The sequence below is a fragment of the Chlorocebus sabaeus genome, chromosome 13 (genome assembly GCF_047675955.1).
Source record: "Chlorocebus sabaeus isolate Y175 chromosome 13, mChlSab1.0.hap1, whole genome shotgun sequence".
Lineage (NCBI taxonomy): Eukaryota > Metazoa > Chordata > Mammalia > Primates > Cercopithecidae > Chlorocebus > Chlorocebus sabaeus.
In genome coordinates this window covers 56,886,410-56,957,478 of record NC_132916.1, presented here as the reverse complement: position 1 = coordinate 56,957,478, position 71,069 = coordinate 56,886,410, and the positions used below count along the sequence as shown (strand labels likewise).

The 71,069-nt window shown below is 37.4% G+C and overlaps 3 protein-coding genes across 3 annotated transcripts; all 3 read right to left on the bottom strand.

Annotated features, from left to right (window-relative positions):
- Window positions 1–12,870: 12,870 nt before the first annotated feature.
- TAAR6 (trace amine associated receptor 6) lies at window positions 12,871–13,908 on the bottom strand. The gene has a single exon (XM_008007015.2). The coding sequence runs from the start codon at window positions 13,906–13,908 to the stop codon at window positions 12,871–12,873; it is 1,038 nt and encodes a 345-aa protein (XP_008005206.2).
- A 17,459-nt stretch (window positions 13,909–31,367) lies between these two features.
- Window positions 31,368–32,395, bottom strand: TAAR8 (trace amine associated receptor 8). The gene is given in 3 exon segments (XM_038000694.2): window positions 31,368–31,647; window positions 31,649–32,340; window positions 32,342–32,395. Coding segments are annotated over 3 exon segments (1,026 nt in total).
- A 15,653-nt stretch (window positions 32,396–48,048) lies between these two features.
- TAAR9 (trace amine associated receptor 9) lies at window positions 48,049–49,121 on the bottom strand. The gene is given in 2 exon segments (XM_038000536.2): window positions 48,049–48,896; window positions 48,899–49,121. Coding segments are annotated over 2 exon segments (1,071 nt in total).
- Between the last annotated feature and the right edge of the window lie 21,948 nt (window positions 49,122–71,069).

The following is a 71,069-nucleotide window of genomic DNA, read 5'->3' as shown; positions in this document are numbered from 1 at the left end:
TCGAGACCAGCTTGATCAACATGGAGAAACCCTGTCTCTACTAAAAATACAAAATTAGCTGGGCGTGATGGCACACGCCTGTAATCCCAACTATTCGGGAGTCTGAGGCAGGACAATTGCTTGAACCCGGGAGATGGAGGTTGCAGTGAGCCAAGATTGCAACATTGTACTCCAGCCCGGGCAATAAGAGTGAAACTCTGTCTCAAAAATAAATAAATAAACAAATAAATAAATAAATAAATAATCATTAAAGGAGTAAAAATCTTATTTTGTCAATTAAGTTAGCTAAAATGAGTTTATCCCATTTATGTATATATGGATTTATGGAGAGAGAGAGAGGTGCTATTAACCCCAAACTTTCCTCCTTATTTAAAAAAATTGTTGTAAAAATATTTTTCTATATGTATTCTTTAGTGCTTAATTTTTCTTTGGAAGTAATTATAGCTTCTTTTTTGTTAACTCTTAGGCATTATTAAATAAATTACAGATAAATGATAAACTAAAACTTATCCGAGCATATATAGTTTTGAGTTATTAAGAAGCTAGAAATACTGTGCCTTTTGTATAACAATAAATATAATTTGCAACCTATAAGTGAGTCATTACTTTAAAAAGCATTTTTTTCTCTTACCTTTCTAGAAATAAGCCACCCTATTCCCAATCAACTAGGCATAGCAGTCTCCATCTTGGAAATAAGAGACCCGGCTGCTTCACAAGGTGGAGCTCTGAACTAGTCACTTAGATAGAAGCAAGAAGTGATTCTGCTTCTTGCATATATTATTGTTTCCTGTTAGGTGGAGAAGGCTGCCTTAGCCAGATAGGTCCCCAATGAAAAGAAGGGAAGGAACTAACAGTTACTGAGAACCTATGATGTTCTGCATCTCACGTAATGCCTATAAACCTGTGAGGTGGATATTACCCTTACAGAGCACAACAGATGAGGCCCACAAAGATCTGGTAATCTACCTTGGCATCCTTACTTGAAAGCTCTTCACCTATCTTCTTACTTGAAAGCTGTTAACCTGTCTACTATTTCTCTGAAATATTGGGGAAACCTGGACAGCTAATAAATCTGTGAATAGGACTAACACTGAAGAGCAAGTAGGAGACTCCAGTTTCCAGTGAATCACAGAAACACAAGGACATGCGTGTCATGATACAATGTTTACATCACCAAAGAACCAGGGGAGAATGAGAACAAGAATTGCACCTTCAGTGGACACCACAAAGGGAAGCATGAGCTGATGGGTGGAGAGGGGAGGCACCTGACCCCAGGATTTGAAGCCCAGCTTTTTCATCCTCTTTGTTAGGAGAATAGAATGTAAGAAGCAAATCTGTTGCACCCAGAAAACTGGGTTAGGCCCTTGGACAAATGAAAGCCTGTACTCAATGACATTCTCTTGAGATCTCAGTAGAGTGTCTGTGGTGATAATAACCCTTAGTCACTCTCTCTAGTTGAGTGAGAGTTAACCACATGTAAGGCAAGTGTTATTGATTTTTTGTGCCGTGGACATTTTTGACACTCTGGTAAAGACCACAGACCCCTACTCATGATGAAAACTTCTGAAGGAATAAAGTTTTTTTTAAACATGGAATTATAAAGAAAAACAATTATTAAAATATTATATAAAAGTCTTAAAAACAGTCAAATTTGTAATATAATCATATGTGTGCTTCTTTTTGAAAGCATCAAATAACAAGATCTGCTGGCAGGCGCAATAAAACTACTGTAATTTCAAAGCAGTGATGAGCATAAATGAAATTTTATAATATCCACAACTATATCGAGATATAAAACCATTAATTTCTATTAGTGACAAACATGAGAGGTAGTGTTAATACCACTGTGGTTTTGCCTATATTTAAAATGGAAGGAAGTGATAAAATTTCAGATAGAGGTTAGTGAATGTAAAGATAGAATTTTTTCCTATATAAGTTCAGGGACCTCCTGATTTAAGAATCTCTTTTAAATGTGAACACTGGGGCATTCTTTTGAGCATGAAAGCTTTGTGATCATATGTGAACAGAAGGCAGTGACAGTCACACTTCACCATTAACTACTGAAAGGCTGAAGCCTAATAAAAACTCATGTTTATCAAGAGCATTCTGCTGGAAGATTGCTGAACAAGCACAATCATTTTTTGGTGCTTTTGTGCTTACTTAGAATTTTTTGGTATTTTAAAAAACTTCCTGCTTCATTAAATGTATCAGCATGGTTGTAAATTTCATGATAGATCTTTCTTGTTTTATATAAACCTGACCATTATATTTTTCTACAAAGATCTCTCAACTTAATTATATTGTTTTCTTACAACTTAGTCAAACCACATTATAGCTCATCCCAACTGGCAGCGTGTGTTAAGTATGTAATACACTTGAGTGTATGTGTGTATGAGTAGAAATAGCTGTGTATATGTATGAGTATATGTTGTGAGTATGAGTAGAAATATATGACCTATATGCCATATAGATGGACAAAGGTTCTGAGGAAGGCAATTTCCCTAGCAAGGGCCTCTCTGTATTGCCTCTGATTCACTCTGTTTCATAAAGTTAGTTGTGTAGAGAGCACCGAGAATCAAGAGGTCACACTAACAGTAGCCTACAAAGTGAGAGAGGATGAGGCCCCTTCTCCTATGCAGAGCTTTACAGGTTGCATACCTTGTCTCTGGAACTCTGATGGCTGCAATGTTGCAAATGTAAAGGAAACCTCTGACCATCAAAAAGAAGGGATTCACCATCCTCAGAGCTGGCCCTGGGCACCTATCATATGTTGTCACTAAGAGGTTTGGTTTCTACACTTGCCACCTCTATTTTATGCTCTTTTCTCACTTTAGTTTTCCTCACTCTCTACTTCGTTGGAAGGAGCAAATGTCTCAGACCTACTGATGTTGGGCTTGGTTATGTGACTTGCTTCAATACATCAACATAGACTGATGTGGCACTTGCTATACTCAAACAAAATTTTAAATGTAATTGCATGGTTTAGTCCAGCTTTTGCACTTCTTCGTTCTGCCCTGAGAACAGATTGTCTCAGTAGGAGCTGTTGCTTTAGCCTGGGTCCTAGAGTAAGAAGACAAGAAGAGCAGACTCATAATTAGCCCACAGCTGGAGCAGAGCTGCAGCCATCCTGCAGCCCTCATGGAACATAAGCAAAAATAAATGTTTATTGTCATAAACCACTGAAAGTCTGTTTGTTGTGCTGGAAAGTTGATGAATGTAGGCAAAATCCCTGTGTTTGTTCCATGCTGCCATCTGTCTATTCCGTTTCTGTCCTGCTAACATTGAAAGTACCTGCCAACATTAAGAGTGACCTTTCTCAATTTCCACATCTTGATCTCACCTAAGTGTATTGTGAGGGGCAACACCAGTGATCCTGGAATAGTTTGAATTCACAGGCAGGCAATTTTCCTGCATGGCTATTCAATTCTTCCCTCTTAGGGAGGGCTTGGAGATCCACTGTGGACCTGGGTCCTGAACAGAAAGCCCAGGGGCTCTGAAAGCCTTGCATATGTGGCCGGAGGTCCACAGCGCATGGCCCTGAATGACTTCTCCCAGGCCTTAAGTTTGAAGAAGTGCAATATTACTTCAAATACTTCAAATGTGATTTTTGTCAGCCTCTCTATGTTTATTGGAAACCTGCTATGTGCAGAATGTGATGCTAAAATCTGTTGAATCCAAAATTCCAGAAACGTCAACACTGCACCCAAAACGCTTTCAGTCCAAACAAATAGAAATAACTATAAGTAAGAATAAACAAAGCAGTGTAAAATCAGTTCTCAACAGAGGTGGAACAAAGAGCTACCGTGATCACAGGAGGGAGTTGTGGCTTCTTTCTAGAGGCGCCAGTATTCAAAAGCAAGGGCTAAGGAGTCAGACAGGCCTGGCCAATTTCAAATTGAAGCCTTTGCATTTCCTGTGTCTTGGATGAGTTACTCACCTCTCCTTAGCCTCAGTTTTGTCATCTGTAAAATAGAAATTATAACACCTACCTCACTGTGTTGTGAAAATGAGATGAGATAATCATGTGATTATCATAAACCAATTGTCATAGTACTTGGCACATAGTAAGTTCTCCATAAATTGTCACAATCACAAAGACTTAATTTAAAAAGAAGTGAAATTTGAACTGGGTTTTAGAGATAGGTCACTTCCCATAGGCATAAAAGGTAGAAAAATATACTTTGAAGTTAAACCAAAGGAGCAGTATACAAACTAATAGCTACTTTTTAAAAACCGCTTTTACTAAACTTGAATTCTTATTCAGAAAATCTCTGCAAAGGGGTGAAGTTCAGGTAGGTTAAGAATGTTGTTTGAAATTCATACAATTAGCAAGGAAAAGAGCTGAGACTTAAACCATCTGTGCTCTGTTGAAGTGTCTATGTGATTTCTGGAACACCACTCTTCCTCTTTTCCAGGAGCAAAAGTTAAAGGACTCAGCTGGGTTGAGTATTGCTGGACATGGGTAAGGTTGAGACAATACAGATAATATGTTTTTGTTTTTTGTTTTCTTTTTAAAATAAGTTCTTTGGTTTATAAACATTATAACTCATTGCATATGTGTGTAATTTAGGAAATGCCCAAAAGCACAGAGAAGAAAAGAATTTTTTTCTAACTCCCACTTTCTAGAGAAAACTGCTGTCAACATTTTATACGTTCTAGTCCTTCCACTCAAAGCATGCTGTTTTGAAATACAGTTCTTTGATTGTATTTCTCTATATTTATTTTTCTGTGGGTTTGTAATAATTTGTGAAGCTAATATTCATTTTCTGATTTCCAGGAGAGGGTTATAGTGAGAGATCGAATTAAGGATTCCAGATATGTCAGCATGGTAGGGATGGAAATGGGACAGACCTGAACACCTTCCTCGCTAAAAGATGAATCATATCAAAAGGCACTGTGCTAGTTTCCTATTGCTGCAGTAATGAATCACCACAAATATAGTGGTTTAAAACAAAAAAAATTATTATATAGTTCTGGAGGTCAGAAATCTGAACTGGGTTTTATAGGGCTAAAATTAAGATGTCAGCAGGGCTGTGTTCCTTTAGAGGCTCCGAGGAGACTGTTCCACATCTTTTCCAGCTTCTAGGGGCTGCCTGCGTTCCTTGGCTTGTGGCTGCATCACTCTGACCTCTGTTTCCATTATTGCATCTCATCTGACCCTGGCCCTCTTACCTCACTCTTTCCCTCATAAGAACTCTTACATTACATCGAGTCAATATTAATAATCCAGGGTAATCTTCACATCTCAAGATCTTTAATTAAATTGCACCAACAAAGGTCCTTTGGCCAAGCAAGATAACATATTAACAGGTTCTGGGGATTAGGATATGGGCATATTTGGGGAAGGGGGCATGGTGCTGCCTACCACAGGCCCCTAGGATGTTCTTCCTGTCTCTTTAATCCAAGACCTTATATCTTCACTATCAATTACTTTGAATGCTGTGCTATCAAAGCCACACATTCCCACATGCTTCTGACTTAAAAATGACTGCATTCTCTTGGCTTCCAGCTACACACCCTAATTCAATTCTAGCTTGAAAAAATGTGGCTTTAGCCTGAAAGCATAGCACAGCTACTAAATGACACTAAAGAAAGCACAACTCAAGCAGGAAGACATTTCAGTGGTTGGGTATGTTAAGGGCAACTTTCTAGATAACATAACCATCCTGAGGAACAATCAGTGGCTTAGATGAGTTTGACTCCAGTCCTCATGCAGGTAAGTGATGGGAAAGGAGAATTTATTTCATTGACCTGTTGCTCCCGCAACTCAATCCAAGGACTATTTCTGTGTGTTCTTTTATTTCAGGCCAAAAAGACATTAGGAGGAAAAAAAACTCCCCAGGTCTCAGCACCACTGTTTTCTGTGAGTCCCAGGTAGTTCATGTTCTGCTGCTACCGTGGCACTGGTTACCCTGGCCTCTGACGCTGAGTTCCACCACAGCCCTCACTACTCTCTTTCTCTTCCCAAGTTTTCAAACTGCTCCACTTTGCACTACAGGAGACTCTCCTGCAATATGTGGCAGCTCAGTCAGGCAAGCTTACATCATCTGCTTCCTAACTGACTGTACTTGATGGTAAATGTAGCATGGCATTTGAAAGTCTGTGTATTAAAGTCTGTGGGTAGAACCCTGTACAATGCTCTCTGCTACATTCTGACCCTTACAGACACTCCTGATCCTAGTCATTTGGTGCATTCCAGACCTGCTCTTCATCCATGCTGTCAGGTGAATTCCTTGCCTGCTTGGAGCTCATTTTCCAATACTGCTTCCCCTCACAGTGCTTGGGGTAATCTTTTCTCTTTTTCTTGTTTTTGGTGGTTTCCATCTAACCCCATGATCAAATCTGTGAATTCCAGTCCCAGTGTTGGCTTGACCATCTCTCAAGTAACTTGGGTTATCATCAAAATCGGCTTCTGAGAGCCTTAGCACATCAAACTCCACTGTGGGTACACAGAGAAAGCCCTGCTATGTTGCTCACATGTGCTTTGTATTAGAATTTCTAGGACTGGAAGGAACTTTAGTGGCCATGGATTGGAGTTAACATTATTTCACATTAAGGTCCAATAAGATAAACTGACTTGTCTGAAGTCCCACAAACTATGATTGGCAGAGACAGGACTTAGAACCCAGAAACCTAATGTTTGGCCAGCACACTTTCCATCACCTCAATCTTGCTTTGAAGGAGGATTACACAGTAGGTGAAAGTAGGACCTTTAGAGTTAACAGAGTTGGTTCCAAATCCCAGTCTGCCTCTTACCAACACTGCTGTGGGCCATGCTGCTTGAATTGTGTAGGCTTCAGAAAGAGTACAAGCTGGAAAACAGCTTAGAGGCTTCTCTGAAAACGATCAGCAAGCAAAGATATGTTTAATAGTAACATGAAACTCATGATTGGTTCAGATCTCAGGTCTCAAATATTTTCCAATAAATTGTTTTTTCTTTTTTTCTTTTTTTTTTTTTGAGACAGTCTTGCTTTGTCGCCCAGGCTGGAGTGCAGTGGCGTGATCGCAGCTCACTGCAACCTCGGCCTTCAGGGTTCAAATGACTGTTGTGCCTCAGCCTCCCAAGTGCAGGTGTGCACCACCATGCCAGGCTAATTTTTTTGTATTTTTAGTAGACAGGGGGTTTAACTATTATTGGCCAGGCTGGTCTCTAACTCCTGGCCTCAAGTGATCCACCTGCCTTGACCTCCCAAAGTGCTGGGATTATAGGTGATTATAGATGTGAGCCACCATCCCCAGCCCCCATAAACTCTTTAGGAAGATTTTTTTTTATTATTATTTCAGAGAGTGAGTCTTTTGAAATAGTTTTCTATGATTGAGTTTTATTGATTGAGTTCTAAGAATGAAAAAGCTTGCTGAACACTAGATGTTAAGAGATTTAGTGGCACATTCAACAAGTCTTCAGATAAGGCCAACCTAGCTATTTTATTCTTTTAAAAATGCATCTAAGGCTGGGCACAGTGTCTCAAATCTGTAATCCCAGCACTTCAGGAGGCCAAAATGGGAGTATTGCTTGAAGTCGTGTTTGAGACTAACCTGGGCAACAAAATGAGATCCCTTTTCTACAAAAATAAAGTTCTTAAAAAAATTAGCCAGGCATGGTGGCACATGCCCGTAGCCCCAGCTACATGGGAGTATCACCTGAGCCCAGGAGTTTGGGACTGCAGTTAGCTATGATCATGCCACTGTACCCCAGTCAAGGTCACAGCAAGACTCTGCCCGTCCCCAAAAAAAGTTTATAAAAATAATGCATTTTTCCAGGCTTAATACCTAGGTAATGGGTTGATAGGTGCAACAAACCTCCATGGCACACATTTACCTATGTAAGAAATCTGCACATCCTGCACATGTACCCCAGAACTTAAAAAAAAAAGAATACATTTAATGTATCCTCCTAACGCTGGGGAATCTATTCCTATTTTATGTATTTACTCATTTATTTACTCAACTGACCAAAGTAAAACAACAACAAAGTAGCAAAGAAATGAAAGACCAGTACAAGCTATCTGATTTACTCATAGTGATACTTCAGCAAGTATCTGACCTCCTAGAGCTTACATGTCATTAGGAGACAGACAGTTAAAACACAAGAAAATAAACAGATGAATAAGATTGTAACACATTTTGATCTGTACAATTAAGGAAATGAAAGAAAAGCAAGGTAAATAAAAGAATAAAAAATAGATACCAACATTAGCTGAGATGGTGATTTTTCTGAGGGAGTGATGTGAAAGCTGAGACCTACATAAGGAACCAACCCTGTGAAGATCTGAGGACTGAGTGATCCAGCAGATGAAATATCCTGTGCAAATCTCCTGAGTGACCTCGTACAATAGATGGGATAGCCTGTGCACAGTTCCTGAGGCATCCTGTGGGGGGTAGCCAAGGGGCTGGGATTGGACAGATATATCTGGAGCATAACAAGTAAGGGGAGAACAGAATAGGTAGTGGGTAAAGAGTTGTGCAGGGGTAAGACTATGCAAAACCTCATATATCAGAATCACAGAGTTAGAATTTGATCCTAAACACAATAGAAATTAGGCTTTGGGCTTTGAATTATGAATTAATCACACAGGCCACAGAGACCAAGATCTGATGCTGGGGTTAGTCAGGAGTCTATAGGACCTTGTGGGTTTTTCTGTGTTTGCTGCTGTGTTTAAAATTAGCCACAGCATCCCCAGCCCTCCATTTCCTAGCCCTGCATTGTGACTCCATTACCCATCTGGTAGAGGGCAGCCTTACTAGTGAAATATTAATTGTTCTTGCATTTAAGTCTTTAATCCATCTTGAGTTAGTTCTTGTATAGGATGTAAGGAAGGGGTCCAGTTTCAGTATTTTTGGATATGGCTAGCACCATTTATTAAATGGGGTATACTTTCCCCATTGCTTGATTTTTGTCAGGTTTGTTGAAGATCAGATGGTTGTAGATGTGTGGTATTATTTCTGAGTTCTCTATTTTGTTCCATTGGTCTATGTGCCAGTTTTGTACCAGTGCCATGCTGTTTTAGTTACTGTCGCCTTGTAGTATAGTTTGAAGTCAGATTGCATGATGCCTGTAGCTTTGTTCTTTTTGCTTAGGATTGTCCTGGCTATACGAGCTTTTTTTAAGTTCCATATGAATTTTAAAATAGTTGTTTTTTCTAATTATGTGAAGAATGTCAATGGTAGTTTAATGGAAATAGCATTGAATTTATAAATTGCTTTGGGCAGTATGGCCTTTTTCACGATATTGATTCTTCAGTGGGAGCTGAACAATGAGAATACATGGACACAGGGAGGGGAGTATCACACACTGAGGTCTGTTGGAAGAGGGTAGGATGGGGACAGAGAGCATTAGGGAAAATAGGTAATGCATGCCTGGCTTAATACCCAGGTGATGGGTTGAGAAGTGCAGCAAACCACCGTGGCACGTTTACCAATGTAACAAACCTGCACATCCTGCACATGTACCTTGAAATGTAAAATAAAATAATATGCCTTTACATGTTTCTACTGATTGCTCCAAGACTGTAACAACCAGGCTATTTCAAATTCTGGGGACTCTGTCCCTGGTGCTGACCCACTGTGTGATCTCCAGCAAGATATCTTTGTCCCAAAATAGGACTGGCTGTCTGGCTCTGCTTGTAACCACTACCTATGTTTTTTCTTTTTTCTATTTAAACCAATCCTCCACTGCTTAGCAGGTATTGTATTCTGAGTTCTCCATGGAACTGTCTGAGATTTTCCAGCCCACAGCATCCAGTCCTTCCTTCAAAGTCACATAATTTATCCCATTTTACGTACTGTATAATTTATCTTATACATCATAATTGACAAAAAAACCTGTTATGAGTGCTTACTCATTATTATACCGTGGGTTGGAAAATCACCCCTACCTTTTAGAAATATAAATTGAATGAAGTATATTGTGTGCAAAAGACCAATACAAAAATTAAGAATATATTTGGCAAGAACCAAATCAATGATAGAGATGGTGTTCCTTAAATGTTTTCCTTGGACAATAGCTCTGTTATTCAGTTCCTCACATCAGAAGAGTCCCCATGGTTTAATAAATTTTTAGAATGCATATCTAAACAAAACTGGACAGGTTTTTGCTCAAACAGGGCTTCTCTGAGTCTTTAATATGCCAATGTATAGTGTTGTTCCCCAAGAGCAGAAAACAGTATGCAACAGTTCCAAAACATTGTTGAATCAGATATCTTTTTCCTGTTGAATCAGATATATTTTATGTGATGACCATTTTGCAAAACCTCATTTGAGAAATGTTTCTTCGAAAACAATGAAAATTCTGGGAGTTGAAACTTGAGCAGAGTGGGGAGAATGTCTCCAAACCACAATGGAGGATGCCCAGAAGAGGCAGAGGTGCAGGGTTCAGATGCCAACCTTGGGAGGATTTAAAAGTGTGACTACTTCTTGGTGGTTGTTTAGTTGTTTCTTTTTTATTCCTTCCTTCCTTCCTTCCTTCCTTCCTTCCTTCCTTCCTTCCTTCCTTCCTTCCTTCCTTCCTTCCTTCCTTCCTTCCTTCCTTCTTTCTTTTCCTTTTTTTTTTTTTTGATGAAGTTTCGATCTGTCACCCAGGCTGGAGCACAGTGGCACAATCTCGACTCACTGCAATCTCCACCTCCCGGTTCAAGAGATTCTCCTGCCTCAGTCTCCCGAGTAGCTGGGACAACAGGTGCGCACCACCACGCCCAGCTAATTTTTGTATTTTTAGTAGAGATGGAGTTTCACCACGTTGGCCAGGCTGTTCTCAATCTTTTGACCTTGTGATCCGTCCGCCTTGGCCTCCCAAAGTGCTGGGATTACAGGTGTGAGCCACCGCACTCAGCCTAGTTGTTTTATTTTCATATTCCCTGAACACTTTGCACTTTCTCAGTTTCTTTGCTCATGCCTGAAAATCCCTTCCCATCTTTTCCCTCCTATAGAAATCCTTCTTAAAATGTAGGGCCCTACTTAAATTTCACTTCTTTAATACATCTCCTTCATTTTCCATCCAGGTCTGAATTCTCCTTTCTCCTGTGTTACTTAAACACATCCTTTTATAGCTTAAACTTCCATGCATTCCAAGTCATAATCACTGGTATTTTGGGTTTTGCCACAAAATATTCTAAGTTCCTGGTTTTCTATTCCTGATCACACTGAACCAAGAATCTAGTACACACTAAGTCTTCAAAGATATTTTTGGAATGAATAAATGAATGACTGGAAGGATAAGTGCATTGTGGTCTTCACATAGACAGGCTAGAAACTTTATCAAGCAGGAATTGTGAACTCTATATTTTTTGAATAAACTTTTAATTTCAGAATAGTTGTAGACTTACTGAAAAATTGCAAAGATAGTAAAGAGAATTCCTATACACTCTGCAAGTAGTTTCTCTTATTATTAACATCTTAAACTAGTATAGTACATTTGTGATAATTAATGTTCCAATATTGTTATCAATATAGCAATAAAATTTCCATTCATTATTCAGATTTCCTCACTTTCCCGAATGTCCTTTTTCTTTCTAGATTTCCATTTAGGATGCCATACTACATTTAGTTGTCATGTCCTCTTAGTTTCCTCTAGATCATGACAGTTTCTCATACTTTATTTTTGATGACTTTGACAGTTTTGAGGAATACTGATCAAATAGTACGCAGAATATTCCTCAATAAAGTTTTGTCTGACGTTTTTCTCATGACTACATGGGGGTTATGGATTTGGAGAAGAAATGTCATAGAGGTAAAAGCCATTCTCATTACATAATGTCAAGAACACACAATAGCCACATGCCTTACTACTACTGATATCGAGTCTTAATTACCTGGTTGAGTTAGTGTTTGCCGTTTTTAAAATTTTCAGTGACCAACATTGCTTCTTGCCAGAGGCACAGCTTATTAAAGACAAAAGTGGGATGTTATGCCTGTGTCTAAGGCATCTAGCACTGATTTCATTACAATATAGGCATAGGTTTCATGTTTGGTAAATGGGAAAAAAATGGATGAATACCTGAATGCTTCTCATTGATGTATATTCCACATGGCTTCTAAAACTTGCAAATTCCTTGCTGTAATTCAGTTTTACTATAGGAGAAAGAAAGCTAGAGACTGCACTTAAAAGATATCCTCTCTCTAAAGGAACAAGTAATATTCAATGTGTATGAACTGAATAATGTAACATAGAGTTCTATTCATACCAACTCTTTAAACAGTTTTGTGAAATAGCAAGAACAGCAGCCAAATAATCATCCCAACATCATTCTGGGAAGTACAGTGGCTTCTGCTTCCTACTTTGGGGAGGAAATAATTACAAGAATGGCAGTAACTGGTTTGATAATTACAACAGCCTGGTCAAGATGATGTCTACATTTGCAAATTGCCCCACACACCCTGAGATCTCTCCCAAGATTGAATAGATTAAACTGATACCTAAAAGGGCTCCTGTGGTAAAATAACCAAAGCAAAAGAAACCAGGAACTCGATAAAGGCTATTCACAAATGAAATTTTTGGCAGGCTGAGAAAGAGTAGAAAGCTATGTAAAGAAAAGAGGAAAGGGAATAAAAAAAAGAACAGAAATACTTTTAGGAAAAATATCAGAGGAGAGAGAAGAGTCAATGGATTAAAAGACAAAGAGTATATGCAGGGAGTGGGATATGCTGAGCTCTTAAGCAGTTGACAAATAGGAACTTAACATTTATTAGTCAAGTAAATACTTTTGCAGAAGGGACAGGAAAGTGTACATCTTAACAAGACTAAAAAACATTGATTTATCTTGTTTCATTTGAAGAGCAATTTATTTGCTCTTCATTCATAGTCTTACTTGCTTTTTTAAAACTCAGTTCACTTGGTAATTTTAAAGGTATCTTGAGCTTCTTCTATCCAACTGCTTATACGTGTTCAGAGAACAAATTCATGGTGGCTGAACTGTTCTTTAAAACCTGACCAGTCACAATAACTTTTATTGCTTTCCTAAACCATGGGTAAAATAAAGCATAAATCAAAGGATTCACGGCTGAGTTATAATAAGCACACCAACAGCAAATCTCATAAATATAGGGAGGGGTTATAAAGCCCATAAAGGCATCAATTAATGAATCAATGCTATATGGTAACCATGAAACCATAAATGCTACCACTGTGACCCCCAGGGTTTTAGCTGCTTTTCTCTCTCTCCTGGCCACTCTGGCTTTGTAACTCTCTGAGGATGATTCTGTCTTGCTACCAGTATTTTCTATCTTTTTAGCCTGTCGTCTAGCCACAAGAAATATGTTACCATACAGAATTATCATAACAAGGGTAGGTATAAAGAAGGATAGAAAATCTATTAACACCCAGTTTTGATTTACAACAGTCTGACAACCTCCTATACAGTTTAGGGCATCAGATAATTCTTCCAGCCCATCATCGTAGACACCTGTGTAGAACACAGCACCGCTGTACACGAGGGGCAGGATCCAGGACACGCTGATGCAAATTCCTGACACAGATACGGTGAACTTTGTAGGATAGATCAGAGGGTCAGTAACCGCAATGTACCTGTCGATGGAGATGAAGCACAAGTGAAAGAGAGAAGAGTAACAAAATGCCACATCACAGCAGGTGTGGAAAGTACAAAAACTTCTCCCAAAATACCAGCAGCTCTCCACGGTCCTGACCATGCTGAAGGGCATCACAGTCACACCCACCAAGAAATCAGCACAGGCCAGAGAGGCAATGAGAAAATTGGTTGGAGAGTGCAGCTGCTTGAAATGGAGGATTGAAATCATAACCAGGAGGTTTCCAAACACAGCCAGCACAACCCCAAAGCCAAACACTATGTACAGAATCACCCGGGATCCAGGCGAGTAGGGGATTTTCACACAGGACCCATTCACGTTCGCATAGCACAACTGCACAGCTGCCAGCAGGGATGAGTTGCTGCTCATAACGCTGTTATTTACACGTAGAGAAGTTTTGTCCTTGTTGATTGTCGCAAAAAATACAGGATTGTTTCTGATTTTCAGTGCTCCTGGGGGAAAAAAAACACATATTCATCAGGATGTCAGAGGAAATTATAAGATATTATCTCCAATATAATTTTTCAAGTTTCCATTTGTATTATAAATCCCAAATGTTTTTTATGGCAAAATAAAATTTGACAAAAATTATATTGAACAATATTACTGGAGATTGTTTCAGCTGACAAACGTCTCATGCTCTTAATTTGATAAAATTCCCTTTTGGTCATAAATATCCTTTTATATTTTATTTTTACCTTTTGAGTTTCTCTGTGCAACAGTCGCTGATATGGGATGTAATCACGGAGCTGAAAGATCACCTCCTGTTACCTTTATCTCGGTTATCTGTCTTGCATTACAGCCTTAAACATGAAGTCCTTTTAGCTAAATAAATGCCTTCAATGGGAAAATCCCTCAATGGAATCCCTGTGGTGCGAGGTGTGAACTAGTAGGATTATTTTCAACAGTGACTACTAGGAAAGTTATTCTACAAAACAGGTCTCTACTGTATATTAAATTCTATTACCATTATTATTTTAGGCCAAAGATTTATTTTTCCTTAGTGCATAGACTTAAACCATTCCCTTGTTCCCAATCACAACTTAGACATCCGGGTTTTTGTTACAAAGATACAATAGGGTGTAAACAGTAAGCATCAATACTTGCCTCTTTCTCTCCTGTTAAGAATCACTTTTCCATCTGCACAGGTTACCAACAAGCAGAAATTATTATAATGTATAGCGAGGGGAACTTGAGATTGATAAAATACATTGCATGAAAGCATTAAAGAACGACATGGTGTTTAGACACACCAGCATTTCTGAGATGCTGGTGGAAAGAACAGTCCTCCTTTCAAGACAGCTACTGGGAACACATCTGCAATATGTCTGCATCCACATGACAAATGGGCAGTGAGCCCTCTCTCTGACTACACATTTGTTTGCAATTCCTGGTGACTGGCCTTTGTGCTCCCAATGCTAAAAGTAGTCAAAAAATAAGAATAATGAACAGGAAACTGGAAAATGGGAAGAGAATCCTCAGTAATGTTCCCAACCCTGGAATGTAAAAACACTGCAAAGCGAAGAAAAATATTATTCTCTTCCGGAAGAAGGGTTCAACTCTCTTTCCAGTACAGGGCTGTGACTTTAGAGACATTTGTGAACTTGCTTTTCAAGTTATAAAGAGTGATAAGTATTATGATTAATTCATCTTGCTATCTGATTCCTAGTCAATAAAATTAACACTCTTAACCAAGTAATTTTCAGATTCTTCTTAATATTTTCTGAGTGTCTGATTTTGTGAAATGATGTCAATTGCTTATATAGACAAGACCCTGTTCAGGGCTTTCTTAACTTGAGCACAATAGACATTTGAATTCAGGTAACTCTTTGATATGAGAAGTTATTCTGTTCATCACATGGCTTTTAGCAGCATCCCTAAAATCCTTCTAGTTGAGATACCAAAAATGTCTCCAGACATTGCCAAATTCCTCAAGGGACAAAATCAACCCCCTTCCTCCATTAAGACCATTGTGGTAGGCAATAAAAAAATGTCAAGTGACACTTGCCTCCATTTCAAATAGAGAAATAACTTTATACCCCTTCATCATTCTGATATTTATTAATTCATCTGTTCAACACATATTTATTGAATTCCAGTAGCTGTGTATTAAGATAATGAACAAAACTGTTATGACCACAATACTCATGAAGTTTATAATCTTGAGAGGGAAACAAAACTTAAGGAAATAGAAAGACAGATTTATGATTTCAAATTGTGATAAGTACTACACAGGTGAAACACAATAGCGTCTACAGTAAGCACAATGTCAGGCAGATGAGACAAAGGGGTCCCTAAAAACATGAGAAAATAAAAATTCTACTTTAATATTAATAGAATTTTAGATATTCTTTTTTTAATTGTACCATCTAAACTTACTAGAGGATTCTGTTTTATACTTTTATGTTTTGGATTAGTGAATAAAGAGCCCTAGTCCAGTGCTGAGATGGGACGTCAATTTGAGGGTGTTTTCAAGGCCTCTAAAATTATTGCACATATACAACTCTTTCACTCTTGCTCCTAAGGCAATCATCATAAATGGATTTGGATCAGATAAGATCGAGAGTAAGCAGAAGTCCTCTTTCCCAGAGTTTTATGATTTTAACACCCGGGGCAAAATTTAGAGGCAAACTTTTGAGTGTCTTGCATCAGCTAAAGTTTTCAGTCTCACTTCCACACTTGCTCTTTAGTTTGCAGGTTGTGAACTCCTTAAAGACATTTCTAAAATAAAAGTCCACTAAGTAAACTATCTCCCCAGTGACCCAGAGTGTGAAACATTCTTCATTATGACCAAGGTGGGAGGAAGATGTGATAATGAGGCCCTGTTGTTGCAGTACCCAAACTCAAAAATTTGTTAATAAGAGGAAAGGGAGACAAATGTTTTGTACTCTTGTCTCTTTGGATTAGAGGCTAAAAGCAACCAAACACAAAGCAGGGTCAATGTGTTCAACTGTAAATGAAGAGCGGCGGGCATTGATTATATGCAATCAATTTATCTAAGTTATGGTCTAAGCAATTCTTCAAGTTAGTACATAGCTGAATCAGTGCTCAGCTTGATTCAATCCATAATCCATTTGTGTTTGGCAAGTATTTCTTAGAAATATAGATTAACAGCTTATGGAATACTTTGAGTAGGATGAGAAACAGTATGAAAGTAATTTTTCTTCAATCACAGCCTCCAAATGAGCTCTAGCAAATCTTCCTTTTTTAAACCCTTAGTTTTGTATCTCGAATAGAACTAGTACTTGTTCAGTCATTTTTCTTCATTTTTTCATGTATTTTCTATGTCAATTTTTGCAAGTTTAATTAAAGAATTCTAGATAAGTGTTTTGTCAAAACAAATTTGTAAAACACACTGACACTTAGATCCACTGAAAAATGAATCATGCACTGGAATCCTTGATTCGAAGGATTCTATTGTTTTTGTTTTTGAATTAATTTATTTATTTTCAAAACTAAGTTTATTGTGATACCTTGATGTAATATTATACTAAAACAATCATAAATCTCTAGGACATTTTAACTATACAATTTTAAATTCATGAATGTCTTATCATCCATTATAATTCTAACAAAACTTATCTTTCTTATGAATATGAATTATCTCTAGCTACAATCCTAAAAACTACATTACTTTGTATTTTGTAATATTAAAATAAATTTTATGCATGTTTGTTTAGTTAAATATTTTTTGGTTTACAAATTACACGATACAGTCTCTGAAACTTTGTATACAAAAGTAATTGTCGACTGCTGTGGATCAAAGTATAAGAATCAGTTTTATTCATTTATCAAACTCAAAGTGATAATTATACCAATTATGTTACAATTATGGTAAGCAGACTAATTAGAATTTTGTAGAAACTACAATGTCAAGTTTTATCTGTGTAAGATGATGCTATTAGACACATTAATTGCCCTTTGCAGCCAATCTTACCCCCACTTCCTTTCTCCTGCCATAGGCAAGCACTGATTTCCTTTCTATTGCTATAGATTATTTTTACCTGTTCTAAAAATCACATGTGCTCTGTCCCAAAAAAAAAAAAAAAAAAAAAAAATCACATGTGAAGAGAACCACACAGCCTGTAGTCCTCTGTGACCAGCTTCTTTCACTCAGTTCAGTATCTGGGCGATTTATTCATGTTATAGGGTATATTCATTGTTCATTTCTTATTATTGCTAAGCATATTATGCATTGCATGAATATACCACACCTGATTGATTAATATACCCTGTTGATAGACATTTGGACAGTGTTCCTGTTGGGGCTGCTATGAATAGTATTGCTGTCAATATTTGTATACAATTATTTGCATAAACACATGATTTTATATTTTTGAGTAAACATCCAGATGTAGAATTGGTGGATTTTATAGGAAACTTACATTTAACTGTGTAAGAAGCGAAAAACTGTCTTCTAAAGTAACTGCACCACTTTATGCTCCCACCAACAATCTGAATGTTCCAATCACTCTAAGCCCTCTTCAACACTTGGTATTGCCATTTCTTTTTATTTTATCCATTCTACAGGGTGTAGCAGTATCTCACATTTTTAAGTTGGTGAATAATGAGGTTGAGCATCTTTTCCTGTTATTATTAGCTGCTAATGTATTCATTTTAGTGAACCAGCTGTAAAAACATTTGCTCATTTTTCACTGAATTTTATTTTTTATTATTGACTTAATTGGATATATCTTATTTCCAAACATATGCTGTAAATATCTACTTTTCACTCCCTTGATAGTGTTTTTGAAAAGTAGAAGGTCTTAATTTTCAAAAATTTTAACTAATTTGTATGGTTATTGACTTTGTTTATTTTCTGAGAAATCTTTGCCTAACCTGATTATCACAACTTTTTCTTCTATGCTCCCCCTAGAATTTTTACAGTTTTAGTTCTTATGTTTAGGTCTAGTTTCACATTAATTTTGAATATGTTGTGAGGAAAGGTTTGAGGTTTAGTAGTAGCCATAGTAGCAGTATATGGATATTAAGCAATTCTAGCAGCATTTCTTTAACAGACTATTGTTTCCACAGTGAATGGCATTTATCAAAAACCAATTTACCGTTTAAGAATGGATCTATTTCTGGACTCTCTATTTTATTACACTATTTAACATGTATATATTTAGGCCAATGTGTTACCGCCTTGTCTCAAACTTCCTAGTAAGTTTTTGTTTGTTTGTGTGTTTGTTTGTTTGTTTTGGAGATGGAGTCTCGCTCTGTCACCAGGCTGGAGTGCAGTGGCATGATCTCGGCTCACTGCAACCTCCACCTCCTGGATTCAAGAGATTCACCTGCCTCAGCTTCCCGAGTAGCTGGGACTACAGGCACGCACCACCATGCCCAGCTAATTTTCGTATTTTTAGTAGAGATGGGGTTTCACCATGTTGGCCAGGCTGGTCTCAATCTGACCTCATGATCTGCCCGCCTCAGCCTCCCAAAGTGCTGGGATTACAGGCGTGAGCCACTGCGCCTGGCCTCTAGTAAGTCTTAAAGTCACGTTGTATTAATATAAGACTTCCACCTTGTTATCCTTTATCAAAATTATTTAGTACATTCCATGTCTTTTGATGTTTCATGTAAATTTTAGAATCTCCATGCCAATATCTGCCCAAAAAACTTGTGGAATTTTTGTTGGTACAAAATTGAGTCTATAAATGAATTATGGAGTGAGAGGTGCTAAAATACCTGATCAAGGTAAATTTGTTCATTTATCCTTTTAGTTCTGTCATTTATGGTTTATAAAGTTAGATGCTCTGCAATTAGGTGCATGCATATTCAGGACTGCTATATTTTCCTGATAACGTTGAAGAATTGGACGTCTTAAGTGTTTAGTCTACTAATCTATAACCACGTTGTATCTCTCCATAGTTAAGAAGCCAATAGAAGAAAAGCAATGGAAACTAAAAGTGTCTAGCCCAAATTAGACAAGAAAAGAGAAACAGAGAGTTAAAATCCAAACAGAACAAATGAAAAATAGATAGCAAGAAAATAGAATTAAACCCAAATATATGCTATTACTTACATCAGATATATAATATATATATTTACTTGCAGTGCTTTAAATATAAAAATATATAATATATAAATAAATATATATTAAATATATATAATTTATATATAAAATATAAATAAATATATATTAAATATATAATTATATATTAAACATAAATAAATATATATTAAATACATATAATTATATATTAAATATAAATAAATGTATATTAAAATATAATTTACATATTAAATCTAAATACATTTATATATAAATATATATTAAAGATATAATATATAATATATATTTTTATTATATATAATATATGAATAAATAGCAAATATATATGAATAAATAATATGTATTTAAATATATATTAAGTATATATTTATATATAAGTATATATATTAAGTATATATGAATATATATTAATAAGTATATATATAAATAAGCTGAGATTTTCAGACTGCATTAAAAAAGCAATACCTAACTATATACTGACTACAAGAGATATATTTTAAATACAGATAGTTTGAAAAAAAGAATGGAGAGGGATATACTATGATAATAAGCATTTAAAAAGCAGATGTGATTATATAAATAGCAGACAATGTAAAATTTACACAAATAGTACTTTAAGAAATAAAGAGGGACATTATATAATGATAAAAGAGTAATGTTCCACAGGAACTGAATGTTAAGAGGAAATCTCTGGGCCGGGCGCGGTGGCTCAAGCCTGTAATCCCAGCACTTTGGGAGGCCGAGACGGGCGGATCACGAGGTCAGGAGATCGAGACCATCCTGGCTAACACGGTGAAACCCTGTCTCTACTAAAAATACAAAAAAAAAAAAAACTAGCCGGGCGAGGTGGCGGGCGCCTGTAGTCCCAGCTACTCGGGAGGCTGAGGCAGGAGAATGGCGTGAACCCGGGAGGCGGAGCTTGCAGTGAGCTGAGATCCGGCCACTGCACTCCAGCCTGGGTGACAGAGCAAGACTCCGTCTCAAAAAAAAAAAAAAAAAAAAGAGGAAATCTCTGAATGCCTTCTGGTTTTCTGGCATTGATTATCTGATATAATCATATTTAAAGGTATTACTGACTCTGTTTCCAGTGATAGATAGGGAACTGGTATTCTCTGGCATACAGTGGCAAAACATTTACTCAAATTATCATCTATAGACACTTACAGTCAAATATTTACAGAAATCAAGGGTCTGGGTGACCATGGGTTTGTTGCCATACAACATTTTAATGAAAATGAGGAGTATAATGGGTTAGTTACTTTTAACTGCTCTGGAGAACTTGGGGGGAAAAAAGGGTAAGTTTTATAGGCTAGAAGGACATGAAAGCTTCTGTAAATGCATTGAAAGAATCTCTTATCTCTTACAGCCACAAGGATATGTTTCTGAATATCAAACCCAAAGTCTAATTCTGTAGGTGGTTGAATAACAAAGTAAACTCAATTTCCGAACTCCCAGGGTCTCTTTCATTAAAATCCTGGAACTGATTTAGAAGGAAAAGGGTTCTGAAAATTAGAATAGTGACATATAGACCGATCTTTATAAAGATCATCTTGAACTCTTAAATTGGCTTAAACCTTTTCTGCCAGTGGAGGCAGCTTTTCAGCCCTGCCTGAGGAGGTCAGTCTCCCCTCAAGTAAAGAATCTGTAATTCCTCTTCTGAGGTAGTGGCCTTACAATGTACTGCTGATCTTCCTCAGAACCTACTCTTAACACCTTTTCTTGCTTTTAGACTGACTTACAGTCAGACTCTGGCCCAAATAGGAGAGGTATATAGTGTGATCCATGAGGAGTTAGAACATAAACCAAAAACGTTGGATGATTTTGACAATATATAGTAGCAGAAACCTGAATACTATCTATGGGACTGAATCTAAACCTTATAAGACAAATACGGAAAGAATGTAAAGTTGGATTGAGCTGAATATATTGATATGAACCCACTAAGCAGACAGTCTTTATTAAATATTTTAGTTCAAGGAGCTAGGAATAGCCCCAACAGATTGCTTGGTCAGATGATTAAAATATGGATGCAAATGCAATACCAACTGAAGATGAAAGGTCAGAACTTCTTTGCTTTGCTGTCAAGAAAGGCATCCAAATACTTAAGGAAACTTGAATGCTGGAGTGAATTTATCATCTAAGATATGCTCATTCAGTGCAGGAGGGACCAGGAAATATGACCTTCACCACAGCTGTATGAAATACATTTAATAGGGGAGTCCAGCATCTTAGACGTGTTCTGCAGTGGAAGAACAACCTAATGGAGCAATACACACTTTCTCCAAGAGTGTATGGAGAAAATATACCAATGAGGTGAACTTAAAGTTGGGTATAGTAGGTTGAGGAGAGAAATTGAAGGTAAAAACATGGAAAACATAATCAAGAAAGACAGAACAGTGTGTGTGTCAAGTCTTGGAGTAGAGGAGGTGTCACGCATTGTCAGGATGGACAAGGAGGCTTGTGTTACTGTAACATAGGCATTGTTTAGGCAGCAGCATGGGATAAAGGAGAAATGTGCACAGGTTGAAAACTGATCACACCTGTATTCATTTTCCAAGCAGTGTGGATTTATGCAAAGGTCAGTGTGTGGGAGGAGAGAGGACAAAAATATACTCGATGATAGGTACAAATCTTTGGTATTACACACTCAGGTATGCTATGAATGTAATTTATTTTTCTGCAATTCACTTAAATTTGCTTATATGCTTGCATTCCTTTGGGCACAATAAATAAATCTCAGTATATTTAGGGTTTACTCCTTTTCCCCGGGGTGGTGTCCAGGTGCCACTGGACTTGACCTCCACATTATTATCTGTGGGTACTCTTTGTGGTCTGTCTTGGGGAATGCATTTTCCTAACTTTAAGGAGCATGCTTAGCAGCATTTTACCTCCAAGAAGGCAAGTTTTCCTTCCAGCCTTGTGAAGTCTTCCTCTTCCAATGCATATGTCCCAGCCACAGGTCTCTGTATCCTGTGGCTAGTGCTGATGGGTTGGCTTAGCCTTCTTTCTATTGCTAGGAAATCATTAAGTTTTTAAAGAAATGTCAAGTCTAAGATGGCGGCTGTTAAAAATTATTGCCTTCCATGCTTTTGCTCTAAGTCCTTTCCTGACAGTCAGGAAGTTTAAATGCCCAACTTTGCTTTTGTTTGTTTGGTTTTCATTTCCTATGCCAATCACCCTGTATCTATGCATGTAATTAAAACCTTTGTGTAAACCTCTTCCAAACACACTCTTTCATAGTCCTCTGACGTTTCTGAAGTCAGGTATGACTACTGAGGTGCCATTTTAACACTTCAGCCAGTATTTTTACAGGGTCACAGTACTAACTCTATGTCCCGGGTTTTCAATCAGACTTTCACAGTGTGAGACATCTGAGAAAACTCCAATTAGGCTCCCACGTCTAGTCAGGATTACCCTCAGGATACAACTCAAGTCGCTGTGCTAATGGGAATTGGGACACTGTAAGACATTCTACCTTCTACAGAAAACCTTTTCTATTCACTATTCTGTTCCTAGAGCTATTTGACCTTTATTTTACCATATTAACAAAATCTTGAATTGATTCTTACTGTGTAACTAGCCACATGTTCATGGAGGAAATGGATTTGGGAATGACTCCTAGTAGCTTCTATAACTCCTGAATATAGTACATAATTAACCTTTAGAAGAAAGAGTTGGAAGAGCTGATAGGCCTGCTGCAAAATAACACTTATAATACATCAATACATTAAGATGTAATGCCTAAGATACATTAATGCCTTTAAAATGTAGTTTCTGAAATATACCAATGAAGCTATTATTTCATTATATATGTTAAAAAGCTGTATGCCACAGATACATACTCAAAAGATATTCTCCTTGAATGAAAACAGACAACCCTAATTTCAATGCTCAGATCAGAACTGAGATATGTGAAATGACTCTATCAATTTTAACATATTATTTTATCACAAAGATGTACGTGATAGAAATAATTTACAAAGTAATTATTCCCTCCTCCACGCACATACACACTGCCTGTAATACATGAGATGAGACTTTGTAAGAATGTATATAAGAACATACATATATAGGGGCTGTATTACATATACTGTTTTGTAAGCTACATTAGAGTTTTTTGTTTTGTCTTTAGTAAAAAAAATTTGTGATTGTCTTACCATGTAAGTTTGTACAGGAACTCTTTAAAGACTTCATAACATTCCATTACATAGGTAGAGAATAATTTATTTAACTAATTCCATATCAATGTAGGTTTTCCCAATTAATAGTTAAGTTATGCAATAAACATGCTTGTAATGTCTGCTTACCTGCCAGGCTCTTTTCTTAGGATTAATTGCTAGAAATGGAACTGCAGAATCAAGCAAAATGTGTCAAGTTCTGTTTTTTTGTTTGTTTGTTTTGTTTTTGCTTGTTTGTTTGTTTGTTTAGAGATGAAGTCTCGCTCTGTCGCCCAGGCTGGAGTGTAGTGGTACAATCTCGGCTCACTGCAACCTCTGCCTCCCGGATTCAAGCAATTCTTCTGCCTCAGCCTCCCAAGTAGCTGGGACTACAGGCGCATGCTGCCGCGCCTGGCTTATTTTTTGTATTTTAGTAGAAACGAAGTTTCACTGTGTTGCCCAGGCTGGTCTTCAACTCCTGAGCTCAGGTAATCTGCCCACCTCAGCCTCCCAAAGTGCTAGGATTATAGGCGTGAGCCACCGCGCCCGGCCTATTTTTTAAACTTTTTTATAGAGACAGGGTTTCATCAAGTTGCCCAGGCTGGTCTTGAACTCCTGGGCTCAAGTGGTTCATCTGCCTCAGCCTCCCAAAGAGCTGGGATTACAGGCGTCAGCTATCACACCGGCTTTTTCTTTCTTTTTATTTTTTTTTTTAAACTTTTATTTTAGGTTCAGCAGCACGTGTGCAGGTTTGTGACATAGGTAAATTTGTGTCACGGGGGTTTAATGTGCAGACTATTTTGTCACCCAGGTACTAAGCATAGTACTGAATAGATATTTTTCCTGATCCTCTCCCTCCTTCCACCCTCCTCTCCCAAATAGGCCCCAGTGTCTGTTGTTCCCTTCATTATGTCTGTGTATTCTCATCATTTAGCTCCCACTTATAAGTGAGAACATGCTGTATTCGGTTTTCCGTTCCTGTATTAGTTTGCTAAGGATAATGACTTCCAGCTCCATCCATGATCCTGCAGAGGACATGATCTTGTTCTTTTTTTATAGCTTCATAGTATTCCATGGTGTATTTTTGTTCCATTAAGCATGCTACCCATAGTTTTTCAAAAGTTCTCTTTTTTCCCTAATTTGCCTTTTTTTGTTTCGAAGTTTAAAATATTTAAACTGAGCACATGACAATTTGGGTTTTCTGTTATGATTCTGACAATAGAAAATTATGGAGGCAATGTTTTCTTCTAATTTTGTAACCTCTGGAAGAAATCAGCTTTGATTTTGTGAATGATATGAGACAAGACACTTAGCAATATTTTTCCAAAAACCTGTATGTCCAATCATCATTTTTGAATAATCTATTCTTTTCCCATAATTTAAAATACATTATTATTTTCATCATCGACAATGTGCAAACTTTGGATAGTATTTATAGAAAAAAAAGACAGCAAAATGCCTTATATTACGACTGAAACATAAAATAACAACCTGTATGGGATGAGAAGAACAATCCCATAAAAATCGCCATTGCAGATATTGAACCAAAGTTATTTCCACATTTGTGAAACATCTCCAAAATGTAAAATATGAGTTCTGTCCTGGGCCTGAAATGGCTGATGTATAAAGCTCAGAGACCTCTTAGGTGCTGCAGAAAAACTGGACCCCAAGAAATAAGCTTCTGAAAACGAAAGCAAAGCAAATCCAATCTAGAGAAAGATATAGAGGGCAAGACTTACACAGGGACTAGGGAACCAGGAAACCTTTGAAAGTGGCAGAAGTTAAGTATGAAATGAAGGCCTGGAGGAGGAAAATAACTAACAACTGACAAAGTAGGGAAGTGGCAGATTTGCAGAAACTGGAAATATAAACCTTGTATTAACCATCATTTAGTAAATATGTTTCTATCAAATACTTAAAAATGTTCACTTCAACAAAACAATAAAAGTATAAAGATTATGCAATTAAAATTGAAGTACCATTCCTCTTTCCAAATTTAATGTATTATATTCATGCACTGTTTTTCATATCATTATTACTGAAAAATTCTCATTAAAGCACAAATTCCTTAGTTTCAAATTTAGGGTGATTTAGAGAATAAGTTTATGGTTGGTAAACTGTGTTTTAATATTTTCTAGTTATAATAAGTTTTATTGCACCCCTAAACCAAGGGTAAAATAAAGCATAAATCAAAGTATTTGGAACAGAGTTAGAGTAACCAAACTAGGAAACTATCTCATAAACATAGGAAGGTGGTATAAAACCCCAAAGAGAACCAATGAGTGAATGAATCAATCATATATAGTAACCATGAGGTTTAAAATGCAACCACTTTAGGCCAGGCACGGTGGCTCACGCCTGTAATCCCAGCACTTCGGAGGCCAAGGTGGGCAGATCATGAGGTCAGAAGTTCAAGACCAGCCTGATCAACATGGTGAAACTAATGTTTAGTCTCTACTAAAAATACAAATAGTAGCTGGGCATGGTGGCGCGTGCCTGTAATCCCAGCTACTCAGCAGGCTGAGGCAGGAGAATCACTTGAACCTGGGAGGCGGAGGTTGCAGTGAGCTGAGATTGCACCATTACACTCCCATCCGGGTGATAGAGCAAGACTCCAACTCAAAAAAAAAAAAAAAAAAAAAAAAAAGCTACCACTTTAATACCTTCCTCCAAGAAGTCTCAGTTGAAATCCTGGGGTGTTTACCTTGGTTTTTTCTCTGCAGCAGCCCCTGAACTGCAATTTTTGCCTCTCCAGTTACAAGAGACTGCCAAAGTCCTGCTTAGCTTCTTAGCAATTGCATTTTCCTTTGTTTCTCGGGTTCTAGCCACAGAGAATTTCAGAATTCAGAAAAATCTCCAAGGGCAAAAGCAACACAGAATGCTGCCCTCACTTCTCTGCTATTCTCCCTTCTCCTGAGTGTTGGTCTCTGAAACACTGGCTTCTTTGGTCCCTAAACTACAAATGTTTTCCAGACAGCGACTGGAGACTACTGACTGGTTTAGGACACCATTTTCTGCTTAGCCTGTATGTGTCACAGCAAGAATAGATGCTGTTGTGAATATAAACATTTTTGCAGAAGGCCCAGCTCACTTTAATGTGCTTCCTTTCTCTCTAGAATTTTGTCCAACAATTCTAGGCTGTCATAGTTGCTCTCCAATACTTTAAACAGTTGTTCTATGTGTTCAGTTGAGCTTTTGTAATTGTCTTAAGTGGGGAAGATGGTTTGATCAAAGTATGTCATCATAGCCCAAATCAAAAATTTCTCCCCTGCATTCTACAATTTTTATTTTGCTATTTTATTTATCTTATTTTATCATCCGATTGATAATATTTTCAAATTTTCAGTCTGATTTCTTCCTTGTCCCATGGGCATTTGTATTGGACCATCATATTTATGCGTCTTCATATTCTCTAACACTTTACTGCTTACTCTAAGACACCCCTAAGGACACCAAACCCTTTAGTGGCATGAGGTTCCATGGTTTGTAGCCAATGCCCAGAGACTAGTTTCTCCCATCACTTCCAGACTCAAGTGGTGTGGGAATTCACTTTTGCAAAGGTTGTTGAAGTGACCAAATGAAGATACCCTACAGTTTCAGGGGGCAAACTTTCTGTGGCATGAATTCTGACCTGTGAGAGATAGGAGGCAGGAGACAGACAGCACATAGATACTATTTTTGTATAACCTATTTGTAGACCTCTACGTAATGAATATCTGGATTTTTTGTGGCTTGAGAAGCAGAGAGCAGCAATTTTCAGATCTAGAACTTTGATTTTTTAAAATGGTTTACAGTTTCCAAACATGATTATTTCCTTGAATGTGGTCAGCTTTCTTATATTAAAAACTGTTAAAGGTAATCAAGTTACTGTAAAGCATAATGTGGATTTCCCATTAGTTTAAAAATTTTTTTCCATCATTTCTGTTGATTTTCACGATATTCTTTTCTCCTTTTTCCTGTTTGTTTAAATTGAGTTGAGACATTCTATATGAAAAGTTGGTGTAATAACTTGAAACTGAGATATTATGTTTCTTCAGAGAAAATTTGCCTTTACTTGTGGCATGTGGCTAGAAAAATCAGCAATCTGGAATAATCCTTTTCTCTGTTATAGACATTGATACTATTTGAAGTAAAGGTTTACCCCGATGTTTAGAGAATAATAGTCTTCCAGACTGTAACAAAAACCATTAGTGGTCGGTGATGCCTGGGCTCATTTTTCTTGTTAGGCTCTACAATCTAATCATTTCCCACTAACCATATCAGGCTGTCAAAATCTCTCCTTCAAGGACATGGATAGACAGTTATCAAAAGGAGATGTACAAACAGCCAACAAACATATAAAAAAATGCTCAGCTTCACTAATCATCAGGGAAATTAAAACCACAGTGAGATACCACCTTACTCCTGCAAGAACAGCCACAATTAAAAAGTGAAAAACCATAGATGTTGGCATGGATATGGTGAAAAGGGGACACTTTTACACTGTTAGTGGAAATGTAAATTAGTACTATCACTATGGAAAACAGTATGAAGATTTCTTAAAGAACTAAACGTAGTACTGCCATTCAATCCAGCAATCCCACTACTGGATATCTACCCAAAGGAAAAGAAGTCATTTTATGAAAAAGACACATACATACTTATGTTTATAGCAGCACAATTTGCAATTGAAAAGATATGGAACTAGTCCAAGTGCCCATTGACTAACAAGTGGTTAAAGAAAATGTGGTACATATACACCATGGAATACTACTCAGCCATAAGAAGGAACAAAATAATGTGTTTTGCAGCAACTTGGATGGAGCTGGAGGCCATTATTCTAACTGAAGTAACTCAGGAAGGGAACACCAAATATTGTGTGTTCTCATTTAAATGGGAGCTAAGCTATGAGAAAGCAAAGGCTTAAGAGTAATACAGTGGACTTTGGGGACTCAAGGGAGAAGGTTCTGGGGGCAACTAGGTACTGGGTACACTATACACTGCTCAGGTGATGAGTGCATTCAAATCTCAGAAATCACCGCTAAAGAACTTATCTATGTAACCAAAAAACCACTTGTACCCACAAAACTATTGAAATAATAATAATTTTTAAAAGCTCTGCTTCACTCTTCGTATACTCAGATGCTCCTTTTGGTATTGGCCCTAAAGTTTAGATTCATCTCTCTGAATTTCGTTTTTCCCTGAATCTTAAATAATTGTTGATTGCATTTATATCTTTCTGATATTTTAAAGATTTTTAAAACACTTTTTCCAGATTTCCTAGATCTTCTCACTAGGAGAATGGAATAAATAACCTATTCTACCATTACTGGAAGAAGATGTCCCACATAGGAATTTTTTTAAATAAATGTAATAAGAAAATTTTCTTTTGTGATATATTTTATAATTCAAGGTCACTGAGTACATTTGCATCTTAAGCAAACAAAATAATTACAGATAAATGTATATTTGTAATCTATTTCTATACCAGGATATGAGTTTTTGATGTCTGGGACTCGTTCTCAACTGTAATAAGGAAGACTTAGACAAATTTATTTTCAATCATATTACCTGCAAATAATAGTTTAACTTCCTATTTTTGAATTTCTATATTGATTTTTCTCTCATTTAGGTGTGTTAGCTAGCCATGTGAAAATATTAGACCATCTTGTCTTTAGCTGGAGCCTAAAAGAAATGTTCAAATGTTTCATCTCTAAGTATGTGCTGAATACGTTTTGGTGACAAGTATGATTTTGTCACAGTAATAAAAGAAACAATGACCACTTAAAACTCAGAGAAATAAAACTTAGGCAAGATACAGCAACCTTCATTCTAAAGTTCAGTATTAACGGATTTGGTGTTTCAGTTCTTATTCTTTTGAGTGATGATGTGATGGACTTAACCAAGGCTATTGAAGAGTTTTCCTAAAATCACCTGTCCAACTCTAATTCAGCCATCTATGCCCAAAGAGGTTATCACATGGTGACAACAAAAGCATTATATAGAATACTCTAGATATGCATTCCAAAATGACTTCTATTGAACCAACGTGTAAACTCCCAGAGAGCAAAATGTAAAGTTATAGCACACATTGTTTATACTCTTTTTAATACACTTTTTTTACAGTATTAGCATAGAATTTTGACTCTGCAACATTCTAGGTAGTGAAATACACATTATTTTTAGTGTGAGAAAAACTACTAAGAAAAGTTGTGGAAGCAAGTTATACATTATTTTCAGGAGATAAAAGTTGACATAGAAATGACAGCTACTAGTGATGATTGGTAATTCTTGTAGTTTCCATTTGCTAATAATCTTTGTGCCAGACTTTTTGTGGTAGATTTTTTCACATGAAACATTTCTGGGTAATGTCTATAGTTACTTCCGGATCCCAAGGCTGAATTATTGGTTTCACCATATTATGGGTGAGCATGCTGAGATTCTGCCCAGCCATTAAGCAGGAGAGGCTTACCTGCTGCCTCCCAAACTCTTGGAAGGCACAATCATTAAAGAAATCGGGAGGAATAGTCACAGAAGAGCAGCAAATAAACACACCCTTTGGTAGTATCATCCCACGTGGACTGTGTCTGACTGTGTCTGTTATGAGCTGAATTGTTACCCCAAATTCATATGTTGAAGTTCTAACCTCTAGTACTCACGTCTAGATAATTAAGTCAAAATGAAGTGATTAGAGTGAGCCATAATCCAATACGATTGCTTATCTTTATGAGAAGAGGAGTTTAGGACACACACAAATAGAGAAAGACCAGGTGAAGACACTAAAAGAAGACAGCCATCTGCAAGTTAAGGAAAGAGGCCCTCAAAAGAAATTCACCCTGCTGACACCTAGACCTTGGACTTCCAGCCAGTAGAATCATGGGAAAATAAACTTTTGTTGTTTAAGCCATCTAGTCTGTGGTACTTTCTTATTGCACTCCTAGTCAAATAATACAGTGTAGCAAAAACCACTTAAACAATGCAGCCCTAGCCAACTAATACAGTGTTGCAAAAGACATTTAAAGAATGGCCACTTGTAATTCCAGCACTTTAGGAGGCGGAGGCAGGCAGATCACCTGAAGTCAGGAGTTTGAGACCAGCCTGGCCAACATGGTGAAACTCTGTCTCTACTAAAAAATACAAAAAGGAGCCGGGTGTAGTGGTGCGTGCCTGTAATCCCAGCTACTCGGGAGGCTGAGGCAGGAGAATCACTTGAACCCGGGAGGCAGAGGTCGCAGTGAACTGAAATCACACCCCTGCACTCCCACCTGGGCAACAAGAGCAAAACTCCATCTCAAAAAAAAAAAAAAAAAAAAAAAAAAGAATGGCCACTTGAAAATAAATGAAAGTAAGTTGAGCATTTTAAAAAAAAGATTCAAAATGTCACATCCAAAAATGCGATTCAGAATTCTATAAATCGGAAAAAAACAAGTGCATGTGGCAAGGATGTGTACAAAACATAGAGACAGGTGACATGTGTGAACCACTTTATCATTTATTGTTTAATGTAGTAAATATCTTTACAATAGTTTAATCTTCCTGTGATCTTTTTTCTGGTTAATTTGAAAAGTGATATATTTCTCCAATTTTGAAAAGTTTTATTTATTTATTATATTTAATTTCCTCATAAATTAATAATTTTGAAAATATTTTTAATTTTCTCAACTTAGCGCTTAGACTTATTCTGAAAATAAGCTAATGGTTGATGAACTAGCCTTTGAAACATCCCCACTTAAAATAAGTTTTATGGCTTTCCTAAACCAAGGATAAAATAAAGCATAAATCAAAGGATTCATGACCGAGTTATAGTAAGCACCCTAACAGCAAATTTCATAGGTATAGGCAGGGGTCAGGAAGCTCATAAAGGCATCAATTAATATATCAATTGTATACGGTAACCATGAAATAATAAATACTATTACCATGACCCCCAGGGTTTTAGCTGCTTTCCCCTCTCTCGGCCACTCTGATTTTGTAACTCTCTGAGGATGATTCTACTTTGCTACTAGTAGTTTCAATTTTTATAGCTTGTTGTTTAGCTATAAGAAAAATCTTACTGTAAATAATTATCATAACAAGAATAGGTATGAAGAATAACAGAAAATCTATCAACACCTAGCCTTGACTTACAACAATTTGACAGCCACCTACACAGTTGAGAGCACTTACTAATTCCTCCAGTCCACCATCATTGGCACCTGTGTAGAATACAGCACCGCTATATGTGAGAGGCAGAATCCAGGACACGCTGACACAAATTCCGGACACAGACATGGTGAACTTGGTAGGATAGGCCAGGTGGTCAGTAATGGCAATGTATCTGTTGATGTAGATGAAGCACAAGTGGAGAACAGAAGAGTAACAAAATGCCGCATCACAGCAACTGTGAAGAGTACAAAATTTGGCTCCAAAATACTAGCAGCTCTCTACGGTCCTGACCGTGCTGAAGGGTATCACAGTCACACCTACCAAGAAGTCAGCACAGGCCAGAGAGGCAATGAGAAAATTGGTTGGAGACTGCAGCTGCTTAAAATGAAGAACAGAAGTCATTACTAAGAGATTTCCAAATACAGCCAGCAAAGACCCAAAACTAAACGTCGTATACAGAATCACCCAGGACCCAGGAGAATAGGGAGTTTTAATACAAGATCCAATTCACATCCCCATAGCAGAGCTGCACAACAGGTTGGGAAAAATTGTTGGTCATGGTTCTGCTGTTTGTTGTTTGCTATTTCTGTCCTTCCTTGTGATAGGGAATTATAATTTTGAATTCTGAAAATTAAAACAAAAACAAACAAACTGCATATGTGAGTACTTACAAATATTGTTTCATATTATATTCTTTTTCAATTTTAATTATCAAGAGAAATTAAATTTCAAAACATAAAACATAATTCTGTCTTTAATCTCATAATTATTTCTGTCACTATGTCTAAACCTCGTAGCTAACCTCAAGCAAATCTACTGTGAATTTTCATCAGACCAGTAATCACATTAACCAAGTAATTGAAGAAATGTAATTTAAATACCTGGTTTTACACACATGGGAATCTCTTCTTTTCAAAGGACGATCATGTATAACATAATTACATATTTGAGAAATCATCTTTTAATAAGCTTCCATCTCCTAGGACATTTTAGGAAACCAGCCAATCCATCGTACCCATTATAAATTCTTCACAAGGAATCCCCACAGTGTAAGATGTGAATCATGAAATGAATCCCACTTTTGATAATTATAATTAATAAGTTCTCCTACCATAGGAGAACTGTTTCTCTGTGCTCTGCGACTTGGTAGAAACACTTATGATTTTCATAACCGTGAGATTTCTTTAAATTCAGCTGTCCTGAAATAGCCTAACCCAGCATTTGACAATAATATTATCTATTCCTTATTTACAAGACTGTCTATATCATTTGCAGCATCCAGCACAAAATAAAATGCAGAGACGCTTGTTCAAAAATATGGACAAAAATGTCATTAAAGGTACTGAAATAGAAAGCTTTTGCCTTTCTTTTGTGGTCTTTCTTTCTTGGCCTGTCATAGTGTTCGATATCTGCTATGTAATGTCCTTGGACAAAGAGGTATTTGCAGGGCAAGTGAGGACTCTCACAGGTGTCTGCATACCCTGCCTTGCAACTCAGCTTGCACATGGCCCACCCACTGCCAGATTCCCCCTCCTACCAGCTGCTGAGCCAATATGCCATAGTCAGGATGGGAGTGAGAAGTTGAGCCAGGTATCTGCCCTTCTCACAGGCCTGCTACCTCAACCAAAGGCAGACCGATGACCCCCAAGGGATCACAACCTGCACACTAGAAAGCACTTGATACCTGGATTGGAGGTAATGAGGGGCTTGGCCCTGTTGAGGAGCTCATCAAACGTGCTATGACCCTGCCAGTCAGAGATGGGGACAACAGTCTATGCCTAGCCCTGAGACTGTGGAGGATGTGCCTGATTGCAACTCTCCCTGTGATGCATCCTGTCCTCTGCAGGGGTGAAAAGAGGATGGCAGTGGTCCCTGGTCAGAGAAGGTAGGAGGAGACTGGATAGAGCCCAAGGTGCCATGGGGCAGGGGAACATGAGGCTGAATACCCCTCCCAGGGAAGAAGGGACAGGTGTAATGCAAGACTACTGGTGGTCTGAGGTTCAAAGCACCCAGCACACGCTCCGTTGTCCCTTCACTTAACAACACACACACTTCAAAGACAGAAATTTGAGACAACAACTATGGGCATGAAACCCTAATAGTAGGTCTCTGCACTGCTGCCCCAGTCATATGCCCATGGAATAACTCTGCCTATTTCATTTCAGATATTAAATTATCTCTTTGTAATAGCAGCTCGATGACGAGGCAAAGAATACCCCATGTGGAGGTAAATGTGAAATTTCCAGACAAGAGGGTATAGAAGCTGAGGTCCAGGCAGTTCTGATAGTAACAGCCTTTCCTGGCATACAGCTTTGTCCTCGTAATACTAACAGTAATTTAGGGGATTAGGAAGTGAGATTAAGGAATGAAGCTCCATAAAAAGGATTTGAGGCCTGGGGAAAAAAAATAGCTAATTTTGACCATATATGACACCTATTAACTAGGAAATTATAAAGAACTTTTTCCTCCACAACGGTTTATATAGGACTTGAAAATGTAAGTATGATATGCCAGTTAGGATAAAGGTACTAAAAATATATAGGAATAAATTAATACATATATTAAAGGTGTGACATACAAACAATCATTTTACCTTCCCTTTAATTCTCACCCCACTCTTAGTAACCTTGCTTCTCTATTTTCTGAAATATGATACATGCAATTTAAAGACCAAAAGGATGCAGGGTTCAGGGCTGCGTGATGCAGGTAAGAGTCAAGGATGAGGCCAGGAGCGATAGCTCACGCCTGTAATCCCAGCACTTTGGGAGGCCGAGGCGGGCGGATCACAAGGTCAGGAGATCGAGATCATCTTGGCTAACACAGTGAAACCCCGTCTCTACTAAAAAATACAAAAAATTAGCCGGGCGTAGTGGTGGGCACCTGTAGTCCCAGCTACTCGGGAGGCTGAGGCAGGAGAATAACATCAACCCGGGAGGCGGAGCTTGCAGTGAGCCAAGATCTCACCACTGAGCTCCAGCCTGGGTGACAGAGTGAGACTCTGTCTCAAAAATAAATACATAAATAAAATAAAATAAAATAAAATAAAATAAAGAGTCAAGGATGATTCCCGGGTTTACAACTTGCCAGTGGGCAGGATACAGTAAGCAAGAGAAAGAGTGAGTCTAGAAGAGAAAGATGATGGGTTAGGTTTGGACTGGTCAGAGGGACATAACCCTGGAGTTCTTCAGTAGGGAGTCTGGCATATGAGTTTTCAGCTCAGGAAAGAAACTGTGCCAGAAACAGTCATTTGGGATTTCTCACATTCTGGTGTTTTGAAACCGTAGAAAAAATGTGATTGCCTGGTGCCCATAGCCAGGATGTCCAATGCTATAGATGTGTCCAGTTAAATAAAAGTAAATAAAAATGAAAAAAATAAAAGTAAATAAAAATGAAAAGCCTACCAGGCACTAAATGTGTGTTTTGGGTGAGGGGAGAATAGAAGAAAAATAAAAACTAAAACTGAACAAACTCACTCATTTGAATGAAAATGATAAATAAAATCAACAACAAAAACATGAAACATTCTAGAAGAAATGTATTTTATAGAGTAGTAGGATGCTACTCAGTATTTGTTTACTGGATTAGAGTGTGCACAGTGAAAACAGAAGGAACAGAGGAGCACCAAGTTCAAAGTTATGCCTGCAAAAAGAGAGAGTAGCCAGAAATACAGATAGAAAAACAGGAAAAAGTGGTCCCATAGATGTCATGGAATGAAAGAGGTTCAGGTAAGGGAGGCATAGCCAGGAGTGTCCAGTGTTGTAGATGTGTCAAGTTAAATGAAGACTGAGAATTGTTTGTTGTCATTAACAACTAGATGAATTATGAGCATGATTGGACTTCTTCTGGTGGAATGCTGGAGACAGAATCTAGATGGCAGTGGATTGAGAATGAATGGGAACGGAGAGGGAAGGCAGGTGAAATAATGAACAATGACTGATACTGCTCAGCTGTAAAATGAAAGAAAGTTATGTGGTAGATAGCAGGAGACATGGGTTCAGGGAACATTCATGTTGTTATTTGTGTTTGGGTTTGGTTTTATTATTTGTTATTTTATTCAAGGGTGTTAAAGGAAAAACTAGTGGGAAATATGAGACCAGAGATTGAGCTCCAACTGGAAAAGTTTTACTGCCAAGCAGGGAACCAAGCACAGATCTAGGTTCTGGGAGATTGGATTCAGGGGAGTAGAAATAGGGCAGTTTCTTAAAACCAGAGGGCCATGAACTGCCTCTGTCCTGTATTAGCAAAGTGAAGTCTCCAAACGTTACTGATTGGCTGCTGACACCTGGGCTCATTGGTTAGGTAAGCACCAGAACCGCTGGAGGTATCTGTAGCCATACATGGGGCATCTGCCTTGGGATTATGGTGTTGTACTCATTTCCTATCGCTGCTGTAAGAAGTTAACCCACATTTAGAGGTTAATCGCAGCACAAATTTTTTGTCATGTTGTCTTACATGACTGGAGTTCTGGATTTTAGAGATTTGAAATGAGTTTCACTGCACCAAAATCAAGTTGCCAGAGGTGCGCATTCCTTTCAGGGAATCTCTGGGAGAATCTCTTTTCTGCCTTTGTAAGCTTCTTAGCATTCCCTAGGTTGTTGTCCCTTCCTCCATTCATAAAACCAGCAGCATAGCATCTTGAAATCTTTCTCTGACCCTGACACTGACTCCCCTCCCTCCCTGTTACATTTCTAATGACTTGTGATTACATTAGGCCCACCTGGCTAATCCTGGATAATCTTCTTGTCTCAAGATCCTTAATTTAATCACATCTTCAAAGTCCCTTTTGCCATGTAAGATGACACATTTACAGATTCTAGGGATTCGAATCTGAACATCAAGATGGGGATGGGATGGTGTATGCATTTTTCTGCCTACCACAGGCACCACCTGCTTCTGCTGCTGGCAGGAAATGTGGTCCATGGATGATGGTGTCCCGCTGCTCCTGTCACCTCTGTGAGATGCCTATCTGCAGGATTTTTTATCCCCTCGGGCGTAGAAGTCAGAAGTCAGAAAAGTAAGAAGGATGAGCATTCTTTGTCAGTAGAGAAGCTAGAAAACAAAACTCTCAAGTTCTTACCTTTTGAGACCAAAGAACTAGTTGAGGTAAAAAAGTTAAGATTAGAAAATATACACGCTCAGATAAAACAGGTTCATCCTTTTCCACCTTTTCTTCCCAGACAAGATAAAGACTTCATTAGGACTTTCAGTCAAGATGGTTCAGTTAGTTCATTCATCCACCCCTGTGCTCCAAAGGAAAATGTGGAAAGGGCAGACATATAAAAGGGAAGAAAGATACAGCAAAGTTCATAAATAAGACCATCTTCTCTGTGTGCACGAAAAGATACAAACACAACATGTGAGTGGAGCTGAAAATGAGGGCCTATGAGTTTTGCAGTTTCGGAAGCAGCAAAGACACCTAGGATCTTGGCTCCTTTAAAGAGGTCTAATGAAAGTGCTCTGTGCAGACAGGAAATAGTACATGCTCATTGCTTAAAGTCAGGGACTGGAGTGAGCTTGTGACCTTGCAGCACACGTGAAAGGATGCTGAAGTCACATGACCTTGCCCCAGTTCCACCCAGGACGTTGGCTTTTAGAAAGATCTTAGTGTGGGGAGATTTAAGGACACAGACACAGATTCACAACTAGGAACTGGGCCGAGCTACCCACTGGCCGACGCCCTGGATCAGGGACTTATCCTGTATGACAGCAGAACAAGAACTGAAGCACCATTGTAGAGCAGGGTTGTATTTGGGGGATCTTCAGGGCCAGATCAACACAGCGTCAAAACTACCAGGCACTGGGCACGGTGACTCACACCTGTAATCCCACACATTGGGAGGCCGAGGCAGGTGCATCGCCTGAGGTCAGGAGTTCGAGACCAGCCTGGCACACATGGTGAAACCCTGTTTCTACTAAAAAATAAAAAAATTAGCAGGCACGTTAGCAGATGCTTGTAATCCCAGCTACTTGGGAGGCTGAGGCAGGAGAATTGTTTGAACCCAGGAGGCGGAGGTTGTAGTGAGCCAAGAATGTACCACTGCACTGCAGCCTGGGCAACAGAGCAAGACTCTGTCTCAAAACAAAACAAAACAAATCTATCAGGCACTAAATGTGTGCTTTGGCTGAGGGGAGAATAGATGAAAAATAAAAACTAAAACTAAACAAACCTGCTTATTTGGATGAAAATAAGAAAGAAATAAAATCAATATCCAAAACATGAAACATTCCAGAAGAAATGTATTTTATAGAGTAGTTTGACAAAGACAAGTACAACTTATTTGGTAGTGTTTCTATTCCAATCTTTGGTTCAAATGTAGATTCGTTGATAGATAGTGATTAGGAGGTCTCGGATGGAAGCCTGAGAGCTATGTTTTTAAGAAGCACCTGCAGGTAATTCACCAACCACAGGTGAGATTATGGGAAATGTTATTTTATTTCTTTTGTATTTGCTATTAGAATATTCAATTCAATGCAAAATCCATAGTAGGCCATAAATAAACATTTATCAGGTGAGAACCTAGTACATGATCTTTCACTTTGCCTTTTCAATATGGTATACTATCTTCCTTCTGTGGAAGTATTCCTTCTGGTACTTCTTCTCCTTTTTTCCTCTATTTCTTGATATAAATGGTGGTCAGAAAAGAGTCAACACATAAAGGAAGAAGAGGTTTGCTTTGCGAAGCTCAGTGAGAAAATGGCAGGTATTGATTGCTGGAGCAACATAAACTCTACTCCCAGCCTTGCTGATAACGGACAGGGTAAGCCTTCAAGTCACCATGGAATGTGTACACGTCTTCATACCTAGAGCCTGCCTCCTTCTGGAAAATAATTTATTCACACCTAGGTTTGAGTCTATGCTCCCCAATCTTTTTCACTTTATTATATGTACCTTGCAATAGGGTAAACCAGAGGGAATTTGGGGTGTCAACGTAAGACATCTTATGAAAATGATACATTTGCTTTATATAATATAATCATTGCAATTGATTAAGACAGTTAGCCTTAATGTTCCCCTCAGCTTGACTAAACTTAAGACAGGCTTATTCCTGACTTGAGGCCTCGGCCTCCCTTTTCTTAGAGCATTTACTTTAGAAAATTAGTATTTGTGAATTCTTTATCTGTGTCTTTGTGAGGTAAGTCTTTTTAAAGCTTCTTGCTAGTATTACAACCCAAGAACGTCTTTCCCAAGGACCTAAGAGCCATTCCTTTGAAATGTAATTATCAAGAAAGATGATAACATCCTTATTTTCCAATTCCTGTAGAAAGGTAGAAGTCTTAACTTCAAAGGATGCCTTGCTCCAAGTTGGAAAACTACCTCCTGTCATGAAGATATAAGAAAGCTCACTTTCCCTTTCGATGAGGTCCATTAGCAAACACCGGTGACCTACAACCTCCTCTCTCTTAACTTTCCAAAACTCTGCAGCCCTTTGTTTCAGTGAAGTTGAGCTCAGATGAGTTGAGTTCTGCCCTCTCTATCCATTGCAGTTGTCTGCAGTAAAGTCTTCCTTGTCTTTAACTTTGGTGAATTTTTTTTGCTTTGAAATAATAAAAATATAGTATAGTGTTTGCCAGTTGACTATTGCATGTAACAAACAATCACAAATCCTCACTAATATATGACATTAAACATTTATTTCCCACACATCTGAGGTTGAGCTGAGTTGACTCTACTTCAGGCTATGGCAGCTGAAGACAGGGAGGACGTGGCTCTGGTTAACGCTGTAGCAAGGCTTCATGTGTCTCTCATGCTCCTTGGATCTGCCAGCTACCTGAGCATGTTCTCATGGCAATGGCAGAGGTTCAAGAGAGCAAACAGAAATAAGATATCATAAGGCCTAGGCTCAGAGTTTGCACACCGTCTCTTCTCCTCTCGTTCTGCCTCACATGGACAGAACTGCAAAATTATATAACAAAGGGTGTGATTACAAGGAGAAGTGAACAATTCAAAATTAAATCAACTACACAAAGTGTTAAGAAATACCTCTTTTCAGCACGATGGGGAAAAACAGCAAGTGATGGAGGTTGCTCATTCCACCTGACACCTATGGAAAAGGCCTTGCTCAGTGTGGGCAACCATCAGAAGAAGCTCACTGGCCAGAGTTTACTAGTCCAAGAGCACTGACCATCCTGGGCCTAGTCTGATTGTCCTGAGTACTGACTGAGTGGATTAGTATCTCCAGGCCTTCATGTAATCCATTTGCAACACGTCATCATGGCATTGGTTGGGAAACTCTGATGTAGATAACAGCATGATGTCCATCAGATTTGGACCAACATTTTCAGTAAGTTTTATGTCTTATCAATCAAACCCTGTTGTCTATGTTAATGCGATGTATTACTACCCTCAAAATGATGCTCTCATAACTTACTGTGTCTTTATGACAGACCCAGAGAGACACTGTTAAGATCCCTCTTCAAGAAAGGAATCTGGACTACTTGGGCATCCTATTTTAGATTACATTGATTTATTACATTGATGACATTATGCTGATCATGCAGGATAAGCAATTTATACATGGCACACTAGAGGCCTTGGGAATATACATGCTTCTTAGAAGTTTGGAGATAGCCTCTATGAAGATTGAGGAGCTCTCTACTTCATTATAGTGGTCAGAGATGTCCCATCCAAAGTGAAACACAAATGATTACATCTGGTACTCTCTACAGGTGAAAAAGGAAGCACAATGCTTGGTATACCTCTTTAGGATCTTGAGAAAATATATTCCGTGCTTAGGAATACCACTCTCGTGCATACACTGGATAATACTAAATTCTTCCAGCTCTGGGTGGAGCCTGAAGCAGAAGATGGCTCTGCAGTGGGTCTAAGCAATAGAATAACTGTCACAATTTGATGACCTTGTAGTGCTGAAGGTATTAGTAGTGGAAAAAGATGCAGTGTATTTTTTATGGGAGGCTCTGAGAGAAACACAGTGCAGTCCTCTGGGGGTCTAGAGTAAGGAAGATAAACACCTTTTGAAAGATAGCTCTTGGTGAGCTGCTGAGCCCAGGAAGTGATGGAATGCTTGACCATGTGACATCAAGCTATCACGTGTCTGTAACTGTCCATTATGAGTTAGGTCTTTTTGGATCCTCCAATGGAAATGATACATCTGGGACCAACCACAAGCAAGTCCAGAGGGGACATGTAAGCAATATGAGCCAGAGCCCATTACCTACTGCCTTTGCAGCAGTCCCCCTCCATTTCACACTTCAGGAAACTAAAGAGGAGAAGCACCCAAGCTTGATTTACAGATGGGCTGTCTCAGTATGTGGGTGCAAGCTGAAAACGGACAGCAGTTGCATTATAAACTCACTTAGCCTTGGCCTTTGATGAGAGAAGAGAGGAAAAAAATCTTCCTAATAGTTGAAGCTTTAGTTTTGCCTAATTGGTCTTAATCGAGCAACACCAGGAAGTTGTCCCATTTAAATAACTCCTCCCTTTCTAAAACTTCACTCTTTTTACTTTCTTCTTTTTACAAACTATTACTCTTTGAACATCTCTTAAAATTTCTCTTGTACCTTTATCCACTACCAACCCAAAAGAGAACCCCTCTGAGAATGGTAAGTTTTATTGTTAATGCTCCCATATGAAGAATTTTATTCATTTGGTAAGTAGTTATTGTTTAACAGCTCATATTACTGATTGTAAAGGACGCAGCACAAACAGGTTGAACACAGCCTGAAATGTCAAAGTGTTCCTAGGTGAGAAAGTAGAGACAGGGTAGCTGGGGGACTCCCCGAGGAATTTTGCCTGCTTTATAACTTTAACGGGGATGAATTATGACAGGGACCTTATATATTCTTGTCTTTGAAGTGATCTATGATGCTTAGCTTAGTATTGCCCTTAGGAAATAATGAAACTTGCCCTTTGGCGTTAGACGTGTGTGTGCGTGTGTGTGTTTGAACAGAATAAAATCAGAATAAAATATAAATGTTAGCTCTTATGCTACACCTGGGAAGATAGTCTATAATTTTTCATTTCCAAGAAATGTCATTGCTTTTTCCAACAGATTCACAATGATAGTGTTTGCAAAACATTAGCTTTGATGATAGACAGACATGCATCCAAATATCCCAGCTCCAGCATTTAAAGCATATAATCTCTCTGGAGCTTTTTTATTAATAGTTCCTATAATTAATATTAACAATAAGAAAATGAAAATGCTAATTCTGAAAACACACAAAATACAAAAGCAATGCAAGCTCTTTATAAAAATATTCTTTTATTTGTATAGGTGTATGTAATCTTTAAAATGTTTATTTGGATTTTTGCTATCTCTCACTCTTAGGAAAATTTAGAGTAATTTATTCTCTATGAAAAATGTACTTTTGAGCTCATGTTGAGTTCAAATCGGTTAAGTGGTTCTTCCAACAGAACTCTGGAGCTCTTTCTGAGCTCTAATTTCTAATAAAAAACTACTTTTCCAACATTGCTTTTTTGGTTAACAGTCTTGATTATGTGATTTCAGAAAATCAATCGTAAAAATATATGTTTTGAAACTATTTCAAAAAATCCTTACAAATTTCTTTCTACCAAAAACATTTATAAAACATAAAACAAACAATTTTTATGTGATAGAGGTTCCCTTATTGGCTCTTTGGTCTCCAAAATCTACAGAATTGTTTTACATAATGGTCATTAATACATAAAAACTCAATAAAAATGTTCCATAATCATATCCATTTTATAGGTAAGCAACTATGATCTACAAAGGGTAAGTGACTTATCCAAGGCTGCAGATGATGGAGATGAGATTCAAACACAGGTAATGTGGCTTTAGAATCTCACTCTGAACCTTTATAGTGCAGAGTATGCAGTCTTTGTAGGAAAAAGGTGGTGTATGTTTTCAAAAAGCTTAACATTTACAACCCTCACAGTAAATCTCTGAGGTATCATATACTTTATGAATGTCCACTTCAGGTAAGGTAAGAAAACTCAATATTGCAAGTTTACATGTTTTAGCACTTTTTCTTATTAAATAAAAAATTACCTTTTAGTGATTGGGGTAAATAAACCCTATCAATAGACTAAAGTTAGATTTTTCCTAAACATTGATTATTAAGCATTTTCTATTTTAGCAAACCAAATAAAGGAGAGAATAGCCAATTTTTTAAATATAAAAGACTAATAGATTATTATTTGATGGGTAGAAATATAAAAGAATTGATTGTTCATTTACTTAAAAAATACCTTTAGGAACTTAATAAGTGCAAGGCACTGTGCTAGGTATTGAAATAATACGAACAAAGACTTACTAGCAAACAAAAAGTACACAGCAAATTAATATAGTCAGTAAACATCAAATTACTTGATTTATAAAATATAGGAATATATCTGTCTACAGGCAGAAAATAATCTAAAAATTATTGCTAATGTACTGTAACAGACTTGTTATCTTAGTAAACAGAATACAGTTTGTGTGTCAAAGGGCATATCTGTTGCTTTTAATGCTCACTTCGAAATAATTTGATTTTTAAATTAACATCACTAGTGCATTTCTGCTTTTTTCAAATGCAATTCTGAAATGTCATTCTTTAAGACTGACCTTAATAGGTTGTAATGTATCAAAAATGAATAGTGAGAACATAAGTCAAGGGTATCATAGCTGAAGAAAAATTAATATAACATCTTAAAAGGTTGCAAACACATGAGAAGTTCAGGAAATCCAGCTAATCATCATTTATATCAGTAATAAATGAAGAAACTCTGTTGCAGTAATAGCCAGTTATCCTGACAGCTCTCTGAGAAGAGTTGGGTGATCGTGATCATTTACTATAATGAATTAGTGATGGACTATTCACAGCACTGCCACGAAATAATTGATAAAGTTGCTCTAACAGGGGCAAACTACAGCAGTTATTCTATAACTTTCTTTCTTTCTTTCTTTCTTTCTTTCTTTCTTTCTTTCTTTCTTTTTTTTTTTTTTTTTTTTAGGCGGAGTCTCCCTCTGTCGCCCAGGCTGGAGTGCAGTGGCCGGATCTCAGCTCACTGCAAGCTCCGCCTCCCAGATTTACGCCATTCTCCTGCCTCAGCCTCCCGAGTAGCTGGGACTACAGGCGCCCGCCACCTCGCCCGGCTAGTTTTTTGTATTTTTTTAGTAAAGACGGGGTTTCACCCTGTTAGCCAGGATGGTCTCGATCTCCTGACCTTGTGATCCGCCCGTCTCAGCCTCCCAAAGTGCTGGGATTACAGGCTTGAGCCACCGCGCCCGGCCTATTCTATAACTTTCTATGTCTGAACTCTCTATGCTAATACTTTTTAAAAATACGAAGAGCTTCACATAGTGTAGTAGTTGTCCTTTTAGTATCAGATAATTGAGAAAAATACATGTGGACACAAGTTACTATAAATTCAGCAATGATGTTAAATAAATATGTATTTTATCAATAAAAAAACATGTATTATTTTTAATAGTACATATACATAAGAGACATAGTATTTATATAGCCTCCACGTGGGACGTAAGTGGATTAATTACCTCTTTGCAATAGTTCTGCAACCTCCCATTGGCTGAAGCAGACAATTTGGAACCACAGTGCTCCAGGATTGAGACCAAGCTCAGCAGCATGTTCCAAAGTCAGATTTTACTTGCAGGTAGTCTTCCCGAGTGAAGCCTACTTCCACCCTCAGTGTGTCTTATTCCAAATATATCCACGGCCCTGCAGCAACTTGGTATGCAGCTTGTGAAGAAATTTATAGCTTATTTGTATAAATAAATGATGTGTAGAAGAGAGGAGTGGTGTTGCATTAACAGTCTAGTTAGTTTTGGGGAAAATACATTTTTGATCAAAAGACTTCCTTTTTAAGCACCACAAGAAGAGGAAAAGAAAATAAGCAAGAAAGAGGAGACTGGAAGTGTATTCTCCACTATGATGTGGATACGATCTTGGAAATATGACTGTACAGTATTTATATCTGTAATCAGTTCATCTAAAATTACACTCTACATAGTACAAGTAAATGGAATGGTATATATTTTTAAAGTCCCCCCAAATTGTGTTCCTTATTTTTTATGTGTCAATGTAAGTTCACACTTGCAATTGAAGGAAGGAACTCACATTTCTATTAAGACATTACCTGACTCTCAAGTTCTGAGCTCCTTTTTAAAGAAGAAGAATATGGGACCTTAACTGTGAGCATTTGAAAGTTGATCAATAAAGCCGTTCCTTTACAGTATTATCTGAACCACAAATAGGTACCCTGCTATGAACACTTGCATCTTCCTTTTGTCCTCTTTTACCTTTAATTTTTTTTTTTTTTTTTTTTTTTTTTTTTTTTTTTGAGACGGAGTCTCGCTCTGTCGCCCAGGCTGGCGTACAGTGGCGCGATCTCAGCTCACTGCAAGCTCCGCCTCCCGGGTTTACGCCATTCTCCTGCCTCAGCCTCCCGAGTAGCTGGGACTACAGGCCCCTGCCACCTCGCCCGGCTAGTTTTTTGTATTTTTTAGTAGAGACGGGGTTTCACCGTGTTCACCAGGATGGTCTCGATCTCCTGACCTCATGATCCGCCCGTCTCGGCCTCCCAAAGTGCTGGGATTACAGGCTTGAGCCACCGTGCCCGGCTTACCTTTAATTTTTTGTCCTCCTAAATATTCTCTGATCTTTTTGAAAGGTATTAACACACAAATATTGAAACAGCTTAATCTTGTGTAAAGTATTTCCAAACTGGTTCATCTACAAAATGTATGACACGTAATATTTATGTAGCTCTATTTACTCACTTACTTTTTCTTTTCATTTTATAAAACAGACCTATTACAGAATTGTCTGGGAAATTCAGCTACCTAAACAAAGATTTCAGGCTGTGATTCAGGGATATGAGAAGGCAAACCGTTTTATTATTTGTTTTTTCAAATTTTGACTGTATCTGGAAACACTCAATGTATACTTTTAATTTAAAAGAATTAAAATTTCTATTGATTGAGAAATGTATAATCAGATGGGAAAACTGAAGCTGTTCCTAGAGTGTATAATACCAATTTGGATATTTGCTATTTTGAAACAATCCTTGGCTATATTTGGATTACTCAGCTTTATACAATTTCAATGCCAAATACAATATCTGGTACAAAGTAAGGACTCAAAAGTGAAAAACTGCTCATTTGAATTGGCTTTTAAAAATTCTTATTTTAGATGCGGGAAGGAAGTAGGTTTTGTTTTGTTTTGTTTTAATCTTTGCTTTTAATAGTGTCATAAAGATTATAATATGTGCCTTAAGTTTTAGTCATTAGAACTCTAGAGAGCCTTAACTTCTTAAACCATTTTTGCTGAATTCATCTATTTCGAGTGTTGTGTTAAAAGGAAAAATAACAACTAGCTTGTCTGAGGCAAATCCAAAATTTAAAATTAATCTTGCTTCATTGTTACATGTAATATATTTCAGACATTTTCACTGGAAGATTTATGAACAGAAATATTGGTTGAAAATTAGAGATTTTATAAAATGCTGACAAATATTTTCCTAGCATCAGTAGATTTCTGGCATATGTTTCTGCTAGCTACATATTTAGGAAATTCAAAGCATAAAACTTTGGCAACATCTTGGCTGTTCTAGACACAGTGTACTTGTCAACCACTCTCAGGTACCTTTTCTTGGAATGCTTATTAGAAGCCAAGTGCAGTGCTTAAGGTTTGTTTTCATTAAATTAGCTATTTTTGCTCCCTTGTTCAAAGATGCATTTTGAGTGTTTATAGATCACTGCCCTTTTTGAAATCACCTGGTATTATTTTTCTCACTGGAAAAGTTAGTATTAAAATCTACAAAACTACATATTTGTGCCTTCTTGGTAAATACAACACACCTAATTAAATGTAGACAGATATTTCAAACATCAGCTGAATTCACTTAAGTTTTTCCAAAACCTCAGTTAAACTGTGAAGCTATTGGAATTTTTTTTTCCTGGAATTTTTTCCCTTTGATTCACAGTGGTCCCATTTATATCTGCTTCCAGCTTAGTGCTATGCATAAGATATGTGTGTGTTTGGTGTTTTGTTGTGTTCTTTTTTTTGTTTTTTAATTTTATTTTTTAATGTTTGCAAATTAAAAAGGGCCAGAAAAATTTGGCACCAGACAAACGAATAAAGATAGGATTGGGAAAGAAGTTGCTAAGTGTGCTTAGTTTTAATAAGTAATTCTTTCTCTTTTTTCAGAGAAGGCCTTACAGAAAATCGTTGTTGAATTGTTGGATACATTCTTACTCTCCACACAAACCTAGAAATTTCGTGACCCCTTTCACTTACCTGAAAATTAGAGAAATTGATTCAGTATAAGGATAAGGAGGGAAGGTGGACCAGAATGAAAACTGTAAATATTTTTTTAACCTAATATCACTTAAATCGAGGCAGAAAGATATAGATATTCAATGAATTATATTCAATGCATTTAAAATACCACTGTAATTGACAGAGTTAAAAGCATAGATACAAAACCTTGTGTAAGAGGCTGACTTTTCCAAATAAACATTTTTTTAAGAAAATAAAAAAAATAAAAATAAAAATAAAAAATAAAAATAAAAATTCTTATTTTATTTAAAATTACTAAAAAAAGAACTACAGAAGGCATCTTTTTGTTCACATGCTTATTCCACAATAATAAATTATATTCTCCAAAAGTAAGATGTAGTGTGTATTTACATAATCATTAAACGTTTTCTTTGCTAACACAGTCTTTGTAAAATGAGCAGAAAGAACTGCCAGGGTTCAGAAAATAAAAGCGCTCAAGTGTTTTTCAGATGATCTCCGAGCACTAGAAAGTTCTACATTCCAGCTCTCTGTAAGTCTTTTTACATTAAAATAATGTTTCAAGAATTTATAATCCCGTGTCTTCTTCTCAAGCAAGATATGCATTAAAGATTTTTGTCCTCAGAGAATCTAACTTGTAAGTAAAGCAGGAGCTTTATTTTCCCCTTTGTGTATTTTGGACAGCTGAACACTGATCATGAGTGTGGGAGAAACTACAAAACTTGAAAATATTTGAAGATTCAAGTAGGAATCTCAGAGAAGAAAGTAGGCAACCAGAAAACCACAAAAGAATGCTAAATGGAAAAGAACGGACAGATCTTATTCACCTATCACTAAATCTAAAATATGTCAAAATACATGAAGGTAACAAATGCTTTAGAACAACTATTGAGCGTATCGTCCTCCAACTTGGCAGATGGTCATGCTTGCATCTCTATATCCAAGTGTTTGTTTTTGCACTTGACCTTAATTTCAAGTTAGTTTTGAGGTCTCCACAGTAATGTTTTTAATCTGTCTCCAAGAAAATAAATTATTTGTTGACGAATCACTCCTTAAGACCTTGCCGCTTACAATAAGTTTTATTGCCTTCCGAAACCATGGGTAAAAGAAAGCATATATCAAGAAGTTCATAGTTGAATTATAATAAACACACCAAACTAAAATCTCATAAACATAAGGAGGAGTTATAAAATTCATGTAAATATCAATCACTGCATCAGTGACATAAGGTAGCCAAGAGACAAGAAATGCTGCCATAGCAATTCCCAAGGTTCTGGCAGCCTTTCTCTCTCTTTTTGCTACTCTTTCCTTGTAACTCTCTGAGGATGACTGAGCTTGGCTGGTTGTACTTTCTATCTTCCTAGCCTGATGCTTGGCCACCAAAAATATCTTACTGTATATAAACACCATGGCGACAGTCGGTATAAAAAATAGAAGAAAACAAAGTAGGACCCAATTTTGATTCAGTGGAGCCTGACAACCTCTTACACAGGTGAGAGAAACCACTAATTCCTCAATTCCTTCTTCGTTAGCCCCCGTGTAAAAGACTGAAAAGCTGTATGTGACACAAAAGAAACAGGAAAGAACAATGCATATCCCTGAAACTGACACAGTAAACTTGGTTGGATAGCTCAGAGGATCAGTAACAGCAATGTATCTATCACCAGAGATACAGCATAAATGAAATAAAGAAGCAAAACAGAAGGATGTGTCAAAACATGTACGTAATTTACAGTAACTGTCCCCAAAGTACCAACAGCTCTCCACAGACCTCACTGTGCTGAAGGGCATCACAGTGACTCCCACCAAGAAGTCAGCACAGCCAGCGACGCGATCAGAAAGTTTGTAGGTGTGTGCGGTTGTTTGAAGTGGAGGATAGCAATCATGACCAGTAAGTTTCCAAACATTGCCAGCACAGCCCCAAAACCAAGGACAGCATAGAGGATAGCTTGAGGACCTGGTGAGTAAGGAGTTTAAATGCAGGATCCGTTCACGTTCTTGTGACACAGCTCCACAGACTCAGCTTGGGAGAAATTGTTCACCATTGCTTTCTTGTTTGAACTATTTTAAAGTTCTCAAATTCCTGCTTTCAAAAAATTTTTTAAAAGGCAGCAATTTCAAAGTCTTCTTGGAGGGGGAAAAAAAATCTCCAGTTAAACTGATAAAAGTTTGTGATTTTTCTACCAATATTTTTCCATATTAAATGTAACCTCTTGACCTTTCTAAAAAGTGTTCCCACATTCACATTTTAATATATTTAGAGTGGGAATGTGTTGCAGAAAGCCATTAAAAATATAGTCAAATATACTCCTAAATAAATGGCTGGCAATACACTTAGTCCAATGAGATATATAGATACAATTTGCTAATCATTTAAAAAAATCTTTTCTTGTGTGTTACTTTACCTTCTGAAAAATCTCGTCTGTAACCACCACAGTTGAGAAGTAATTTGGCTGTCAAAGCTGAGCTTTATTACATTATCTCCCCTGAGCAGCACTTTAGCATTAATGACAAACTATACTTCATTTATTCATGAAGGTAGAGGTAAATTACATCTCTTTCAAACTATACCTTCAAAATCGCTATGGTATAGAGTGTGAAGACTGAGGAAAAGTTTCCTCATAATAGCTTTAATCTTACTTTAGGAATACATTTCTTCTACTACTTATGTTTTCAGAATTTGTGGGGGTTTTTTCTTTTTATATTCTTTCATGATTCAGACAGCTTGAGATGATTTAGAGAACCAATCTTATTGAATTGATATTAGGCAGTATAAAAGTATTTTCCAGGCTAATAGGCAGTGTTAGGTGTCTAAAATTAATGATTTATTAAAATACCAGTAACTCACCTAACATCTCACCTTCCCATCCTTAGAAAAATGGTGTAGTTTTAAACCCATCACAGAAGAATGGACAAAAACTGGGGTGGACCAGAAAGGGATGTTTTTAGATAAGCCATATCCTTGAAGAATAGATTCATGCTGAGTCATCCAAGGCACGAATAGAAACTAACTTGGTTTCTCTAGGTGTATGAGTTTGTTGGTATACTGAGGCATATGGTCTTAAGAAGGTTTAAAGAGTTCACCTAACAACAGTGAATAGTTTTACTTCATTTAACCATGAATAAGCGCAACCTTGCTTCTGAATCTTAACCTGTGAGCTAGAGACTGAACTACTTTTATTGGCATTAACCCTATGCCATGGGTCTGGGCTCTGTTGAAAGTGTAGATTCCTAGAAAAGGTTACATGTGTACATATAAGTGTGTATATCTTTTCTCTATATAGCTACAGTTTTTAGGTAATAGGCTTCACTAGTCTGTGAATTTTAAATTTTGTGTGTGTGTGTTTGTGTGTGTGTGTTTCTGTGTGTACAGGTGTGTGCCCGAGTATTTTCAGGTTTCTCTAGTATTTTCTGGCTTCACTGATCTATGAGTTTTAAATCAATTTATTTTTACTTTTATTTCCCAGTTCATTCTTACCAGAGCCCTCACTAGTTTGATGGTACAAGACTTAATCTCCTCCTTGCAAAATGTTTCCTGGTTACTCCTAGGATTCCTCAGAAGGGTGCATCTATGTGCACACAGATCAGTCTACCCAATAAAATCACATTCCATACCCCCATGTTCTCTTCTTCCCCAGGTCTCCTGATAAGGTCCACCGCATCTCTTGTTTTACTCTCAGAATGGCTAAACAAATTCCACCACTGCCACATCCATGGTGCCCTGCCTGAGATTCTGAATGTCTATTTAAAGAATGCTATTTTCCTAAACTTTAAAAATCCCCACTTCACTAGTACCCAATTAAGGCTGCTATTGTGCAAAAAGATAGTGGCCACTTTCCTCAGTTTTTTATACTTGAGCCCTAAAATAGTAGCCTTCAGTCTTGTAGAGTGTCTTAAAACTTCCCATTCCTGGAAGCAAAGACACTTGAGTAGCAAGGAGCACCCGGAAGACCCACATCTTGGTGTTTAATACTTTTAATCAGTAAGAGCAACTAGTGCTTCTTTCTTATTCAAAGAAATGGCTCATTCCCATATGGGACAGGGAAGGAAGTACAGGAGGAAACTGGAACACATTTTGATGCCAAAAATTAAGGAGGATTTTTTTTTTTAATGTTGGAGTATTTCATAAGAATGATGTTGGTAGCGTAAGTGAGCTCCTACTGACTGAATGTGGGACAATTTGAGTCCTTATATAACTATGGGGAATAAAAAGTATAAACCATTGAAAAAGAATGAGGCCACACTAATCAGATACAGATAAAATGATAGATAGATAGACAGACAGACAGACAGATAGATAATAAATGAAAGCTCTTTTTTACAATAGAATGCAAAGTGCCAACTGGTACATGTGAAGAGAGTATAAATTTGAAACACTGTTTTGGAAACGTCACATTAATATTGACTTAGGCAAGAATCATCACTAGATGCTAAATTGAGGAGGGGTGGAGTTTTATGAGAATCAGGTAGTATTTATATGGTTTAAAATGTTTCCAAGAAACTGCTTATTACCTGCGAAAGAAACAATGGTAGCTATATAGTGGAGACATCAAACAAGACCCTGAGATGATGATCAAAATTAATATTCCCAATGAAGGGCAGATGGCAGGGTATGCCTCTGGATAAGATACCATGGGAAGCACAAAATATACTGTACATGGTATTCTAGTCTGGAGTGCATAACCTGGATTTAATCATGAAGAAATTTCAGAGAAACCCAAGTTGAGAAACATCCTATTTTTAAAAGGGTGGAGGGCGGTGGGGGTTGAGGTTATATTCTTCAAAAATGTTAACGTTGTAAAAGCCTAAAGAACTTCTCCAGAATAAAGGAGACTAAAGGGCAAGACAGTTGGGAGGCCGAGGCGGGTGGATCATGAGGTCAGGAGATTGAGACCATCCTGGCTAACATGGTGAAACCCCGTCTCTTCTAAAAATACAAAAAAAAAAAAAAAAAAAGCCAGGCATGGTGGCGGGTGCCTGTAGTCCCAGCTACTTGGGAGACTGAGGCAGGAGAATGGCGTGAACCCAGGAGGTGGAGCTTGCAGTGAGCCAAGATTGCACCACTGCACTCCAGCCTGGGCAACAGAGCAAGTCTCTGTCTCAAAAATAAATAAATAAATAAAAACAAGTACAATGCAAGTACTCCAAAATCCAAAAAACAACAACAAAAAAACCAAAAACAAAAAACCCAAATCTACAACACTCGTACTTACGTATTAAGCATCCCAAATCTGAAAATTCAAAACCTGAAATACTCCAATGAGCATTTCCTTTAAGTGCCATGCTGATGATCAGAAAGTTTCAGATTTGAAATTCTGTATTCCAAATTTTTGGATTTTAGATGCTCAATGTGTAGTGGTATGTAACTGTATAATTTAGTCAATAAGTTATTAATTATGGAGAGAGGATTTTAAGAGGACTAGAGTAGGAACATATGCCACCCAGAAGTCATGAACTTGAAGCTGAAGCAGTAACTGGGACGACTGAGTTGCCACTTGGGTAAGAGATGAATGTGTTTGGGGTTATGTAAGGAATTATTACATAAACAGAAAGAGAAAACCATTTAGATGTAAGTAGAGGGAGATAAAGTGTGTGAATTGTAGGGGATACATATTAATTTGATTGCCTAATATTCAAATATTCTTCCTGTTGGTGAGGAATATCAAGAGAGGGGAAATCAGGGCCCAAGTGATGCTATTGGCCCTCTCCATGCACCATGACTCCCCAGTGTCTACAAGATATATGCATGCACATGGGTCCATGAAAGGGCCATATATGCCAAAGTGACCCCCAAATGCCAAAGGAGCCAAGAAATCAAAGAAGAAGGCAGACAAATTCAGTTTGTCAATATTTTATTGGGAGAACTTATAGACAGAAGCATCGTCTTAGGCAGCTGCAAGACAAATAGATTTCCATACTGCAACCTCCCAGATCCAGGGCTTCTATATTGGGCGAAAAGTATATGTGTTCTGGAAGAAACGTACAGGTGATTGTGAGCATCATGTCTATGATTTCTTCAGCAGCATCTCGGATTTCTTTAGAGGAAACCTACAATGGATAGGCATTTCTAGACATCAACTAGATATTTTGGTGGCATTCCCAGACGGGGGTTAGTCAGCAGATTAGCATTTAAAGTAAAATCATTCTTGTCCCCACAGCCACTCAGAAACTGAAGATGTGACACAAACAGAGTGGGAGTAAGAGATTCTTCCCAGCACCTGCAGTGATGCTGTTCCATGGGGATGGTGAAAGGGTTCAGCCAAGATTGCAAATTTCTGCGGTGGCTTTCTAAGCAGATCATTCAGTGGTGGAATGTTCGCCTGATTCCTCTCTGAGCCTGGTTCTTATGTCTTCCTGTAAATTATGGGGTCTTCCTGAAACCTTTATAATAAATTAAATTTCTGCCTGAAACAATCTGAAAATGGATTTGATGTTGTGGATGAGAAAAAATGAAAATTCCAGGATGATTTCTTACATTCTGGCCTATATAAACTGGTAGAGGAAAAAACTTGGGTAGAGGGTGGAAGGGGAAGAGATTTCCAGTTGGCATGTCTTGATGTTGAGATGCCTTTGAACAATCATATTGGGAACTGTCCAATAAACAAATGGATAGATCTGTGTAGAGCTCAAAAGACTAGAGAGATTTATTTGGGGGCCATCATCTTATACGTCACAATTAATCACCCAGGGAATTAAGAGTTAAAGAAATGGTTATTTATTATGAATCTACTGTGTGTCAGGTATCTACCAAATATCATTGTAAAGTAATGAAATTGCTTTTCTCATGTCACATGCAAGTCAAATAATTACTATCCTGCACTATGGCCTGAACAAAATTGTTCAAAATGCTGTATTTTACTTTATGACTTATGGAACTAGTTAGATATAATGCATTAGTCTGTTCTCATGCTGCTAATAAAGACATATCCAAGACTGGTTAATTTATAAAGGAAAGAAGTTTAATGGACTCACAGTTCTACATGGCTGAGGAAGCCTCACAATCATGGTCGAAGCTGAAGGAAGAGCAAAGGGATGTGTTACATGGTAGCAGGCAAGAGAGACCGTGTGCAGGGGAACTTCTCTTCATAAAACCATCAGATCTCGTGAGACTTACTCACTGTCATGAGAACAGCACAGCAAAGTCCTTTCCCCGATGATTCAATTACTTCCCATCGGGTCCCTCCCATGACACGTGGGGGATTATGGGAGCTGCAATTCAAGATGAGATTTGGGTGGAGACACAGGCAAACCATATCATGTAGTAATGGTCTGAAATTTCTATTATCAGATTCTTTCTAGACCAAAATCTAATTAATATTCTTACAGAGTTCAAATGATATAATGTTTTTTTTCCAACAACTTAAAAAATTTCCACTTCTTGATCAATATCGGAAGAAATATTAAGTCATGATAGTTTTCTTAATTTCTCTTAAAAAGTATTTTCAAATACTAATTTTTGAGGAAAGTTTATTCATAATTTAGAAATAATTTACTTAACGTATTATAAATTATGGTGATTGAAAATAAAGTTTTTAAAGTTGTAGGTAAAAATATAAAGGGGATTGTGACATATTACTAATTATTTCTTGGCATTTCTTTATTGCTGAACTATTTTTAAGATAACGTCATTCTTGTTCATGGCCCTCTTATTTTCCCATACTCTGCTGCCCCTTAGCGGTCAAGCTGAACAGTACTGGGTTGATCAAACGAGGGGACACCAAGGCTAAACAGGTAAATGCCCAAAACGGAAATGTCTATTTTAAAATTATCCCCACACCAAATACTTTAACATATGGCTACTCTCTACTCTCTCCCTTCCCTGCAGAACCCAGGAGGTGGAGGTTGCAGTGAGCTGAGATCATGCCACTGCACTCCAGCCTGAGCAACAGAACAAGACTCCGTCTCAAAAAAATAAATAATAAATAAATAAATAAATAAAACCTTTATTCAAAGGTGCTTTTGGTCCTTTCCATCATTTCATGATCCTCCTAAAAGACACCGTATTCTAGGATTTTTTCCATGCTTGTGAAGTTTCCAGATACTGCATCAGCATTAAGCAATTAACTGTGGAAATGACTGAATAGTCATAATTAAAGACACAATTGACAAAGAAATTTGGTTATTTCTGTGGTCTGAAATAACCATAATTATCATTGATAGTATATACTTGGGTGTATTAGAATTTTAGACATTCCATTCAGCTTGGAACATATATTGATAACATTCACTAAAATGTAACCTAAAGAGGGTTAAACAATGTTTTTTATTTTGACAATGCTTCTCATGTAACTTAACATGTCAAATAATCCTGCTTACCTCTCTTTGGGGATGCTTCAGGGGCCCTCTGTTGCACCCCAAAGTCAGAGGTCAGGAAAGACCATTTTGAAACTGAAATTTGATTTTATGAAGCCTGTCAAATATGTTAAAACTTTAAAACACTTGCTATTATAAAATAGAATTCCAGGCCACCACAGGTTATTCATTTAGTCAAAATGGTTACTTGAAATTTTTAAAAAGGCAAAAACATTTACTCATTGATAGAGGGAAGACTTAACTTTCCAAACCATCTGTCTCTTTTTTTTCCCTTCTTTTTCCTGTGGTTTATTCAAAAGGCAAACAAAAAGCTTTCATCATTCTTTAATATTCTACGAAAATCTTGTTCAAGAGAGAAAGCCAAATTTCACCTTTGCATTAGTGTACTATTAGTGTCAACCCCGATTTTTAACAGCATCTTGTAGACAAATCTATTTTAATCAGTTTGACCATAAGGTGAGATTCTCATAAACCTTTAATAATCCTTTATAAATTTTTGTTAAAGAGATCAGTGCTCTAAGAGAACCCTGTTGTGCTTTTATTCCAATGTTCAATTTATGGAAAAACTGAATAATACCCCTTTAAATTTAGCCAATATGTTCACACACAGAATTTCTTTTACAAGATTAATTTTTCACAAACCTTCCACAACTTGCTCAAACTTTCAGCTTTATCCTTTGTAACTTAAAACAATCCATTAGCCCTTTAATCTAGGCAAACAAAAAAAAACAAACAACAAAAAGAAAACACATACATTCCCATAATTTCTTATAATCTTTTGTCAAAAGCACATTTCACCTGCCTCACACAGCTTGCATGTAAAACTGTTTTTTCAGTGTCTTAATTACATGTTGCAATGTTAACTCTTAGTGATTTTTGTTTTTGGTGAAAAACGTGCTAAGTAAGTGAATTTTAATTATGTACTACGTGTGAAGCCTAGGGCCCAAGACAGATAAGTCTGACTGTTTTTTTTAGCATAGCCAGGGGCTTGACTAACTCCACATGTCTCCAGACCTTACCCGGAATCTAATGGCTCCAAAGCAGGTGAGTTGAACAACTTTCAAAAGTTGAAGAAGCAGTTTATTACCTTAAAGAATTTAGCAAACCTAATATCTGACCTGCCTAATATAAGCCAACTATCTTTATTTTACCAATAGTCTTTAAAACTGTTTATTTCCCAAAGCTTACTACAGTCACGTAAAGTAAAAGACATTACAGTTTTTATTTTTCTGAAAAAAAATTTGATTTAAGTGCTTATTATTGTTAAGCCAATTAACCCAAGCTCTTTTATTTATGAATGTCACACACACAACACATATAAATACACAGAAAAACAGAAGATGCAGTATTGGTAAGATTTTTCATTTGCCAGCTTTCAAGTTTCTTAATTGGATTACTGGCTTCAGAGTGGAGTCCTCAGAAAAGCAGGGTTAGGAAGACACAGTTTCTAAGGGCCTCATAAGTAGGCACATCCTGAAGTCAAAAGAGATCCCGCAAAATTAAGGGTCTTATTTTTTTTTCCTATTTATTTATTTATTTATTTATTTATATTATTAATATTATACTTTAAGTTCTAAGGTTCATGTGCATAACGTCCAGGTTTGTTACATATGTATACTTGTGCCATGTTGGCGTACTGCACCCATCAACTCGTCAGCACCCATCAACTCGTCGTTTACATCAGGTATAACTCCCAGTGCAATCCCTCCCCACTCCCCGCCCCCATGATAGGCCCCAGTGTATGATGTTCCCCTTCCTGAGTCAAAGTAATCTCATTGTTCAGTTCCCACCTATAAGTGAAAACATGCGGTGTTTGGTTTTCTGTTCTTGCGATAGTTTGCTGAGAATGATGGTTTCCAGCTGCATCCATGTCCCTACAAAGGACACAAACTCATCCTTTTTTATGGCTGCATAGTATTCCATGGTGTATATGTGCCACATTTTCTTAATCCAGTCTGTCACTGATGGACATTTGGGTTGATTCCAAGTCTTTGCTATTGTGAATAGTGCCGCAATAAACATACGTGTGCATGTGTCTTTATAGCAGCATGATTTATAATCCTTTGGGTATATACTCAGTAATAGGATGGCTGGGTCATATGGTACTTCTAGTTCTGGATCCTTGAGGAATCGCCACACTGTTTTCCATAATGGTTGAACTAGTTTACAATCCCACCAACAGTGTAAAAGTGTTCCTATTTCTCCACATCCTCTCCAGCACCTGTTGTTTCCTGACTTTTTAATGATTGCCATTCTAACTGGTGTGAGATGGTATCTCATTGTGGTTTTGATTTGCATTTCTCTGATGGCCAGTGATGATGAGCATTTTTTCATGTGTCTGTGGCTGTATGAATGTCTTCTTTTGAGAAATGTCTGTTCATATCCTTTGCCCACTTTTTTATGGGGTTGTGTTTTTCTTGTAAATTTGTTTGAGTTCTTTGTAGGTTCTGGATATTAGCCCTTTGTCAGATGAGTAGATTGCAAAAATTTTCTCCCATTCTGTAGGTTGCCTGTTCACTCTGATGGTAGTTTCTTTTGCTGTGCAGAAGCTCTTTAGTTTAATTAGATCCCATTTGTCAATTTTGGCTTTTGTTGTTGTTGCTTTTGGTGTTTTAGACATGAAGTCCTTGCCCATGCCTATATCCTGAATGGTATTACCTAGGTTTTCTTCTAGGATTTTTATGGTATTAGGTCTAACATTTAAGTCTCTAATCCATCTTGAATTAATTTTCATATAAGGAGTAAGGAAAGGATCCAGTTTCAGCTTTCTACTTATGGCTAGCCAACTTTCCCAGCACCATTTATTAAGTAGGGAATCCTTTCCCCATGTCTTGTTTTTCTCAGGTTTGTCAAAGATCAGTTGGCTGTAGATGTGTGGTATTATTTCTGAGGACTCTGTTCTGTTCCATTGGTCTATATCTCTGTTTTGGTTCCAGTACCATGCTGTTTTGGTTACTGTAGCCTTGTAGTATAGTTTGAAGTCAGGTAGTGTGATGCCTCCAGCTTTGTTCTTTTGACTTAGGATTGTCTTGGCAATGCAGGCTATTTTTTGGTTCCATATGAACTTTGAAGCAGTTTTTTCCAATTCTGTGAAGAAACTCATTGGTAGCTTGATGGGGATGGCATGAATCTATAAATTACCTTGGGCAGTATGGCCATTTTCACAATATTGATTCTCCCTATCCATGAGCATGGTATGTTCTTCCATTTGTTTGTGTCCTCTTTGATTTCACTGAGCAGTGGTTTGTAGTTCTCCTTGAAGAGGTCCTTTACATTCCTAGTAAGTTGGATTCCTAGGTATTTTATTCTCTTTAAAGCAATTGTGAATGGAAGTTCATTCCTGATTTGGCTCTCTGTTTGTCTGTTACTGGTGTATAAGAATGCCTGTGATTTTTGCACATTTATTTTGTATCCTGAGACTTTGCTGAAGTTTCTTTTCAGCTTAAGGAGATTTTGAGCTGAGACAATGGGGTTTTCTAAATATACAATCACATCCTCTGCAAACAGGGACAATTTGACTTCTTCTTTTCCTAACTGAATACCCTTGATTTCTTTCTCTTGCCTGATTGTCCTAGCCAGAACTTCCAACACTATGTTGAATAAGAGTGGTGAGAGAGGGCATCCCTGTCTTGTGCCAGTTTTCAAAGGGATTTTTTCCAGTTTTTGCCCATTCAGTATGATATTGGCTGTGGGTTTGTCATAAATAGCTCTTATTATTTTGAGATACGTTCCATCAATACCGAATTTATTGAGCGTTTTTAGCATGAAGGGCTGTTGAATTTTGTCAAAGGCCTTTTCTGCATCTATTGAGATAATCATGTGGTTCTTGTCTTTGGTTCTGTTTATATGCTGGATTACGTTTATTGATTTGCATATGTTGAACCAGCCTTGCATCCCAGAGATGAAGCCCACTTGATCATGGTAGATAAGCTTTATGATGTGCTGCTGGATCCGGTTTGCCAGTATTTTATTGAGGATTTTTGCATTGATGTTCATCAGGGATATTGGTCTAAAATTCTCTTTTTGTTGTGTCTCTGCCAGGTTTTGGTATCAGGATGATGTTGGCCTCATAAAATGAGTTAGGGAGGATTCCCTCTTTTTCTATTGATTGGAATAGTTTCAGAAGGAATGGTACCAGCTCCTCCTTGTACCTCTGGTAGAATTCAGCTGTGAATCCATCTGATCCTGGACTTTTTTTCATTGGTAGGCTATTAATTATTGCCTCAATTTCAGAGCCTGCTATTGGTCTATTCAGGAATTCAGCTTCTTCTTGGTTTAGTCTTGGGAGAGTGTAAGTGTCCAGGAAATTATCCATTTCTTCTAGATTTTCTAGTTTATTTGTGTACAGGTGTTTATAGTATTCTCTGATGGTAGTTTGTATTTCTGTGGGGTCGGTGGTGAGGTCCCTTTTATCATTTTTTATTGCGTCTATTTGATTCTTCTCTCTTTTCTTCTTTATTAGTCTTGCTAGCAGTCTATCAATTTTGTTGATCTTTTCAAAAAACCAACTCCTGGATTCATTGATTTTTTGGAGGGTTTTTTGTGTCTCTATCTCCTTCAGTTCTGCTCTGATCTTAGTTATTTCTTGCCTTCTGCTAGCTTTTGAATGCGTTTGCTCTTGCTTCTCTAGTTCTTTTAATTGTGATGCTAGAGTGCCAATTTTAGTTCTTTCCAGATTTCTCTTGTGGGCATTTAGTGCTATAAATTTCTCTCTACACACTGCTTTAAATGTGTCCCAGAGATTCTGGTATGTTGTATCTTTGTTCTCATTGGTTTCAAAGAACATCTCTATTTCTGCCGTCGTTTCGTTGTGTACCCAGTAGTCATTCTGGAGCAGGTTATTCAGTTTCCATGTAGTTGAGTGGTTTTGATTGAGTTTCGTAGTCCTGAGCTCTAGTTTGATTGCACTGTGGTCTGAGAGACAGTTTGTTATAATTTCTGTTCTTGTACATTTGCTGAGGAGTGCTTTACTTCCAATTATGTGGTCAATTTTGGAATAAGTGTGATGTGGTGCTGAGAAGAATGTATATTCTGTTGATTTGGGGTGGAGAGTTCTATAGATGTCTATTAGGTCTGCTTGCTGCAGAGATGAGTTCAATTCCTGGATATCCTTGTTAACTTTCTGTCTCGTTGATCTGTCTAATGTTGACAGTGGGGTGTTGAAGTCTCCGATTATTATTGTATGGGAGTCTAAGTCTCTTTGTAAGTCTCTAAGGACTTGCTTTATGAATCTGGGTGCTCCTGTATTGGGTGCATATATATTTAGGATAGTTAGCTCTTCCCGTTGAATTGATCCCTTGACCATTATGTAATGGCCTTCTTTGTCTCTTGATCTTTGATGGTTTAAAGTCTGTTTTATCAGAGACTAGTATTGTAACCCCTGCTTTTTTTTGTTCTCCATTTGCTTGGCAGATCTTCCTCCATCCCTTTATTTTGAGCCTATGTATGTCTCTGCATGTGAGATGGGTCTCCTGAATACAGCAAACTGATGGGTCTTGACTCTTTATCCAGTTTGCCAGTCTGTGACTTTTAATTGGAGCGTGTAGTCCACTTACATTTAAAGTTAATATTGTTATGTGTGAACTTGATCCTGCCATTATGATATTAACTGGTTATTTTGCTCGTTAGTTGATGCACTTTCTTCCTAGCCTCGATAGTCTTTACATTTTGGCATGTTTTTGCAGTGGCTGGTACCAGTTGTTCCTTTCCATGTTTAGTGCTTCCTTCAGGGTCTCTTGTAAGGCAGGCCTGGTGGTGACAAAATCTCTAAGCATTTATTTGCTTATCTGTAAAGGATTTTATTTCTCCTTCACTTATGAAACTTAGTTTGGCTGGATATGAAATTCTGGGTTGAAAATTCTTTTCTTTAAGAATGTTGAATATTGGCCCCCACTCTTCTGGCTTGTAGAGTTTCTGCTGAGAGATCTGCTGTTAGTCTGATGGGCTTCCCTTTGTGGGTAACCCAACCTTTCTCTCTGGCTGCCCTTAAGATTTTTTCCTTAGTTTCAACTTTGGTGAATCTGGCAATTATGTGTCTTGGAGTCGCTATTCTCAAGGAGTATCTTTGTGGCGTTCTCTGTATTTCCTGAATTTGAATGTTGGCCTGCCCTACTAGGTTGGGGAAATTCTCCTGGATGATATCCTGAAGAGTGTTTTCCAACTTGGTTCCATTTCCCCCCTCACTTTCAGGCACCCCAATCAGACGTAGATTTGGTCTTTTTACATAATCCCATACTTCTTGCAGGCTTTGTTCATTTCTTTTTCTTCTTTTTTCTTTAGATTTCTCTTCTCGTTTCATTTCATTCATTTGATCCTCAATTGCTGATACTCTTTCTTCCAGTTGATCGAGTAGGTTACTGAAGCTTGTACATTTGTCATGTATTTCTCGTGTCATGGTTTTCATCTCTGTCAGTTCGTTTATGGCCTTCTCTGCATTAATTATTCCAGTTATCAATTCTTCCACTCTTTTTTCAAGATTTTTAGTTTCTTTGCGCTGGGTATGTAATTCCTCCTTTAGCTCTGAGAAGTTTGATGGACTGGAGGCTTCTTCTCTCATCTCGCCAAAGTCATTCTCCGTCCAGCTTTGATCCATTGCTGGCGATGAGCTGAGTTCCTTTGCAGGGGGCGATGCACTCTTATTTTTTGAATCTCCAGCTTTTCTGCCCTGCTTTTTCCCCATCTTTGTGGTTTTATCTGCCTCTGGTCTTTGATGATGGTGATGTACTGATGGGGTTTTGGTGTGGGTGTCCTTCCTGTTTGTTAGTTTTCCTTCTAACAGTCGGGATCCTCAGCTGTAGGTCTGTTGGAGATTGCTTGAGGTCCACTCCAGACCCTGTTTGCCTGGGTATCAGCAGAGGCTGCAGAAGATAGAATATTGCTGAACAGTGAGTGTATCTGTCTGATTCTTGCTTTGAAAGCTTCCTCTCAGGGGTGTATTCCACCATGTGAGGTGTGGGGTGTCGGTCTGCCCCTAGTGGGGGATGTCTCCCAGTTAGGCTACTCAGGGGTCAGGGACACACTTGAGCGGGCAGTCTCTCCGTTCTCAGATCTCAACCTCCATGTTGGGAGATCCACTGCTCTCTTCAAAGCTATCAGACAGAGTCGTTTGCATCTGCAGAGGTTTCAGCTGCTTTTCTGTTGTTGTTGTTGTTAACTGTGCCCTGTCCCCAGAGGTGGAGTCTCAGTAGAAAATGCAGAAATCACCTGTCTTCTGTGTCACTCGCTCTGGGAGTTGGAGACTGGAGCTGTTCCTATTCGGCCATCTTGCTCCGCCCAAGGGCCTTATTTTTATACCAGATCTTGGATCTTTCCCCACACCCAAAAAAGAGGGAATCAACCCATCTCCCATGGGAGTCATAAAAAGAGGGAATCAACCCACCTCCCATGGGAGTCATCTCTCAGTGGGGGTGAGGGGAATGGGGACATAGCCATATCTTCTAGGTGGCCAAGAGCATGCTTCTCTGATCCAAATGTGCAAAGAGCCATGTATTGCCCCATAAGTGCCATTAACTATCCCCAAAAGTATATTTAGCTTTAATTCCTGAGGTTTCATGAGGAAAACAGAGGTTTTTCCCAAAACAGTTGTGTGGCACTTTCTCTGTTTTCCCCAAGGAGTCCCAGGCTTTCTGAAGTTATCTTAGGTCCTCTCGTGTGTGCATCAAGCATGGCAAGGAGACAAATAAAGTAAAACAATTCAAATGACTGAAAAGAAATAAAAAAAAAGTTTTTCTAAAAAAACCAAGATCCAAGAATAGAAAAAAACAAACCATGAAGGCCTTTCAAATATACCTATAGCTTGAATATCTGCTTTTAATGAAGCTGACTTTTAACCAAATATCTTATTGCTAGACTCTAGCCAGAACAAACAAAAAATATTTCTGACTTTTGAACTTACCAAACGTAACCTCCCACGTGCTCAGAGAAAGGAAAATTCAAGATGGAAAATCAGAAGTTGTTCATAAAGGGGAAGAGAATCAATAAATGGCAAAAGTCACAGAGATAACGAACCAGAAAGGACTCATTCCCTAAGCCAGGAATTGAGCCCTGGCCACCACTGTGAAAAGATAAAGCCTGAGGCACCAAGCTACAGCATTGGGCAGTTTCCATTGCTTTTCCCAGAAGGAGCTGAAAGCAGTCACTTCTGAGCTTGCAAAAGTGATTAAGATAATTTTAACTGATTAAGATAATTTTTAGAGCTAACTATGATATGAACCCCAAAATTCCTGTTTCCTGAATGGCAGAGACCAAGAGAAAGTACCACCATGTAGTTACAGGGTGAAGCTCCCAAGGACGTAAAACAGGATGGGAGGGAAATCTCAATGAGTATTTTTTTTGTTTCAGGCACCTGCAGCAAAGTGTGTACCTGACCAGTTTGCCGGGCTGGCTTGAACAGTGAGCTTATGGGGGTCCTAGGCACGCATTCTATCCTAAGGACCTCTTTTTATAATGCAGAAAGACAAATTCTTAGCACAAAGTACACCAGATTCACTACAGCTTAACACTACCCTCATGAATCCTTTTTCTTATTAATTAAAACTTTGCAGAGGAGACAGTGAGTTTTTACCATTCCTACAACTGGTTTGCAAAGAGACAGAGAGGCCAGAAGTCTGACTGGTAAGAAATCCTTACCATTTTTGCTTGCATGCCACGTTTCTGGGTTCCCTTTCCTTGAGCGGCCCTAGTGACCCCGCTGGCTTCACCACAGTCTTGGGGGTCAAACCGCAATACAAAGGAAAATCATCTTTTTTGGTTTCATGGACCCACAGACAGAAGCCTCTCAGTTTTGTATGACGCCACGTGAGGGATTGCATGGGGGAACCGAATTAATGTTTTTCATTCTGGCAGAGTAAAATACATGTGGCAAAACATAGACATTAGCCACTCTGCCTAGCACCAAATATCAAACTGGCAAGGTTCAAACTTGCCCCCAGTTGGGTTGTGTCTGTCATCTTTGATCCACTCAGAGTCAGGTGTAATGATTTTCTGACCATCAAACAAAACTTAATAAATTTAAAAGAATAGAAATCATACAAAGTATGTTTTCTGACCATAAAAATACACTAAATATTAATAAAATAAAATTATCTTAAACACCTCAAATATTTGGAAAATTAAACAATACATTTCTAAAAATCACCATGGGTCAAAGAGGGTGTCTTAAGGGTTATCTAAAAAAATATTTTGAATTAAATGAAAGTAAAAAATACAACCATATCAAAATGTGTGTGATGCAGCTAAAGCAGTACTTAAGTGAAAATATATAGCAGTAAATGCTTATATAAGAAAAGAATAAAAATCTCAAGTCAGTAACTTAAGCTTCCAGCTTAAGAAACAAGAGAAAAAAAGGACAAATTAAACTTAAAGCAAGTAGAAGGATGGTAATAAATATTAGGATTTAAAAATAAAATTGAAAACCAAAAAAAATAATGGGAAAAAATCAATGGAACCAAAAGCTTAAAAAAATCAATAGTATTAATAAACCTGTTTCCAGGCTAAGAGAAAAAAAGAGAGAAGATGCAAATTACAGTATCGGAAACAGAAGAAAGAATATTATTACTAATCCTGAGACATCAAAGAGAGAATGGGGAATGCTACAAACAGCCCTATACATATAAATTCAACAACTTAGATGAAATAGGCAAACCTCTTAAAAGAAACAAACTACCAAAACTCACTCAAGAAGATATAGATCAACTGAATGGTCCTACATCTAATGAATGTGCTGTATAGTTAAAAATCTTTAAAAACATACAAAGTAAGGCCCTTGTGGTTTCACTGGTGAATCCTACTGATATTTAAGGACAAAATAATACCAATCCTACAAAATCTTTTTCAGAAAATAGAAAAGGAGGGGACACATTCCACAGATCAGCATTGTCATGATGCTGAAAATAGGCAAAAGCATTATAAGTAAAAAACAAGCAAAAACTACAGACAATAGCCCTCAAAAATACAAATAGAAGCATTTTCAACAATATATTAGCAAATAAAATCCAGCAATGTATAATAAGAATAATATATCACCACGAAGTGGGATTAATCCTAGGAATGCAAGGCTGGCTCAATATTTGAAAATCAATTACTATCTCTTTACCATATTAACCGACTAAAAAGTAAAAGTATGTAATCAATAGGTGGAGAAAAAGCATTTGACAAAACTTAGCATTAATTAATGATCAAAATTCTCAGCAAACTAGAAGTAGAAGAAAACATCCTTAATCTAGGAAAAGAAATCTTAAAAAATCTACAGCAAACATCATGCTGTTCATCCTGCTTAGTAGTGAGAAACTGAATGCTTTCCTCCTAAGATCAGAAACCCAGCACGGATGTCCTCTCTTATTAGTACTATTCAGTGTCATAATGGAAGTTCTAATTAGTTTGACAGAGCAAGAAAAAGAAATAAAATGCATACAGAATAAGAAAAAAATAAAACTATATTCACAGATTATATTTGTTTTTGTGGGGAAAAGAGTGACTTTATTTTAAATGCTAATCTGCCATGCGACTTCTGACTCACCCCAAGTCCAGGAATGCTGCCAAAATGTCTTGCTGATGTATTACTTTTTATTTAGAAATGCATATTTATTGTAAGTTTTTCTCCAAAACCTCCCTTGATGCTGTTACAGAAATCTTAGGCCCTGATACTCATAGCCACCTACATATTCCTTCCAGAGCACATATACTTTTCCCTCAAGATATATGCCCTGGATCTCGAGGGTTGCAGTGCAGAGATCTATTTATCTTGTGGCCACCCAAGACCATGCTGCTGTCTGTAAGTTCCCTCTAATAAGTCACTCAATATCAATGAACTAGGTTTGTCTGCCTCCTTTTTTGGTTTCTTGCCTTCTTTGGCATTTGGGGGTCACTTTTTATATATACCCTTTCACAGAACAACTGTCTATGTAGAAATCCTAAAGAATATACAAAAAGCTCATAAAACTAATACATTCATTTAGTAAGGTCACAGAATACAAGGATGTTATACAAAAACCAATAATATTTCCATATTTCAGCAAAGAAGAAGTAAAAATTAAAATTTAAAAATACATTTACAATAGTACCCAAATGAATAAATTACATATGACTCACAAGATATGTGCAGAATCTGTATATTGTAAATTACAAAACACTGATGAAAAACAATATAAGAAAATCTAAATAGATATGGATATATGCTATGTTTATGAATTGGAAGTCTCAATATTAAGATGTCAGTTCTTCCCAATGTGTTCTGTAGAGTCAGAACAATCCCAATCAAAATCCAGCATGATTTTGTAGATATTGACTAACTGCTTCTAAAATCTCTATAGAAAAGCCAAGAAACTGAAATGATCAAAAATTCTGGAAAACAAAAAAGTCAGAGGACTCAAATTATACAATTTCAAAACTTACTCTAGAGAGCTTCAGTAATCAAGACAGCATGATGTTGGAGAAAATATAAACATAGATTAATAGAACAGCATATGAAAAATAGAGAGAGGTTCACAGAAATATAGTCAACTGAGTTTTGGCAAAAATGCAAAGGCAATTCAATGGAGAAAAGATAGACTTTTCAACAAAGGTACTGAAATAATTGGACATTCACATGCAAAAAACCAAACGAAATAAACCTTAACAGATACCTGATACATTCCACAAAAATTAACTGAAAATGAATTGTAAACCTATATGTAAAATGTAAAACCATAAAACTTTGAGAATAAAATACAGGAAAAATCCGTATAACTTTGGGTTTGGTGATGAGCTTTTAAATTAATCACTAAAGGCATAATTTATAAAACAAAAATATGGCCACCTGAAATTTATCAAAATTATCAAAATTAAATTTATCAAAAATTAAAGATTTATTTCTCCATGAAAGACACCATTAAGAGAATGAGCAGGGTGTGGTGCCGTGTGCCTATAGTCCTAGCTACTCGGGAGGCTGAGAAGAAAGGATTGCTTGAGCCCAGAAGTTTAAAAAGTTGTATGTCCAATGATCTGGCCTATGTATAGCCACTGCATTCTAGCCTGGGCAACATAGCCAGATCCCAGATCTTTTCTGAAAGAAAATTTTAGAAATTTTAAAAGAAGAGAATGAAAAGATAAGCTACAGAGCTACAGACTAGGAGAAAATGCATGCAAATGATAAATTTGATAAAGTACCAGAATACAAAAATAATTCCTAAAACTCAACAGTGGGAAGACAACCTAACAAAAAATAGGCAAAAGATTTGAATTAACATTTCACTAAAGAAGACATATGGATTTCAAATAAGCATGCATAAAATCACAATGAGATGTCACTACACACCCATGAGAATATGAGAATGAAAAATATTTTTTCAATTCAACAATATTAAAAGGTGACAAAGAAGTATAGTAACAGAGATCCTCAATCATTGCTCATGGGAATGCAAAATGATATAGCCACCTTGGAAAACAATTTGGAAGAATTTTGTAAAATTAAATGTAGAACCAGAATTGACATCTTCCAGTAATTTGCCAAAATGATGAACACAAATGGAAAGAGGAGAGGCACCTGATACATGTTCTCTAGGCCTTTTAGAAAACATGGAGTTGTTCTTTTGGCCACATACATGCGAATTTACAAGAAAGGTGATATTGTAGTCATCAAGAGGATGGGTGCTGTTCAAAAATGAATGCCCCACAAGTGTCACCATGGAAAAACTGGAAGAGTCTACAGTGTTACCCAGCATACTGTTGGCATTGTTGTAAACAAACAAGTTAAGGGCATGATTCTTGCCAAGATAATTAATGTGCATATTGAGCATATTAAGTACTCTAAGTGCCGAGACAGCTTCCTGAAACAAGTGAAGGAAAATGATCAGAAAAAAAAGGATCTCAAGGAGAAAGTCACCTGAGTGCAATTAAAGCAGCAGCCTGCTCCATCCAGAGAAACACACTTTGTGAGAACCAATAGGAAGGAGCGTGTCTGCTAGAACTTATTTCCTATGAATTCATGCCATAATAGGTGTAAAAAAATTACCTCTAGATTGTAAAAACATTTCTCTTCATTGAGTAGAAGTGTGGTGACCCCTCCTCCAGAGTAATATTTAAAGCAAAAATAAATGAATAAATATACACTTATACAGCCCAACAAACCTACTTCTAGATATTCACTCAAGTGATTGAAAATTTCTATTGTTACCAAAATCTGTATTTAAGTATTTATAGAAGTTTTATTCATAATTGCCAAAAAATTGGAAACAATGAAGAGGTGAATGGATAAATAAGCCATGTTATAGCCAAACAATGGAATATTATTCAGCCACAAAAAAAACAAACTATAGATTTATACAACAATGTGTATGTATCTTAAATGCATTCTGCTAAGTGAAAGAAATCAGACCCAAAAGGTTATACATCGTATGATCGAATTTATAGGACATTCTAGAAAAGGCAAAACTCTGGTGATAGAAAACATAAGTGGTTGCCATGGGAGGGAGGAGGGGGATGGTTTGAATAAAGATTGTCGTGAAAGGGAATTTTCAGTATGATAGAACTGTTCTCTATGGTATTGGCGTTATGGATATATTACTCTATGCATCTGTCAAAAATCTACAGAACTATATACCACAAACAATGAGCTTTATACAATTTTTAAGAAAATCAATCAGTATATTTGTGGATCATAGGATAGAATGCAGATCTATGACAAATGAATTTAACTGCAAAGCAAACATAACCTGATTTCACTGAAGCGGGTAGGTAAAGAGCCGACCATGGTGATTTTTAAGAAAACGTTGTTTTGGCTCAATACTGTAAGACTAAAGACAAGAAGAACTACACATAAACACTGCACTAAAGATTTTTTTCCCACACAGAGTAGGAGTTAGCAATTTTGAAGCTATTAGGTTGGTGCAAAGGTAATTGCGGTATAATGGCAAAAAGCACAATTACCTTTGTAACAACCTAATTTTTTACATTATACAAATAAGAACATAAATTGTAGATAATGGGAGCTAGGTTTCTCACTTCTAGAGAAAGAAGCTAAAAATTAGGATGAGGGAAGGTTAGAATGACCCCTATAATGTTGGATTACAGTTGGGAATGCCTAGATGAATTCATGTTTTTATGTATATAGATAAAATCTGATACAGTTATGGATATGTAAAACAATTGGAAAATAATTTGGCAGTTTCTTGTAAAATTAAATATATAGACATATTTTTTATAAGGCTTATACTGCATATAATTTATACTACATACATTTCTCTATGGACCAGTTCCCTGATTCCCTGCCCCAACTCACACAAACCCCACCTCTGCCCAGTCCAAACACTTTTATTTTTACCAAATATATTTTGGGGCATGCAGCAAATGTGAAGATGGCATGAAGCCTGGAGTAAATATCCTACATACATGAGTTAGTATATATACATTTATTTTCTAGCTCTGTCCATTGACGGGAGCATAGAAGCATTGACACCCTAGTAACAATGAGAAGGCTAGTGCCTTGATTTTGATTTCTCTTCTTTTCTTTTTTGGGTAGGGTGGGGGACAGGGTCTCACTCTGTTGCCCAGGCTGCAGTGCAGTGGCATGATCTTGGCTCACTGCAGCCTTGACCTCTTGGGCTCAGGCAATCCTCCCACCTCAGCCTTCTGAGTAGCTGGGACTACAGCTACTGTGCACATCACCACACCCAGCTAATTTTTGTAGAAATGGGTGTATTAGCCAAGGTTCTCTAGAGGAACGGAATTATACATATATATGAGTTATACACATATATACATACATATATATACAATTATATATATATGAGTTTATTAAATATTAACTCACATGATCACAAGGTCCCACAATAGGCTGTCTGCAGGCTAATGAGCAAGGAAAGCCAGTCCGAGTTCCAAAGTTGAAGAACTTGGATGTTCGGGGGCAGGAAGCATCCAGCATGGGAGAAAGATGTAGGCCAGGAGGCTAGGCTAGTCTAGCCTTTTCACGTTTTTCTGCTTGCTTTATATTTGCTGGCAGCTGATTAGATGGTGCCCACCAGATTAAGGGTGGGTCTGTGTTCTCCAGTCCACTGACTCAAATGTTAATCTCTGTTGGTGACACCTTCACAGACATACCCAAGAACAATACTTTGCATCCTTCAATCGAATCAAGTTGATACTCAGTATTAACCATCACAAGGGGGTTTTGCCCCATTGCCTAGGTTGGTCTCGAATTCCTGGGCTCAAAAGATGTGCCTGCCTTCGCCTTCCAAAGTGCTGGGTTTACAGGTGTGAGCCATGCTACTGTGCCTGGTGGTCCTGGCCCTTGATTTCTAAACAACATTTTCCAATAAAAGGAAGAAGAGCTCAATAGCAAAATGACTGCTTCTAGAGCTGGAGCAGGGAAAATACAAGCTAGTTTAGTTGGTACTGCTATACCAATGCTAATTTCTTAGTTTTGACAAGTGGACCATGGTTATGTAAGATGTTAACATTAGGGGAACATTAGGGGAACATTAGGGGAAGCTGGGTGAGGTATATATATGAGTGCTGTACTATTTTTGCAGCTCTTCTATAAATCTAAAGTTATTTCAAAATAAAGAATTATTTAAAATATGGGGGAGAAGAAAAAATGTATTCTAGCTAATGGGAACTACATGAGCGAAGCAAAGAAATAAGAAAACCCCTGGTTTGTGATTGGGGAGCTAGCTGCTGGGAGGGAGGGGTGAGCAGACAGATATAGA

Excerpts from the sequence above, each read along its gene's own strand:
- TAAR6 (XM_008007015.2), bottom strand. The coding sequence starts at position 13,908 with ATGAGCAGCAACTCATCCCTGCTGGCAGCTGTGCAGTTGTGCTATGCG.